Source organism: Tachypleus tridentatus, chromosome 3 (genome assembly GCF_004210375.1).
Source record: "Tachypleus tridentatus isolate NWPU-2018 chromosome 3, ASM421037v1, whole genome shotgun sequence".
Classification (NCBI taxonomy): Eukaryota; Metazoa; Arthropoda; class Merostomata; order Xiphosura; family Limulidae; genus Tachypleus; species Tachypleus tridentatus.
Window position 1 is genome coordinate 115121763 of NC_134827.1, and position 72089 is coordinate 115193851.

Below are 72089 nucleotides of genomic sequence, written 5' to 3' on the forward strand. Positions count from 1 at the left end.
ACATATATATTTACACATCACTACTTTACTTTTCCATTGTCACTCCTATATCTACTACATATATTTACACATCACTACTTTACTTTTCCATTGTCACTCCTACATTCACTACATATATTTACACATCACTACTTACTTTTCCATTGTCACTCCTACATTCACTACATATATTTACACATCACTACTTACTTTTCCATTGTCACTCCTACATTCACTACATATATTTACACATCACTACTTACTTTTCCATTGTCACTCCTACATTCACTACATATATTTACACATCACTACTTTACTTTTTCCATTGTCACTCCTACATTCACTAAATATATTTACATTATCACTACTTTACTTTTCCATTGTCTCTCCTATATCTACTACATATATTTACACATCACTACTTACTTTTTCCATTGTCACTCCTACATTCACTACATATATTTACACATCACTACTTACTTTTTTCCATTGTCTCTCCAACTACCACTACTTATATTTACATTATCACTACTTACTTTTTTCCATTGTCACTTTTACATCTACTACATGTATTTACACATCACTACTTTACTTTTTTCCATTGTCTCTCCTATATCTCACTACATATATTTACACATCACTACTTACTTTTCCATTGTCACTCCTATATCACTACGTATATTTACACATCACTACTTTTTTTTTTCCATTGTCTCTCCAACTACCACTACTTATATTTACACATCACTACTTACTTTTCCATTGTCTCTCCTACATTCACTACATATATTTACACATCACTACTTACTTTTCCATTGTCACTCCTACATTCACTACGTATATTTACACATCACTACTTACTTTTTCCATTGTCTCTCCAACTACTACATACTTATATTTACACATCACTACTTACTTTTCCATTGTCACTCCTACATTCACTACATATATTTATTACATCACTACTTTACTTTTCCATTGTCACTCCTACATCTACTACATATATTTACATTATCACTACTTACTTTTTCCATTGTCTCTCCAACTACCACTACTTATATTTACACATCACTACTTACATTTCCATTGTCATTCCTATCTACTACATGTATTTACACATCACTACTTTCTTTTCCATTGTCTCTCCTATATCTACTATATATATTTACATTATCACTACTTACTTTTCCATTGTCACTCCTACATTCACTACGTATATTTACACATCACTACTTACTTTTTTCCATTGTCACTCCTACATTCACTACATGTATATTTACACATCACTACTTTACTTTTCCATTGTCACTCCTACATTCACTACATATATTTACACATCACTACTTACTTTTCCATTGTCACTCCTACATTCACTACATATATTTACACATCACTACTTACTTTTCCATTGTCACTCCTACATTCACTACATATATTTACACATCACTACTTACTTTTCCATTGTCACTCCTACATTCACTACATATATTTACACATCACTACTTATTTTCCCATTGTCACTCCTACATTCACTACATATATTTACACATCACTACTTACTTTCCCATTGTCACTCCTACATTCACTACGTATATTTACACATCACTACTTACTTTTCCATTGTCACTTTTACATTCACTACATATATTTACACATCACTACTTACTTTTCCATTGTCACTCCTACATTCTACTACGTATATTTACACATCACTACTTACTTTTCCATTGTCTCTCCTACATCTTCACTACGTATATTTACACATCACTACTTACTTTTCCATTGTCACTCCTACATTCACTACATATATTTACACATCACTACTTACTTTTCCATTGTCACTCCTACATTCACTACATATATTTACACATCACTACTTACTTTTCCATTGTCACTCCTACATTCACTACATATATTTACACATCACTACTTACTTTTCCATTGTCACTCCTACATTCACTACGTATATTTACACATCACTACTTACTTTTCCATTGTCACTCCTACATTCACTATATATATTTTACACATCACTACTTACTTTTCCATTGTCACTCCTACATTCACTATATATATTTACACATCACTACTTACTTTTCCATTGTCACTCCTACATTCACTACATATATTTACACATCACTACTTTACTTTTCCATTGTCACTCCTACATTCACTACGTATATTTACACATCACTACTTTACTTTTCCATTGTTCTCCTATATCTACTACATATATTTACACATCACTACTTACTTTTCCATTGTCACTTGTACATTCACTACATATATTTACACATCACTACTTACTTTCCCACTGTCACTTGTACATTCACTACATATATTTACACATCACTACTTACTTTTCCATTGTCACTTGTACATTCACTACATATATTTACACATCACTACTTACTTTTCCATTGTCACTCCTACATTCACTACATATATTTACACATCACTACTTACTTTTCCATTGTCACTTCTACATTCACTACATATATTTATACACATCACTACTTACTTTTCCATTGTCACTCCTACATTCACTACATATATTTACACATCACTACTTACTTTCCCACTGTCACTTGTACATTCACTACATATATTTACACATCACTACTTACTTTTCCATTGTCACTTGTACATTCACTACATATATTTACACATCACTACTTACTTTTCCATTGTCACTCCTACATTCACTACATATATTTACACATCACTACTTACTTTTCCATTGTCACTCCTACATTCACTACATATATTTACACATCACTACTTTTACTTTTCCATTGTCACTCCTACATTCACTACATATATTTACATCACTACTTACTTTTTCCATTGTCTCTCCAACTACCACTACTTATATTTACTACATCACTACTTACTTTTCCATTGTCACTTTTATCTACTACATATATTTACACATCACTACTTTCTTTCTTTTCCATTGTCTCTCCTACATTCACTACATATATTTTACACATCACTACTTACTTTTCCATTGTCACTCCTACATTCACTACGTATATTTACACATCACTACTTTTTTTTCCATTGTTCTCCAACTACCACTACTTATATTTACATATTATCACTACTTTACTTTTCCATTGTCTCTCCTACATTCACTACATATATTTACATTATCACTACTTACTTTTCCATTGTCACTCCTACATTCACTACGTATATTTACACATCACTACTTACTTTTTTCCATTGTCTCTCCAACTACTACTACTTATATTTTACACATCACTACTTACTTTTCCATTGTCACTCCTACATTCACTACATATATTTACACATCACTACTTACTTTTCCATTGTCACTCCTACATTCACTACATATATTTACACATCACTACCTACTTTTCCATTGTCTCTCCAACTACCACTACTTATATTTACACATCACTACTTACATTTCCATTGTCATTCCTACATTCACTACATGTATTTACACATCACTACTTTCTTTTCCATTGTCTCTCCTACATTCACTACATATATTTACACATCACTACTTTTACTTTTCCATTGTCACTCCTACATTCACTACGTATATTTACACATCACTACTTATTTCTTTTCCATTGTCACTCCTACATCTACTACATATATTTACACATCACTACTTTACTTTCTTTCCATTGTCACTCCTACATTCACTACTACATATATTTACTACATCACTACTTACTTTTCCATTGTCACTCCTATATCTACTACATATATTTACACATCACTACTTACTTTCCCATTGTCACTCCTACATTCACTATATATATTTACACATCACTACTTACTTTTCCATTGTCACTCCTACATTCTACTATATATATTTACACATCACTACTTATTTTCCCATTGTCACTCCTATATCTACTATATATATTTACACATCATCACTACTTACTTTCCCATTGTCACTCCTACATTCACTACGTATATTTACACATCACTACTTACTTTTCCATTGTCACTTCCTACATTCACTACATATATTTACACATCACTACTTACTTTTCCATTGTCACTCCTACATTCACTACATATATTTACACATCACTACTTACTTTTCCATTGTCACTCCTATATTCACTACATATATTTACACATCACTACTTACTTTTCCATTGTCTCTCCTACATTCACTACGTATATTTACACATCACTACTTACTTTTCCATTGTCACTCCTACATTCACTACATATATTTACACATCACTACTTACTTTTCCATTGTCACTCCTATATTCACTACATATATTTTACACATCACTACTTACTTTTCCATTGTCACTCCTACATTCACTACATATATTTATTTACACATCACTACTTACTTTTCCATTGTCACTCCTACATTCACTACATATATTTACACATCACTACTTACTTTTCCATTGTCACCTCTACATTCACTATATATATTTACACATCACTACTTTACCTTTTCCATTGTCACTCCTACATATCTACTACATATATTTACACATCACTACTTACTTTTTTTCCATTGTCACTTCTACATTCACAAATATATTTACACATCACTACTTTCACTTTTCCATTGTCACTCCTACATTCACTACATATATTTACACATCACTACTTACTTTTTTTTCCATTGTCACTCCTACATCTACTACATATATTTACACATCACTACTTACTTTTTTTTTCATTGTCACTTGTACATTCACTACATATATTTACACATCACTACTTTCTTTTTCCATTGTCACTTGTACATTCTACTACATATATTTACACATCACTACTTACTTTTTCCATTGTCACTTGTACATTCACTACATATATTTACACATCACTACTTTTACTTTTCCATTGTCACTTGTACATTCACTACATATATTTACACATCACTACTTACTTTTTCCATTGTCACTTGTACATTCACTATATATATTTACACATCACTACTTTACTTTTCCATTGTCACTTGTACATTCACTACGTATATTTATACATCACTACTTTCATTTTTCCCACTGTCACTTGTACATTCACTACATATATTTACACATCACTACTTACTTTTTTCATTGTCACTCCTACATTCACTACATATATTTACACATCACTACTTACTTTCCTTTCCATTGTCACTCCTACATTCACTTCTACATATATTTACACATCACTACTTACTTTTCCATTGTCACTCCTACATTCACTACGTATATTTACATCATATCACACTACTTACTTTTTTCCATTGTCACTCCTACATTCACTACATATATTTACACATCACTATTTACTTACTTTTCCATTGTCACTTGTACATTCACTACGTATATTTACATATCACTACTTACTTTTCCACTGTCACTTGTACATTCACTACATATATTTACACATCACTACTTACTTTTCCATTGTCTCTCCTACATTCACTACATATATTTACACATCACTACTTACTTTCCCACTGTCACTCCTACATTCACTACATATATTTACACATCACTACTTACTTTTTTTCCATTTTCACTCCTACATTCACTATATATATTTACACATCACTACTTACTTTTCCATTGTCACTTGTACATTCACTACATATATTTACACATCACTACTTTACTTTTCCATTGTCACTCCTACATTCACTACATATATTTACACATCACTACTTACTTTCCCATTGTCACTCCTACATTCACTACATATATTTACACATCACTACTTACTTTCCCATTGTCACTCCTACATTCACTACATATATTTACACATCACTACTTTACTTTTTCCATTGTCACTCTCCTACATTCACTACATATATTTACACATCACTACTTACTTTCCCATTGTCACTCCTACATTCACTACATATATTTACACATCACTACTTACTTTTCCATTGTCACTCCTACATTCACTACATATATTTACACATCACTACTTACTTTTTCCTATTGTCACTTGTACATTCACTACATATATTTACACATCACTACTTCTTACTTTTCCCATTGTCACTTGTACATTCACTACATATATTTACACATCACTACTTACTTTTCCATTGTCACTTGTACATTCTACTATATATATTTACACATCACTACTTATTTTTCCCACTGTCACTTGTATACATTCACTACATATATTTACACATCACTACTTACTTTTCCATGTCACTTGTACATTCTTCACATATATTTACACATCACTACTTATTTTTCCCATTGTCACTTGTACATTCACTACATATATTTACACATCACTACTTACTTTCCCATTGTCACTCCTACATTCACTACATATATTTACACATCACTACTTACTTTCCCATTGTCACTCCTACATTCACTACATATATTTACACATCACTACTTACTTTTCCATTGTCACTCCTACATTCACTACATATATTTACACATCACTACTTTCTACTTTTCCCATTGTCACTCCTACATTCACTACATATATTTTTACATTATCACTACTTCTACTTTTCCATTGTCTCTCCAACTACCACTTACTTATATTTTACACATCACTACTTTACTTTTTTCCATTGTCACTTTTATATCTCACTACATATATTTACACATCACTACTTACTTTTCCATTGTCTCTCCTACATTCACTACATATATTTACACATCACTACTTACTTCTTTTCCATTGTCACTTACATTCACTACGTATATTTACACATCACTACTTACTTTTCCATTGTCTCTCCAACTACCACTACTTATATTTACACATCACTACTTACTTTTCCATTGTCACTCCTACATTCACTACATATATTTACACATCACTACTTACTTTTCCATTGTCACTCCTACATTCACTACGTATATTTACACATCACTACTTACTTTTCCATTGTCTCTCCAACTACCACTACTTATATTTACACATCACTACTTACTTTTCCATTGTCACTCCTACATTCACTACATATATTTACACATCACTACTTACTTTTCCATTGTCACTCCTACATTCACTACATATATTTACACATCACTACTTACTTTTCCATTGTCACTCCAACTACTTCACTACTTATATTTATTACATCACTACTTACATTTCCATTGTCATTCCTACATTCACTACATGTATTTACACATCACTACTTTCTTTTCCATTGTCTCTCCTACATTCACTACATATATTTACACATCACTACTTACTTTTCCATTGTCACTCCTACATTCACTACGTATATTTACACATCACTACTTACTTTTCCATTGTCACTCCTACATTCACTACATATATTTACACATCACTACTTACTTTCCCATTGTCACTCCTACATTCACTACATATATTTACACATCACTACTTACTTTCCCATTGTCACTCCTACATTCACTACATATATTTACACATCACTACTTACTTTTCCATTGTCACTCCTACATTCACTACATATATTTACATTATCACTACTTACTTTTCCATTGTCACTCCTACATTCACTACATATATTTACACATCACTACTTATTTTCCCATTGTCACTCCTACATTCACTACATATATTTACACATCACTACTTACTTTCCCATTGTCACTCCTACATTCACTACGTATATTTACACATCACTACTTACTTTTCCATTGTCACTTTTACATTCACTACATATATTTACACATCACTACTTACTTTTCCATTGTCACTCCTACATTCACTACATATATTTACACATCACTACTTACTTTTCCATTGTCACTCCTACATTCACTACATATATTTACACATCACTACTTACTTTTCCATTGTCTCTCCTACATCACTATGTATATTTACACATCACTACTTACTTTTTTCCATTGTCATCTCTACATTCACTACATGTATTTTTACACATCACTACTTACTTTTCCATTGTCACTCCTACATTCACTACATATATTTACACATCACTACTTACTTTCCCATTGTCACTCCTACATTCACTACATATATTTACACATCACTACTTACTTTCCCATTGTCACTCCTACATTCACTACGTATATTTACACATCACTACTTACTTTTCCATTGTCACTCCTACATTCACTACATATATTTACACATCACTACTTACTTTTCCATTGTCACTCCTACATTCACTACATATATTTACACATCACTACTTACTTTTCCATTGTCACTCCTACATTCACAACATATATTTACACATCACTACTTACTTTTCCATTGTCACTCCTACATTCACTACATATATTTACACATCACTACTTACTTTTCCATTGTCTCTCCTACATTCACTACATATATTTACACATCACTACTTACTTTTCCACTGTCACTTGTACATTCACTACATATATTTACACATCACTACTTACTTTCCCACTGTCACTTGTACATTCACTACATATATTTACACATCACTACTTACTTTTCCATTGTCACTTGTACATTCACTACATATATTTACACATCACTACTTACTTTTCCATTGTCACTTGTACATTCACTACATATATTTACACATCACTACTTACTTTTCCACTGTCACTTGTACATTCACTACATATATTTACACATCACTACTTACTTTTCCATGTCACTTGTACATTCACTACGTATATTTACACATCACTACTTACTTTTCCACTGTCACTTGTACATTCACTACATATATTTACACATCACTACTTACTTTCCCACTGTCACTTGTACATTCACTACATATATTTACACATCACTACTTACTTTCCCACTGTCACTCCTACATTCACTACATGTATTTACACATCACTACTTACTTTTCCATTGTCACTCCTACATTCACTACGTATATTTACACATCACTACTTACTTTCCCACTGTCACTCCTACATTCACTACATATATTTACACATCACTACTTACTTTTCCATTGTCACTTGTACATTCACTACGTATATTTACATATCACTACTTACTTTTCCACTGTCACTTGTACATTCACTACATATATTTACACATCACTACTTACTTTTCCATTGTCTCTCCTACATTCACTACATATATTTACACATCACTACTTACTTTCCCATTGTCACTCCTACATTCACTACATATATTTACACATCACTACTTACTTTTCCATTGTCACTCCTACATTCACTACATATATTTACACATCACTACTTACTTTCCCACTGTCACTTGTACATTCACTACATATATTTACACATCACTACTACTTACTTTTCCATTGTCACTCCTACATTCACTACATATATATTTACACATCACTACTTTACTTTTTCCATTGTCACTCCTACATTCTACTACATATATTTACACATCACTACTTACTTTTCCATTGTCACTTGTACATTCACTACATATATTTACACATCACTACTTACTTTTTTCCATTGTCACTCCTATACATTCACTACATATATTTACACATCATCACTACTTACTTTCCCATTGTCACTCCTACATCTTTCACTACATATATTTACACATCACTACTTACTTTTCCATTGTCACTCCTACATTCACTACTATATATATTTACATTATCACTACTTACTTTCCATTGTCACTTGTACATTCTTCTACATATATTTACACATCACTACTTACTTTCTTCCATTGTCACTTGTACATCACTACTTATATTTACACATCACTACTTACTTTTCCATTGTCTCTCCTACATTCACTACATATATTTACTCACTACTTACTTTTTTCCCATTGTCTCTGCCAACTACTCACTACTTATATTTACATTATCACTACTTACTTTTTTTCCATTGTCACTCCTACATTCACTACATATATTTACACATCACTACTTACTTTTCCATTGTCTCTCCAACTACCACTACTTATATTTACACATCACTACTTACATTTCCATTGTCACTCCTACATTCACTACGTATATTTACACATCACTACTTACTTTTCCACTGTCACTTGTACATTCACTACATATATTTACACATCACTACTTACTTTTCCACTGTCACTTGTACATTCACTACATATATTTACACATCACTACTTTCTTTTTTCCATTGTCACTCCTACATTCACTACATATATTTACACATCACTACTTACTTTTCCATTGTCACTCCTACATTCACTACATATATTTACACATCACTACTTACTTTCCCACTGTCACTTGTACATTCACTACGTATATTTACACATCACTACTTACTTTTCCATTGTCACTCCTACATTCACTACGTATATTTACACATCACTACTTACTTTCCCACTGTCACTCCTACATTCACTACATATATTTACACATCACTACTTACTTTCCCACTGTCACTTGTACATTCACTACATATATTTACACATCACTACTTACTTTTCCATTGTCTCTCCTACATTCACTACATATATTTACACATCACTACTTACTTTCCCACTGTCACTCCTACATTCACTACATATATTTACACATCACTACTTACTTTTACATTGTCACTCCTACATTCACTACATATATTTACACATCACTACTTACTTTCCCATTGTCACTCCTACATTCACTACATATATTTACACATCACTACTTACTTTTCCATTGTCACTTGTACATTCACTACATATATTTACACATCACTACTTACTTTCCCACTGTCACTTGTACATTCACTGCGGTCATACCACCACTTGTTCTTCAAACGAGCCAAGTCTCCATTTTCTTTGAGTGACAACACTGCCAAGTTTAGTCGATCTCTGAAAACAAACAAGATTACATGAAACATCCTAAACTGAATTACTGTTTCAAAATCTGTTCAGTGGACAATTTGTTTCTTCAACTCTATGACCAACAGTTGAAACATCATTTGAAATGTTCCAAACATACTAACTTCAAGGTTCATTTGGTATAAAACTAACAAAACATTTCAATTAGCCTGATGAGGATTCTCTACAACTTGGTTTAAGGTTTTTATGTCTCAGCATCAGTAAAAATTAACTGAGGCACATACTTTAAACATTTTGCAAAATAAAAATCAACAACGAACATTTAAAAACCAGGCTTCGATACACTTGGTTGGTACAATAACGATAGCCAACTGTATGGCTTTGTCCTTTGTTCTTTATTTCAGAGAAGGGTATTAACCTTAAGTTACAATCAAGGTTAAATTTTAATTTTGTTTATAAAACTGAGAAAGGCATGTACTTTCTTAAGTTTCAGAAACAAACATTCAGGTTGATTTATACAGACACTAAGGACAACTGATTCTTCATTATGTTCATTACACATCAACATTTGTTCATCCCATGTCTCACAATGTTCATCATTACACATCAACATATATTCATCACATGTCTCACAATGTTAATCATTACTCATCAAAATTTATACATCACATGTCTCATTATGTCCATCATTACACACCAACATTTGTTCATCACGTGCCTCATTATATTAATCATTACACATCAACATTTGTTCATCACATGTCTCATTATGTTCGTCGTTACACATCAATATATGTTCATCAGATATCTCATTATGTTCGTCATTACACATTAGAGTTTGTTCTGTTTAAAACTGGTATATCCCCATTAAATAATAATGAGCAATGGTTCAATACATCCATTACAACTTGTTAATTAATAACCAACAAGAGTTTACTTATATCCATCGTTAAATATAAACTAACGTCTATTATGTAAGATCCTAGCCTGAAACAAACAGTAATGATTTGTTCACTACAATATCATGATCTGATACAAACAATAATAAGTTGTTCAAAAGCATATCATGATCTGATACAAACAATAATACGTTGTTCACAATCATATCATGATCTGATACAAACAATAGTAAGTTGTTCACCATGATATCATGAGCTGATACAAACGATAATAAGTTGTTCACCATGATATCATGAGCTGATACAAACGATAATAAGTTGTTCACCATGATATCATGATCTGATACAAACTATAATAAGTTGTTCACAATCATATCATGATCTGATACAAACTATAATAAGTTGTTCACAATCATATCATGATCTGATACAAACAATAATAAGTTGTTCACAATCATTTCATGATCTGATACAAACAATAATAAGTTGTTCACAATCATATCATGATCTGATACAAACTATAATAAGTTGTTCACAATCATATCATGATCTGATACAAACAATAAGTTGTTCACAATCATATCATGATCTGATACAAACAATAAGTTGTTCACAATCATATCATGATCTGATACAAACTATAATAAGTTGTTCACCATGATATCATGATCTGATACAAACAATAATAAGTTGTTCACCATGATATCATGATCTGATACAAACAATAATAAGTTGTTCACCATGATATCATGATCTGATACAAACAATAATAAGTTGTTCACAATCATATCATGATCTGATACAAACAATAATAAGTTGTTCACCATGATATCATGATCTGATACAAACTATAATAAGTTGTTCACAATCATATCATGATCTGATACAAACAATAATAAGTTGTTCGCAATCATATCATGATCTGATACAAACAATAATAAGTAGTTCACCATGATATCATGATCTGATACAAACTATAATAAGTTGTTCACAATCATATCATGATCTGATACAAACAATAATAAGTTGTTCACCATGATATCATGATCTGATACAAACAATAATAAGTTGTTCACAATCATATCATGATCTGATACAAACAATAATAAGTTGTTCACAATCATATCATGATCTGATACAAACAATAAGTTGTTCACAATCATATCATGATCTGATACAAACTATAATAAGTTGTTCACTATGACATCATGATCTGATACAAACAATAATAAGTTGTTCATAATCATATCATGATCTGATACAAACATTAATAAGTTGTTCAAAAGCATATCGTGATCTGATACAAACTATAATAAGTTGTTCACAATCATATCATGATCTGATACAAACTATAATAAGTTGTTCACAATCATATCATGATCTGATACAAACTATAATAAGTTGTTCACTATGACATCATGATCTGATACAAACAATAATAAGTTGTTCATAATCATATCATGATCTGATACAAACAATAATAAGTTGTTCAAAAGCATATCATGATCTGATACAAACAATAATAAGTTGTTCACTATGATATCATGATCTGATACAAACTATAATAAGTTGTTCATAATCATATCATGATATGATATAAACAATAATAAGTTGTTCACCATGATATCATGATCTGATACAAACAATAATAAGTTTTCACTATGACATCATGATCTGATACAAACAATAATAAGTTGTTCATAATCATATCATGATCTGATACAAACAATAATAAGTTGTTCAAAAGCATATCATGATCTGATACAAACAATAATAAGTTGTTCAAAAGCATATCATTATCTGATACAAACAATAATAAGTTGTTCACAATCATATCATGATCTGATACAAACAATAATAAGTTGTTCACCATGATATCATGATATGATGCAAACTATAATAAGTTGTTCACAATCATATCATGATCTGATACAAACTATAATAAGTTGTTCACCATGATATCATGATCTGATACAAACTGTAATAAGTTGTTCACTATGACATCATGATCTGATACAAACTATAATAAGTTGTTCACCATGATATCATGATCTGATACAAACTATAATAAGTTGTTCATAATCATATCATGATCTGATACAAACAATAATAAGTTGTTCAAAAGCATATCATAATCTGATACAAATTATAATAAGTTGTTCAAAAGCATATCATAATCTGATACAAATTATAATAAGTTGTTCACCATGATATCATGATCTGATACAAACAATAATAAGTTGATCACTATAATATCATGATCTGATACAAACTATAATAGGTTGTTCACCATGATATCATGATCTGATACAAACTATAATAAGTTGTTCACCATGATATCATGATCTGATACAAACTATAATAAGTTGTTCACAATCATATCATGATCTGATACAAACTATAATAAGTTGTTCACCATGATATCATGATCTGATACAAACAATAATAAGTTGTTCACCATGATATCATGATCTGATACAAACTATAATAAGTTGTTCACAATCATATCATGATCTGATACAAACAATAATAAGTTGTTCACCGTGATATCATGATCTGATACAAACAATAATAAGTTGTTCACCATGATATCATGATCTGATACAAACAATAATAAGTTGTTCACCGTGATATCATGATCTGATACAAACTATAATAAGTTGTTCACAATCATATCATGATCTGATACAAACTATAATAAGTTGTTCACCATGATATCATGATCTGATACAAACAATAATAAGTTGTTCACAATCATATCATGATCTGATACAAACTATAATAAGTTGTTCACAATCATATCATGATCTGATACAAACAATAATAAGTTGTTCACCGTGATATCATGATCTGATACAAACAATAATAAGTTGTTCACAATCATATCATGATCTGATACAAACAATAATAAGTTGTTCACCATGATATCATGATCTGATACAAACAATATTAAGTTGTTTTCTGAAACATCATAATCTGATACAAACTATAATAAGTTGTTCACAATCATATCATGATCTGATACAAACTATAATAAGTTGTTCACCATGATATCATGATCTGATACAAACAATAATAAGTTGTTCACAATCATATCATGATCTGATACAAACAATAATAAGTTGTTCACCATGATATCATGATCTGATACAAACTATAATAAGTTGTTCACCATGATATCATGATCTGATACAAATTATAATAAGTTGTTCACCATGATATCATGATCTGATACAAACAATAATAAGTTGATCACTATAATATCATGATCTGATACAAACTATAATAGGTTGTTCACCATGATATCATGATCTGATACAAACTATAATAAGTTGTTCACCATGATATCATGATCTGATACAAACTATAATAAGTTGTTCACAATCATATCATGATCTGATACAAACTATAATAAGTTGTTCACCATGATATCATGATCTGATACAAACAATAATAAGTTGTTCACCATGATATCATGATGTGATACAAACTATAATAAGTTGTTCACAATCATATCATGATCTGATACAAACAATAATAAGTTGTTCACAATCATATCATGATCTGATACAAACAATAATAAGTTGTTCACCATGATATCATGATCTGATACAAACTATAATAAGTTGTTCACCATGATATCATGATCTGATACAAACTATAATAAGTTGTTCACCATGATATCATGATCTGATACAAACTATAATAAGTTGTTCACAATCATATCATGATCTGATACAAACAATAATAAGTTGTTCACCGTGATATCATGATCTGATACAAACAATAATAAGTTGTTCACAATCATATCATGATCTGATACAAACAATAATAAGTTGTTCACCATGATATCATGATCTGATACAAACTATAATAAGTTGTTCACCATGATATCATGATCTGATACAAACTATAATAAGTTGTTCACTATAATATCATGATCTGATACAAACTATAATAAGTTGTTCACCATGATATCATGATCTGATACAAACTATAATAGGTTGTTCACCATGATATCCTAATCTGATACAAACAATAATAAGTTGTTCATAATCATATCATGATCTGATACAAACAATAATAAGTTGTTCATAATCATATCATGATCTGATACAAACTATAATAAGTTATTCATAATCATATCATGATCTGATACAAACAATAATAAGTTGTTTTCTGAAACATCATAATCTGATACAAACTGTAATAAGATTTCTCATTATTATATATATTACTATTGATTCATTGTTTATTTTAGAGCAAAACCATGTAGATATATTTACCATATCTGCCGCAGGAACAAACGCCCAATTTTGCTTTTTACATGCGTACACTTACAATTGTTCACTTATTATGAAAACCAGACCTTCTCACCTGAGGTTAGATCCTAATGGAGTTGAGACCCCAAAACCCTTTGCATCCAAGTTCCTTCCAACTTTCATGGTGTCACATGGCTGCCGCTCGTTAATATAATCGTTAGTGGTGGACTCCAGAAGAAAGGCATACTTTCCTTTGGACTCGCGGACTCGTCTGATGCCCTCGTCATAAGAAGATGTAAACACGTGCTTCCTGGAGTTCATGAACTCCCACATTCGGGCATACACGGCAATTTTGGAACGCTGGAAAATGAATGTTATTCTGTCAGAGTTCATAATGGGTGAGTTTGTTTATTTTCATGCATAAAATAGTCTACAATTATGTAGCAACACACTCGTTCTCTGTGTCTTACAACTCGTCCTTCATGTGTCATATCTAGCCTGCCGTTTATGTACACACGCTTTGTATCACTTCTAATTCTCTGTTTACATACAGGTTTGTTATGTGAACACCATCTTCACATGATAGTTCTATATACGTTGTACTTGTATAAAAACTTGTAATTCGTTAAGCTTTTTATACGTTATAATACGCTAAGCTTACTATAAAATAAGCCTGCTATAAGTTATTATAGAATAAGCCTGCTTTAAATTATAACACGTTAGGCCTATTGCAAGTTACTATACGTTAAGCCTAGTATAATATACTAAGCCTACTATAATTAATTTCTGTTATTAAAATCAACAATATTAGGTTCTTGAGCCAATTAAATAGATCAGAGTTGCACGATTCAGTTAACTTTGGTTTGACTTTAATACGAACTGTAACTTTATGTATCAGTCAGACAATTAGGTTGAGAACCAGAACTTTGTAAAAGATAAGAGTTAACCCTTTTGTTTGACTCCTTTAGCGAAAATCAACACAAAGTTTTTAACCTTCCTGTAGTCACTATTATGGTAATCACATCCTTATAGGTCATGTTTGGTTTTCTGTAATCTACACCTCATTTCTTTTCTTTCTGACTTCATTAAAATTCTTTTACACAAAATATCGAGTTTCAAGTGTTTAAGAGGACTAATCCCTATTTGGCACAACGTTTTTCTTATTTTAATTTCCATAAACGAGTCGCTCTATTCTCAGAAAGTCAATATCTTTCTTCGTGTTCAACAAAAGCAACGTGTTTTATTAAATTAAAGAAAAATGTTAAAGAACGCAACCGTCGTGGGTTTACAAATCCTTTGTAAAGTGTTGTCTTGTAATACAGCTATATTTTGATGTGTTTGTGTGTGGCTTGAGAAAATTCGTAAAATGAAGACGCTAGAAACCATAATTTTATCGAATACGTGTATACATCTCCATCCCCAGTGAACATGAAAAAACATTATATTAGGAAAACATAAACATTCTAATACCAGAGTTGACTTAATGAATATGGTAACTGTTTGCACTAAAAACTGCGGATAAAATACAAAAGATATTTAGTGACTCAAGTTAAGGTTATTCCCTGTATCAGTTGAACTACTTTAATTGTTTATATCAGTTAAAATTAAATTTATTCCCTGCACCAGGTGTACTACTTTAAGTGATTGTATCAGATAATATTAAAGTTCTTCCCTGCACCAGGTGAATTACTTTAAGTGATTATATCAGATAATATTAAAGTTCTTCCCTGCATTAGGTGTACTACTTTAAGTGTTTATATCCGTTAATATTAAAGTTATTCCCTGCATCAGGTGTACTACTTTAAGTGTTTATATCCGTTAATATTAAAGTTCTTCCCTGCACCAGGTGTACTACTTTATGTGTGTGTTTTATCGGTTAATAATAAAGTTCTTCCATGTATCAGGAGTACTACTTTAACTGGCTCCTCGGTGTGGATTTTTGTACATGGTGAGGGGACCTCCCATGGAAGGTTATTTCAGTTTATCTCCTCTAGGATCTAAATATCCACCCACATGTTTGCTATGCGTGGAGACCCGTGAAGGGGAGGAGAGGATCCTGATGGTTGAGGGGTTCAACCTTAACACACCACTTTGGCCTTGTATTCCTGAAGACAGGCGGCTTTGGGGTGACCTCCCTGGTCGAAATCGTGTTAACCACTTGTGCTAGGGTTTACCAAGTACCAGTGTTGGATGTTCTCAACAGGTGTTGTGGACATTGTGTCTGATGCTGGTGTTTGGGAAAAGTGCTCACAAAACCCTGGCGTTGCTGCAATGTCCTTGCTTGACATTGTAGTGCATCCCCTTGTAGGACTCCATGGTGGGTGGGGTCAATGGGCACCGAAATTTCATTTTTTATTATGGATCTTCCAAATAAAAATTTAAATAAAATAGTGACAAAACAGTTTATAGGTAAACAATCACGACTTGAAGTTTCTAAGCAGCAGCCTTCAACATCTGTACCACCTGTTGTACCTCATTTTCTTATATTACATTCTCTTTCAGAGAAACCTTTAGGGCAAATGTCCCCCTTTTTATTGAGAACGGACTAGAGGGACTTGCTGGTTCTCCAAAGTCAGTGAAGAAGCTTCGATCTGGTGACATATTGGTGGAAACATCCACATCTCAACACAGTGAACTCCTCTTGCATTCAAAGGCAATTGGGGATATACCTATTGAGGTTACACCTCATGCTACTTTGAATTTGTCATGAGGAGTTGTTGTTGAGAGGGATTTGAAGAACATCCTAGAGTCTGAAATTCTCGCTGGTTTCTCCACTCAAGGAGTTTCTGCAATGAGGCGTATCTTCAATCGCAGAGATGGAGTTACACTGCCGATAAATATCCTTGTTCTCACATTTACATCACCACGTGCACCTGCCACCATCAAGGCAGGCTATCTTAATTGCAGGGTACAGCCATACATTCCAAACCCTCTCCGATGTTTCCAGTGTCAGAGGTTCGGTCACTCAAAGATCTCATGTCGTGGTTCCCTGGTACGTGCTCGTTGTGGTGGCAAGGTCCATGATGCCTGTGAGTGTGAAACGGACCCACATTGTGTGAATTGCAATGACTCTCACCTGTCCTACTTTCATCCTTGTCCTAAATGGTTGGAAGAAAAAGAGGTGCAGCGTTTGAAACCGATTCATAACATTACTTATCCTGAGGCTCGAAAATTGCTGTTCACCACTTCATCTCGGACGTATGCAGTTGCACTTTGTTCTGTTATTGCAGTGGAAGTGCAGACGGATCTCTCTGTGCCCCAAAAAGAATCGTTCTCAAGCCAAATGAAAAGTCTATTGACATCCATAGTTAAAAAAGTTGATGAATCAACTTCAACACCAATCTCTGTCCTTTACATATATTCCAACAAACCCCAAGATCCATTTCCTTTGGTTCTGGGTACGAGCATTTCCTCGGATACATCTTCTCCCACCTCAAGATGCAAAACGATCATTGATTCATGTCCTCAGTCGCTGGAATCCCCTTCCAACAACAAAGACCTGCCCAATCGACCCAGAGCAAGATCCACGGATGTCGACAGACCTCCCTCGAATAAGGACAGTAAGGAAAAAAGACGTGGTAGTAAATGCTCCACCCAATTCGCCTACACATCATTAAAAATGGCCACCTTGATACAATGTGGCTGTCGAGATTTACGTTCTAGTCTGGATGACATCAAAACACTGATTGCTTCCTACCATCCTGAATGTCTTTCCTTGAAGTAAACATTTCTGTAACCTGTCGATACAGTCACCTTTCGTTAGTTTTCTTTGTACAGAAATGACAGGCTGTGTGATGGACGAGTGCAAGGAGGGGTGGAACTGTTGGTTGATCAGCATGTGCCCACCCTGTCTTTGCCACTCAACACATCCTTGGAGGCCGTAGCCATCCGTGTTTATTTGGGTCATACCATCACTGTTTGTTTTCTCTACCTGTACCCTGGAGAGACATATGATCAATCAGACCTTGATGCTCTCATTTAACAGTTGCCGTCTTCCTTTTTAATCCTGGGAACCTTAATGGACATCATTCCTCTGAGGAAGTGCTGATATTGATAGGAGGGATCAATCTGTAGAGTGTATGCTCTCTGATCACAACCTTTCTCTTTTCATTACTGATTCTTCTACTTATTTCCACACATCTAGTCAGTCCTTTACTGATATTGATCTCTCGGTTTTCTCCCCTTCATTATTCTCTCACTTTTCACGAATGGTTGACAATAACTCACGAGGCAGTTATCATTTTCCTATACTTTTAAGAGAGACTGGCCGTGGTCGATGCCACCCTACCCGCGCGCCCTGGTGGAAGCTGGATCAAGCTAACTGGTCCTCTTTCACTGCTCTCGCACAACTTGATCCTGCCACCATCTGTAAACCATCAATAGATGACTGTGTGGCAGCAGTAACTGACTGTATTATACAAGCAGCTGCTCAATGTATTCCTAAAACCTCGACACGTTTTCCACTATATCCTCGTCCGTGGTGGAATCCTGCCTGCCACATGGAACAGAAGGCTCAAAATTGGGCTTGGGATACTTTCCGTAGATATCACACACTCTCAAACCGCATCGCTTTCCAGCGAGCCCGTGCACATCCTCAGTGGTTAAGACGTCAAAGTCAGAAGGAATATTGGATTAAGTTCACAACTGGCATATCTTCTACCATCAGTTCCAAAGTCATATGGAACAAGATTTGGAAGGGCAGTGGGCAATACAATTCTGTCCCCCATCTCGATCTTGCTCTGTGATAGTCAGGAAGTAGCTGATATCTGGAGCATCGCCGATACTCCAGGAGTAAGTTTTTGCCGGGTCTCTAGCACTTCTGCATCTTCCTCCACCTTCTTAGCCATCAAGACTCGGGCAAAGGAATCACCCCTTTCCTTTCGAGCTGAGTGTCTCAATGACTATAATCATCCCTTTATATTGGTGGAACTCAAACTGGCCCTTCATCAGTCTGGTGGTATATTTGTTGGATCTGATGATGTACACTATGAAATGCTGTGCTATCTATCTCCTGCTTCTCTTGTTGGACCTGATGATGTACACTATGAAATGCTGTGCCATCTGTCTCCTGCTTCTCTTGTTGGACCCGATGATGTACACTATGAAATGCTGTGCCATCTGTCTCCTGCTTCTCTTGTTGGACCTGATGATGTACACTATGAAATGCTGCACCATCTGTCTCCTGCTTCTTTTGCTATTTTTCTAATTGTTTTTAACCTAATCTGGCAGAAGAATGTTTTTCCTGATGCCTGGCACCAGGCTATTGTCCTACCATTCTCTAAGCCTGGGAAGGATCCCAAGATTCCTTCAAACTACCGTCCAGTTGCTTTGACAAGCTGTCTCTTTCTCAAACGACATCTTGTATCAATACTCTTTGACATTGAGAAGGCTTATGATACAACATGGAGGTATGGATTTTGCAAGACCTCAATATATATGGGTATACATGGCCATTTGCCCATTTTCATTAAAAACCTTTTAATGGGCAGGAGATTCCAAGTTTGTGTGGGTCCGACACTCTCGTTCTTTTCTAAAGGAACTTGGAGTCCCTCAGGGCTGTGCTTTGATTGTCACACTTTTCAGTATAAAGATTAATGCCATCACTGAATAACTCCTTTTCACTGTTGCAAATGGGCTCTATGTCGACGACTTTCACATCTCATGTCAGTCGTCGAACATGAGGTGTAATTGAGCAGCAGCTACAAACTTCCCTCAATCGTGTACTGAAGTGGACCACGGCAAACGGCTTTAATTTTTCTCTCTCTAAAACCGTTTGCATGCACTTTTACCGCCAATGGGGTATTCACCCTGATCCTGAACTCTGTATCGGTGATGTTGTGCTGCCTGTGGTCACTGAGACAAAGTTCTTGGGGCTTATCTTTGACCGTAAGCTGACCTTTATACCACATATTAAGCAGCTACGGGTTAAATGTATAAGACTACTGAACTTCCTCTGTGCCCCCTTTACCACTACTTGGAGAGCGGATCGATGTTCTATGCTACAGATATATCGTGCTCTTATTCAATTGAAATTCGACTATGGATCACTGGTCTATAGCTCTGCCAGACCCTTGGCCTTAAAGATGCTGGACCCCATTCGTCATTAAGGACTTTGGCTCTGCACTGGGTACTTTTGCACCTCCCCAGTTCAGAGCTTATACACAGTCTCATGAGCCTTTTTTGTACCTCCGTCGTTTACAACTGTCTTTACTGTATTCTTCGAATCTTCGTTCCTTACCAAAGCATCCCACCTGGAGTTGTGTTTTCCTTCCTCAGCGGGCCATACTTTATCAGAACAGACGATCTGCCATTGTTCCTTTTGGTCTTTGTATCCAGGCACAGTTAGATGAATTGGGTCTGTTCTTGGATAACATTACTGAATCCGATCCCACCAAATGTGACCTTTCTTTAAGTCATCTGAGAAAGGCAGATACTCCTGAGGAAGTACCGTTTTTTATCTACTGAACATCTTTCGAACAATCTTTCCATTCCAATTTATACGAATGGTTCCAAATCAGGTGACTGTGTGGACTCTGCCATGGTTTGTTGTGGTTTGGTGATTGCATACAGAATCCCCTCTTCAGCTTCTGTGTTCACTGCTGAACTGTACGCCATTTCTCTTGCCCTGGATCACATACAAGCTAAGCAGTACTCAAACTACACTATTTATACTGACTCGCTTAGTTCTCTACTGGCTCTGGAATCGCTTCACATTGGCTCACACTCTGTTCTCGCTGATATTCAAAACCGACTGGCCCATTTCTCTTTAACATCTACTTCTATCCAGTTTTTCTAGATACCAGGCCATGTTGATATTTGTGGGAACGAGCTCGCTGACACGGCAGCTAAATCTATCTGCTCTGGCACCGCTGTGCCTGTCCCATACATGGACTATGGTCCTGTATTCAAGTCTTGGCTCTGTGCCAGCTGGCAGTTCACTTGGAGTGAGCAACGTGAAAACAAGCTTCTTCAAATAAAACCCTATATTGACTTCGGCCATCTTGCTTGATAAGGATTGGAAAGATGAAGTTGTTCTAATTAGACTATTCATTGGTTACAGTTTTTTAACTTATGGTTTTCTTTTATCTGGAACTGATGCACCAGTGTGTAGTCTGTGTAACACTCAGGTCACAATAAACCACATTTTACTTTTTGTCATCGTTACAACTGTCAACGATGGGTCTATTTTAAACATGTTCTGTCCCAGGGTTTGTCTGTAACATGGGACAGTGTTATTGATGACGGTAACACTGTCCACCTTGATAAAGTTTTTAGTTTTTTCACGGCCATTAATCTTTCTAACGTCATTTAAGTGTTTGATATTTATTCATTAAACCTTTTTTTATTGTGGTTCCCTTTAAAGAGTCACAATCTCTCTAGTTCGATTTGACATTGGAAAATGGCCGAAACATTAAATAACTCGACACCAAAACTGGAAAGGCAAACTTCAGGTGACTAATCCTGCTGTGTAAACTGCTCATTGGTTATCCTGACGAGTTATTATTAAAATTTTGCTAAAGTCTTTAAAACTTTTATTACTTTACTTTTTCAAAATAACCACATCATCAAATAACTCTGAACCAGGACTGGAAAGGCCAACTTCGGATGACTGATGGTTTTTGAACTTAGTCTTCATGCTGAGTTATGATAATTACAATTATGCTACAGAAAATCCTTTACAACTTGTATTACTGTAGTTTATCTCTTAACGTTGTAGACTAGATGTAAACATTGGTTTTATGCTATTTATGTTTTAACTCTGTTTTGTTTTACCTTTATTTCCTTTTATGAATTCACTACATTTACTTTAATTTTACCTTTATACCGGATGTTTGGCGCAGATAGCCTAGCTGCTTTGTGCAACAAAACACTGAATCAACTAACCAACAACCACCTTAACTGTGTTTATATCAGTTACTAGTAAAGTTCTTCCCTGTATGAGGGGTACAACTTTAAGCGTTTATATCAGTTACTAGTAAAGTTCTTCCCTGTACGAGGAGTACAACTTTAAGTATTTATATTAGTTACTAGTAAAGTTCTTCCCTCTTTGAGGGGTACAACTTTAAGTGTTTATATCAGTCACTAGTAAAGTTTTTCCTTCTTTGAGGGGTACAACTTTAAGTGTTAATATCAGTTACTAGTAAATTTTTCCCTGTATGAGGGGTACAACTTTAAGTGTTTATATCAGTTACTGGTAAAGTTCTTCCCTGTATGAGGGGTACAACTTTAAGCGTTTTTTCAGTTACTAGTAAAGTTCTTCCCTGTACGAGGAGTACAACTTTAAGTGTTAATATCAGTTACTAGTAAATTTTTCCCTGTATGAGGGGTACAACTTTAAGTGCTTATATCAGTTACTAGTAAAGTTCTTCCCTGTATGAGGGGTACAACTTTAAGCGTTTATATCAGTTACTGGTAAAGTTCTTCCCTGTATGAGGGGTACAACTTTAAGCGTTTATATCAGTTACTGGTAAAGTTCTTCCCTGTATGAGGGGTACAACTTTAAGTGTTAATATCAGTTACTAGTAAATTTTTCCCTATATGAGGGGTACAACTTTAAGTGTTTATATCAGTTACTAGTACAGTTCTTCTTTGTATGAGGGGTACAACTTTAAGTGTTTATATCAGTTACTAGTAAAGTTCTTCCCTCTTTGAGGGGTACAACTTTAAGTGTTTATATCAGTTACTAGTAAAGTTCTTCCCTCTTTGAGGGGTACAACTTTAAGTGTCAATATCAGTTAATAGTAAAGTTCTTCACTGTATGAGGAGTACAACTTTAAGTGTTAATATTAGTTACTAGTAAAGTTCTTCCCTGTACCAGGAGTACAACTTTAAATGTTAATATTAGTTAATTTTGAAGTTATTCCATGTATTAGGTGTACTACTTTGAGTGTGTTTATATCAGTTGTGTCAGTCAGAGCAAAGTTTACTAATACATCAACAAGCTATGGTAAACTAAAATATTCGAACTTTCTGTGATTACTATTAAACTTTTAGAATCCCAAATTGGAATATGTATCGACTAAACTTTCAATGCATGACTTAACTTTAAAATATCCATGGTTCGAAAGTACACAAACTATTATCTTTCCCTATAGCAGTGTATAACTTATTTATTAAAACTCCTGGGTTTGAGAGTACGTGAGATTGGTCCCTTAGCCACATCATGTTAAGCTTACCTTAAAAAACTCCTGGGTTGAAGAGTACATCAGAGTGCCGTATTCTACCTCGGTCTGTTTGGCCAAATCCTCTGCTGAATTTATGGGAGTAACCATTCTTTCCACAGTTAAGAATGCAGCGAGGTTCGCAGTGTAGGATGAAATAATTATTAGAGTAAAGAACCACCAGACACTTCCCACGATTCGACCAGCCATCGACCTGAAAGTTCCAAATATTAAGATAACATTCACTTTGCTCGATGGAATTGGGTCTGTCACTAGCAATGCTTAGACAAAAAAAAAACAATACCTTACCATCACAGACACGTGTGACGATACACAAAATACATGGTACAACTGGTACAACTATCTAATGGTACAACTTCTCTTTAACACTCTTGTTTTTCTACGAACCTTCAAGTAATAGAAATTTAACGTCTGCCCTAGGTACGAGTGAGACACAAACACAGCGTCTACGTAGCGTAGTAAATATCTTTATAATAGTCGTAAAAACACGTGATGGATCTTTAAATAGTAACACTTTCATGTTCGTCTGTAAAACCTATTAGGCCATGGATCTTTGATTATTAACACATATTAGATCATGGTTCTTTGAATAATAACTCATTCATATGTTTTTGTAAAACCTATTGGATCATGGTAATTTGAATAGTAATACCGATTAGATCACGGATCGTTGAATACTAACACATATTAGATCGTGGTTCTGTAACACCTATTAGATCATGTATCTTTGGATACTAACACCTATTAGATCATGATTCTTTGAATAGTAACGTCTATTAGATCATGGTTATTTGAATAGCAATACGTGTTAGATTATGGATCTTTGAATATTAACTTATATTATATCGTGGTTCTTTAAATAGTAACACTTTTTAGATTGTGGTTCTTTGAATATTAACCCCATTATATCATGGTTATTTGAATAGTGACACCTATTGTATCATGGTTATTTGAATAGTGATACCTATTATATCATGGTTATTTGAATAGTAACACCTATTACATCACGGATCTTTGAATTGTAACACCTATTAGATCGTGATTCTTTGAAGAGTAACACCTTCGCGTGGTTCTGTTAAACATAGTAAGTTTTAACTTCTTCACCAAATGGTTCTTTTAAACATAGTAAGTTTTAACTTCTGGTTCTGCAACAGTAATAGTTTTAACGTAATAGTTTTGCTAATACTGATTTCTCTATATCATTTTCACATATATCCAAAACCTCACAACTTTATAAGTTCTAAGCCTCAATCACAACACATATCAGAACGGATTTGATGTTACAGTTAATGTATTTTTCTTCGGTATTTGGGTTACAGTGTTGTTGAGCTAATGATCAAATACGTTTTACATGTAAAACTGTTGAAGAACACTGTTCTAAAAACATCTATTTTTGAACTTTAACCCATTAGTTGCTTAACAGCGTTAAAAAATAAATTGTACGAATACGGTTTTTTACGGACTTTTGAAACACCCACTTCCCAAGTGTATTTTTATGGACTTTTGTTAAACCTGTCTGCCAGTTGTATCTTACGACCTTTAGAAACACCTGCCTGCTAGCTGTATTTACGGACTTTAGAAACACCTGCCTGCTAGCTGTATTTACGGACTTTATAAACACCTGTCTACTAGCTGTATTTACGAACTTTATAAACACCTGCCTGCTAGCTGTATTTACGGACTTTATAAACACCTGCCTGCTAACTGTATTTACGGACTTTATAAACACCTGCCTGCTAACTGTATTTACGGACTTTAGAAATACGTGCCTGCTAACTGTATTTACGGACTTTAGAAATACGTGCCTGCTAACTGTATTTACGGACTTTAGAAACACCTGCCTGCCAGTTGTATCTTACGACCTTTAGAAACACCTGCCTGCTAACTGTATTTATGGACTTTATAAACACCTGCCTGCTAACTGTATTTATGGACTTTATAAACACCTGCCTGCTAACTGTATTTACGACCTTTATAAACACCTGCCTGCTAACTGTATTTACGACCTTTAGAAACACCAGCCTGCTAACTGTATTTACGACCTTTATAAACACCTGCCTGCTAACTGTATTTATGGACTTTATAAACACCTACCTGCTAACTGTATTTACGACCTTTAGAAACACCTGCCTGCTAACTGTATTTACGACCTTTAGAAACACCAGCCTGCTAACTGTATTTACGACCTTTATAAACACCTGCCTGCTAACTGTATTTACGACCTTTAGAAACACCAGCCTGCTAACTGTATTTACGACCTTTATAAACACCTGCCTGCTAACTGTATTTATGGACTTTATAAACACCTACCTGCTAACTGTATTTACGACCTTTAGAAACACCTGCCTGCTAACTGTATTTACGACCTTTAGAAACACCAGCCTGCTAACTGTATTTACGACCTTTATAAACACCAGCCTGCTAACTGTATTTACGACCTTTAGAAACACCAGCCTGCTAACTGTATTTACGACCTTTATAAACACCTGCCTGCTAGCTGTATTTACGACCTTTATAAACACCTGCCTGCTAACTGTATTTACGACCTTTAGAAACACCTGCCTGCTAACTGTATTTACAGACTTTATAAACACCTGCCTGCTAACTGTATTTACAGACTTTATAAACACCTGCCTGCTAACTGTATTTTTGAAACATTAAATGCTGAACCTCTATACGGCTAGTTTTGTTTTCATGATACCTTTAACTTAACGCCACTTACCTTTCACTGTTAAACTTCCCCTTCATATTCAATCATAAATGTTTCCCTAATCTTCACACTACACTTTATATTTTCCCCTAATCTTCACACTACACTTTATATTTTCCCCTAATCTTCACACTACACCTTATATTTTCCCCTAATCTTCACACTACACTTTATATTTTCCCCTAATCTTCACACTACACCTTATATTTTCCCCTAATCTTCACACTACACCTTATATTTTCCCCTAATCTTCACACTACACTTTATATTTTCCCCTAATCTTCACACTACACCTTATATTTTCACCTAATCTTCACACTACACTTTATATTTTCCCCTAATCTTCACACTACACTTTATATTTTCCGCTAATCTTCACACCATATCGTATAATTTCCCTAGTCTTCACACTACACTTTATATTTTCCCCTAATCTTCACACTACACCTTATATTTTCACCTAATCTTCACACTACACTTTATATTTTCCCCTAATCTTCACACTACACTTTATATTTTCCGCTAATCTTCACACCATATCGTATAATTTCCCTAGTCTTCACACTACACTTTATATTTTCCCCTAGTCTTCACGCTACACTTTATATTTTCCCCTAATTTTCACACCATATCGTATAATTTCCCTAGTCTTCACACTACATCTATACAGTCAACATACATACTTGGGTGTTTGAAACAACTCGCTTCATACGTTTTAAATGATTCATGTACTTTGTGTCACAGAACAGTATATTTACTGTGACGTTTAGATCAAGCTACATAAACTAAATTTTGAATACACGTTGAGAACTACAAGTCATCTAATAGAGGGGGCGCATCGTACCTGGGGCAGACGTCACAACCCTGTTGCATGAAAGCCCCTAGAGAAAACCAGAGACTGTTCATTAAGGAGAAGTCGTTGGACACAGACTGGCCCAGGAATGTGTCCTCGAGCCGCCATTCGTGCGGAGAAAAGCGGCTAACAAGAAACAGCACGACCGACACTCCAACGTAGGCAAAGATAATACACATCCATATCTCCTTGGACAAGGGATTCATAAAGGAAAAGACTCCAGGTTTCTTTTTCATCGGTTTCTTGATCATTATGCTGATACCCAGAGACATGTAAGGCTTCGTGAAATCAATAACACGTTCCCTCGCAGAGGTGATGGTCAGGGGGGCGATAGCCATGTCCGCCTCCTGGAAAAAGTAAAATCATAGGGGATTACACTGTCCTTTATTAAGTGATATAACATAGAACACAATATATACCTTATTAAGTGATATAACATAGAACACAATATATACCTTATTAAGTGATATAACATAGAACACAATATTTACCTTATTAAGTGATATAACATAGAACACAATATATATCTTATTAAGTGATATAACATAGAACACAATATATACCTTATTAAGTGATATAACATAGAACACAATATATACCTTATTAAGTGATATAACATAGAACACAATATATACCTTATTAAGTGATATAACATAGAACACAATATTTACCTTATTAAGTGATATAACATAGAACACAATATATATCTTATTAAGTGATATAACATAGAACACAATATATATCTTATTAAGTGATATAACATAGAACACAATATATATATTATTAAGTGATATAATATAGAACACAATATATATATTATTAAGTGATATAATATAGAACACAATATATATCTTATTAAGTGATATAACATAGAACACAATATATATCTTATTAAGTGATATAACATAGAACACAATATATAACGTATTAACTGATATAACATAGAACACAATATATATCTTATTAAGTGATATAACATAAAACACAATATATACAGATCTTGTCAGGACGAGTTGCTGCAAACAGGTAAAACATTTACACAATATATACAGATCTTGTCAGGACGAGTTCCTGCAAACAGGTATAACATTTACACAATATATACAGATCTTGTCAGGAAGAGTTCCTGCAAACAGCTAAAACATTTACACAATGTATACAGATCTTGTCAGGACGAGTTGCTGCAAACAGGTAAAACATTTACACAATATATACAGATCTTGTCAGGACGAGTTGCTGCAAACAGGTAAAACATTTACACAATATATACAGATCTTGTCAGGACGAGTTGCTGCAAACAGGTAAAATATTTACACAATATATGCAGATCTTGTCAGGACGAGTTGCTGCAAACAGGTAAAACATTTACACAATATATACAGATCTTGTCAGGACGAGTTGCTGCAAACAGGTAAAACATTTACACAATATATGCAGATCTTGTCAGGACGAGTTGCTGCAAACAGGTAAAACATTTACACAATATATACAGATCTTGTCAGGACGAGTTGCTGCAAACAGGTAAAATATTTACACAATATATACAGATCTTGTCAGGACGAGTTGCTGCAAACAGGTAAAACATAAAACACAATATATACAGATCTTGTCAGGACGAGTTGCTGCAAACAGGTAAAACATAAAACACAATATATACAGATCTTGTCAGGACGAGTTGCTGCAAACAGGTAAAACATAAAACACAATATATGCAGATCTTGTCAGGACGAGTTGCTGCAAACAGGTAAAACATTTACACAATATATACAGATCTTGTCAGGACGAGTTGCTGCAAACAGGTAAAACATTTACACAATATATACAGATCTTGTCAGGACGAGTTGCTGCAAACAGGTAAAATATTTACACAATATATACAGATCTTGTCAGGACGAGTTGCTGCAAACAGGTAAAATATTTACACAATATATACAGATCTTGTCAGGACGAGTTGCTGCAAACAGGTAAAACATTTACACAATATATACAGAATTTGTCAGGACGAGTTGCTGCAAACAGGTAAAACATTTACACAATATATACAGATCTTGTCAGGACGAGTTGCTGCAAACAGGTAAAACATACTCGTCTTTAGAAAACTCATCGTTTAGAATTTCTTTCTGATGTTTTAAAAATACTGAACTGAAATATAACGGTTTCCAGAGGGCGTGTTTAGCACCTACAGTTCGATATTGAAAATGTTTTGATTTTTTATTGTCTTGATAGAGAAAACATTCCAGAAAAAATTACAAAAAATGTTTTTTTCTAAAGCGACTCGTTTTTCTTTTTATAAACGACCGATTTGCTTCATATGAATATTATCCTAATTTATTTGTAGAGTTCAAATGATACGATAGTAATCTATTTTATTGTTTCTTTAAAAAAACCAGTTATCAGTGGGCATTCAAATATCAAGAAACGTGATGTATGATATAAACATGAGGAGAAGTGGAACGTTAAGAAATGAACTGTCATGAAACAACTGCACACTGTGATAGTACAAGTCTAACTAGAGGGCAGTCAGTAGAGCATTTATATCAGCCACGAAGGACTGGTCATATTTGGCTCTCCAGTATATCCGCTGTTATCAACGGACACGGACTATTTTTGGCATAACCATGTTCCATGTCCACAAGGTTTCATTGAAGACCGAACATTTTTACTGCGTTATAGAGCAAAAAATAATGTGACCCCCCCAATGTTAACAGAGATTGTTTTTATTTTGTGATCTTTGATCATTACACACATACACAAAGTTGATCTTTACAAAGTAGGATCATATTCCAGATGTACTTACCAGTAAAATCTGGATACATCACTAGATCTGTCAGCTGACATAGTTATGGATTTGTTTATCTATCCTACATGACTAGATCTCGCATCTGACGTAACCATGGGGTTTTCTGTTTATCTTACATGACTAGATCTCGCAGCTGACGTAACCATGGGTTTTTCTGTTTATCTATCCTACATGACTAGATCTCGCAGCTGACGTAACCATGGATTTTTCTCTTTATCTATCCTACATGACTAGATCTCACAGCTGACGTAACCATGGATTTTTCTGTTTATCTATCCTACATGACTAGATCTCGCAGCTGACGTAACCATGGATTTTTCTGTTTATCTATCCTACATGACTAGATCTCACAGCTGACGTAACCATGGGTTTTTCTGTTTATCTTACATGACTAGATCTCACAGCTGACGTAACTATGGGTTTTTCTGTTTATCTTACATGACTAGATCTCACAGCTGACGTAACCATGGGTTTTTCTGTTTATCTTACATGATTAGATCTATCAGCTGACATAATTATGGATTTTTCTGTTTATCCCACATAATTAAATCTGACAGCTGACACAACCATGGATTGTTCTGTTTATCCCACATAATTAAATCTGACAGCTGACACAACCATGGATTGTTCTGTTTATCCCACATGATAAAATCTGACAGCTGACAGAACCATGGATTTTTCTCTCCTACATGACTGTATCTCACAGCCGACATAATCATGTATTTTTCTGTTTATCTTACATGACTAGATCTAACAGCTGACACAACTATGATAGTTTACCTATCGTCCCGCAGACGAGGTCATGACCTACCTTGCGAATAAGTTCTCCAACCATCCCATTCCAACCAGCAGGAGAGCTTGGATCTTGGCCTCCATAGTTCGAGTCGTTCACGAGCTTCAGAATATAATCAAAGTTCAGGTGTTTTGCTATCAATTCTGCCAGATCTTTACAGAATCCTTCAAATCTGTCGTTTCCTTCCAGGTATTCTCCTGGTTCTGACTTCTTGTACATAAGGTAAGGTTCCTCCTGTTCCAACACATAATTATATTGTTTCTTTCCACTGAAAAGTGTTAAACCTCTTATATGCTATAAAATTATGACCATAATACGTGTGAAACTTGTTCTATAATTTTCTACATCCTTGGGAAAGTATAAAAATATGGTGACTATAACGTTCTTTAAAATATTCAAATTAAATTCACCATCTCTTATCTAGGGTGTATTATACTTGTCGGCATGTTTGTAGTGTTTTTTTTTAACCACAGACTAAACTTAAGGTGTCACCTGGAAGAAAACAAAGTTTTAAACTAGACCAGGCTGTGGTAAAACACATTAAATATCTTCATAAAATTTAGTTTTAGCTGTCACTCAGTATCTGGCTCTGGTGTGTGTACCATGGGTGTGAAATCCCAAAGCTAACTTCATAAATACACAACCTTAGCTCTGAGTCATGAATGAAATAAGTTAAAATGTTGTAATCGATAAGGAACGAGTACATATAATTGTCAAAGATATAATGTGGTAACTGGTGTTAAACCACGGTGTGAAAGTATTTGATAGTAACTGGTGTTAAGCCACGGTGTTAAACTATTCGATAGTAACTGGTGTTAAACCACGGTGTTAAACTGTTCCATACTGTGGTAACTAGTGTTAAACCACGGTGTTAAAGTGTTCCATACTGTGGTAACTGGTGTTAAATCATGATGCTAAACTGTTCCATACAGTGAAAACTAGTTTTTAACCACGGCATTACACTGTTCTATACTGTGGTAACTGGTATTAAACCATTGTGTTGAACTCTTCTATACTGTTATCAGTGTCATTAGTCCACAGTTAAATTGTTCCATACTGTGGTAACTGGTGTTAAACTCTTCCATACAGTGGTAACTGGTATTACACCACAGTTTTAAGCCGTTCAGTGTAGTAGTAACAGGAATTAAACCACAGTTTTAAAGTGTTCCATACAGAGGCAACTGGTATTAAACCACATTATAAAACTGTTCAGTACAGTTTTAATTGGGATTAAACCAGTGTTAAATTCTTCTGTACGGTAGTAACTGTTATCAAAACACCGTGTTAAAGTGTTCCTTACAGTGGTAACTGGTATTAAACTGTTCAAGCCTGTGGTAACTGCTATTAAGCCATGATGTTAAACTGTTCTATAGTGTTATAATTGGTATTGAATCACAGTGTTCCACTGTTCCATACTTTAGTAACGGGTGTTAAATATGGTGCTAAACTGTTCCATACTATGGGAACTATAATTAACCCACAGTGTTAAACTGTTCCATACAGTAGTAACTGTATTAAATCACAGTGTTAAACTCTTCCATACAGTGGTAATTGATGCTAAACCACAGTGTCCAAACGTTCATTACAGTTGTAACTGGTATTTAACCACAGTGTCCAAACTTTCATTAAAGTTGTAATTGGTATTTAACCACAGTGTTGAACTGTTCCATACAGTGGTAACTGGTATTAAACCACAGTGTTAAACTGTTCCATACAGAGGTAAATGATATTAAACCACAGTGTTAAAGTGTTCAACACAGTGGTAGCTGGTATTGAACCACAGTGTTAAACTGTTCTATACTGTTATAATTGGTATTAAATCACGGTGTTAAACTGTACCATAGTGCAATAACGGATGTTAAACCACGGTGATATTCTGTTCCGTACTATGGTAACTGGAATTAAAGCACAGTGTTAAACTGTTGCATAGAGTGGTAACTGGTATTAAAGCACAGTGTTAAACTTGAATACAGTAGTAACTGGTATTGATCCACAGTGTTAGACTGTTCCATACATTGGTAACTGGTATTATATCACACTGTTAAACTTTTCCATACAGTGGTAACTGTTCTCAAACTATGCAATAATATGGTATCTAGTTTTAAACTGTTCCATACTGCGGTAACTTATGTTAGACTGTTCCATACAGTTGTAACTTGTATTAAAACACAGTGTTAAACTGTTCAATGCAGTGGTAACTTGCAGAGATAATAATAGATATTATTTTATATATGATAAGTAATACTAAGAACATGATATTTGATACTGATCATTTATTAATTTATCATAAGTGATATAATAACTTTCTGGACATGAATTAGTTTATGATATAGTAACTGTTGCTGAACATGTATTTGTTTATAAGTGATGTAGTAACTGATACTAAAGAAATGAGTTTATGATAAGTAATTTAGTAAGTGATACTCAACATGTTTTAGTTTATGATATAGTAAGTGTTACTGAACATGTTTTAGTTTATGATATAGTAAGTGTTACTGGACATGTATTAGTTTATGATAAGTGATATAGTAACTCGTACTGGACATGTATTAGTTTATGATAAATGATATAGTAACTGATACTAAATATGTAGTAACTGAAAAACTACATACAGGTATTTATACGCTGTATGTTATAACTGACATTAAACGTGTAGAAAATTTCCCTTACCAAGATACTTGTCACTATGTAGGTCTTGTTTTCAAATCCTGTGTCTTGTTTTACCCTCCGGTAGACAGGTGAACACAGCCTCAGACCGTGTGTATCTCGCCACTCTGCTATCTGTGAAGAGTGTCCAACAGGTGGCGTCAGAAACTTAAAGGTTAATCTCCAACAGTTGATATCCAGAACTTAATGGTTAATGCTAATAGGTGATACAATAAACTAAAGGCTTAACGTCCAACAGATAATATTCAGAACTTAATGGTTAATGCTAATAGGTGATACACTAAACTAAAGGCTTAACGTCCAACAGATGATATCCAGAATTTAATGGTTAATGCTAATAGGTGATACACTAAACTAAAGGCTTAACGTCCAGCAGATGATATCCAGAACTCAATGGTTAATGCTAATAGGTGATACACTAAACTAAAGGCTTAACGTCCAACAGATGATATCCAGAACTTAATGGTTAATGCTAATAGGTGATACACTAAACTAAAGGCTTAACGTCCAGCAGATGATATCCAGAACTTAATGGTTAATGCTAATAGGTGATACAATAAACTAAAGGCTTAACGTCCAGCAGATGATATCCAGAACTTAATGGTTAATGCTAATAGGTGATACACTAAACTAAAGGCTTAACGTCCAACAGATGATATCCAGAACTTAATGGTTAATGCTAATAGGTGATACACTAAACTAAAGGCTTAACGTCCAACAGATAATATTCAGAACTTAATGGTTAATGCTAATATGTGATACACTAAACTAAAGGCTTAACGTCCAACAGATGATATCCAGAACTTAATGGTTAATGCTAATAGGTGATACACTAAACTAAAGGCTTAACGTCCAGCAGATGATATCCAGAACTTAATGGTTAATGCTAATAGGTGATACACTAAACTAAAGGCTTAACGTCCAACAGATGATATCCAGAACTTAATGGTTAATGCTAATAGGTGATACACTAAACTAAAGGCTTAACGTCCAGCAGATGATATCCAGAACTTAATGGTTAATGCTAATAGGTGATACAATAAACTAAAGGCTTAACGTCCAGCAGATGATATCCAGAACTTAATGGTTAATGCTAATAGGTGATACACTAAACTAAAGGCTTAACGTCCAACAGATGATATCCAGAACTTAATGGTTAATGCTAATAGGTGATACACTAAACTAAAGGCTTAACGTCCAACAGATAATATTCAGAACTTAATGGTTAATGCTAATAGGTGATACACTAAACTAAAGGCTTAACGTCCAACAGATGATATCCAGAACTTAATGGTTAATGCTAATAGGTGATACACTAAACTAAAGGCTTAACGTCCAGCAGATGATATCCAGAACTTAATGGTTAATGCTAATAGGTGATACAATAAACTAAAGGCTTAATGTCCAACAGATAATATTCAGAACTTAATGGTTAATGCTAATAGGTGATACACTAAACTAAAGGCTTAACGTCCAACAGATGATATCCAGAACTTAATGGTTAATGCTAATAGGTGATACACTAAACTAAAGGCTTAACGTCCAGCAGATGATATCCAGAACTTAATGGTTAATGCTAATAGGTGATACAATAAAGTTAATAATTAATTCCAACAACTGGTATCAGAAACTTATGATTTAACGCTATCAGCTTTCATCATAAACTTAATGGTTAATATCGAACAGTTGGTATCAGAAACTTAAGAGTGTAAACTAAATATAGACATGTTGTTTAAAACTTGGTAGTTGAACTGTAAGACACATACAAGTCGTAATATCTAACCCTCTGATATGCAGTAAATGTAACAAGTACAGAATACTGGAAGTTACATAGTTACTGTCTAAAGAACGATAATTTTAGCTTCTGCTAAGTATGAGAAAAATAGTCTTAGGAACCATGGAATCTATTGGTATGGTGTAGTAACAACACAAAGACCATGGTAACTGTCCTATGGCTGTATATTAGCAATAGTAATCTATTTCAGAAACTATGGTAGAAATAATACAAATTTCACTACAATGACAACCAGTTTAGATAAATAGCTTAGCTACATTTTATATTGACCAGTGTGGTTATTAAATATAAATACATTCCTTATTACCACGACAACCAACACAGATGTACCTCCAGTCTTTTGTTTAAATATGTCTGACCTGTGTCCAAGTTCTATACTAAAGTTCAGTCCTAACCAGCAACATAAAATACATAATTTAAATTATTCAACTTCAAAAAATCGTAATTACAACAACATTTTCTTAATTTTGTTATAGAATGAGCTGCAAGAACTTCTGAAACAATCTCCTCAGTCATGTGATGGTTGATGTTCTATTTTATCTCCCCAGTCATGTGGATGGTTGATGTTCTATTTTATCTCCTCAGTCATGTGATGGTTGATGTTCTATTTTATCTCCTCAGTCATGTGGATGGTTGATGTTCTATTTTATTTCCTCAGTCATGTGATGGTTGATGTTCTATTTTATCTCCTCAGTCATGTGGATGGTTGATGTTCTATTTTATCTCCTCAGTCATGTGGATGGTTGATGTTCTATTTTTATCTCCTCAGTCATGTGGATGGTTGATGTTCTATTTTATCTCCTCAGTCATGTGATGGTTGATGTTCTATTTTATCTCCTCAGTCATGTGGATGGTTGATGTTCTATTTTATCTCCCCAGTCAAGTGGATGGTTGGTGTTCTATTTTATCTCCTCAGTCATGTGGATGGTTGTCTATTTTATTTCCTCAGTCATGTGATGGTTGATGTTCTATTTTTATCTCAGTCATGTGGATGGTTGATGTTCTATTTTATCTCCCCAGTCATGTCGATGGTTGATGTTCTATTTTATTTCCTCAGTCATGTGATGGTTGATGTTCTATTTTTATCTCCTCAGTCATGTGAATGGTTGATGTTCAGTTTTTATCTCAGTCATGTGGATGGTTGATGTTCTATTTTATCTCAGTCATGTGGATGGTTGATGTTTTATTTTATCTCCCCAGTCATGTGGATGATTGATGTTCTATTTTATTTCCTCAGTCATGTGATGGTTGATGTTCTATTTTTATCTCAGTCATGTGGATGGTTGATGTTCTATTTTATCTCCCCAGTCATGTGGATGGTTGATGTTCTATTTTATCTCCTCAGTCATGTGAATGGTTGATGTTCTATTTTTATCTCAGTCATGTGGATGGTTGATGTTCTATTTTATCTCCCCAGTCAAGTGGATGGTTGATGTTCTATTTTATCTCCCCAGTCATGTGGATGGTTGATGTTCTATTTTCTCTCCTCAGTCATGTGATGGTTGATGTTCTATTTTTATCTCCTCAGTCATGTAGATGGTTGATGTTCTATTTTATTTCCTCAGTCATGTGATGGTTGATGTTCTATTTTTATCTCAGTCATGTGGATGGTTGATGTTCTATTTTATCTCCCCAGTCATGTGGATGATTGATGTTCTATTTTATTTCCTCAGTCATGTGATGGTTGATGTTCTATTTTTATCTCAGTCATGTGGATGGTTGATGTTCTATTTTATCTCCCCAGTCATGTGGATGATTGATGTTCTATTTTATCTCCTCAGTCATGTGGATGGTTGATGTTCTATTTTATCTCCTCAGTCATGTGATGGTTGATGTTCTATTTTATCTCCTCAGTCATGTGGATGGTTGATGTTCTATTTTATTTCCTCAGTCATGTGATGGTTGATGTTCTATTTTATCTCCTCAGTCATGTGGATGGTTGATGTTCTATTTTATCTCCTCAGTCATGTAGATGGTTGATGTTCTATTTTTATCTCCTCAGTCATGTGGATGGTTGATGTTCTATTTTATCTCCTCAGTCATGTGATGGTTGATGTTCTATTTTATCTCCTCAGTCATGTGGATGGTTGATGTTCTATTTTATCTCCCCAGTCATGTGGATGGTTGGTGTTCTATTTTATCTCCTCAGTCATGTGGATGGTTGTCTATTTTATTTCCTCAGTCATGTGATGGTTGATGTTCTATTTTTATCTCAGTCATGTGAATGGTTGATGTTCTATTTTATCTCCCCAGTCATGTGGATGGTTGATGTTCTATTTTATTTCCTCAGTCATGTGATGGTTGATGTTCAATTTTTATCTCAGTCATGTGGATGGTTGATGTTCTATTTTATCTCCCCAGTCATGTGGATGGTTGATGTTCTATTTTATCTCCTCAGTCATGTGAATGGTTGATGTTCTATTTTTATCTCAGTCATGTGGATGGTTGATGTTCTATTTTATCTCCCCAGTCAAGTGGATGGTTGATGTTCTATTTTATCTCCCCAGTCATGTGGATGGTTGATGTTCTATTTTATCTCCTCAGTCATGTGAATGGTTGATGTTCTATTTTATTTCCTCAGTCATGTGATGGTTGATGTTCTATTTTTATCTCAGTCATGTGGATGGTTGATGTTCTATTTTATCTCCCCAGTCATGTGGATGATTGATGTTCTATTTTATTTCCTCAGTCATGTGATGGTTGATGTTCTATTTTTATCTCAGTCATGTGGATGGTTGATGTTCTATTTTATCTCCCCAGTCATGTGGATGATTGATGTTCTATTTTATCTCCTCAGTCATGTGGATGGTTGATGTTCTATTTTATCTCCTCAGTCATGTGATGGTTGATGTTCTATTTTATCTCCTCAGTCATGTGGATGGTTGATGTTCTATTTTATCTCCTCAGTCATGTAGATGGTTGATGTTCTATTTTTATCTCCTCAGTCATGTGGATGGTTGATGTTCTATTTTATCTCCTCAGTCATGTGATGGTTGATGTTCTATTTTATCTCCTCAGTCATGTGGATGGTTGATGTTCTATTTTATCTCCCCAGTCATGTGGATGGTTGGTGTTCTATTTTATCTCCTCAGTCATGTGTATGGTTGTCTATTTTATTTCCTCAGTCATGTGATGGTTGATGTTCTATTTTTATCTCAGTCATGTGGATGGTTGATGTTCTATTTTATCTCCCCAGTCATGTGGATGGTTGATGTTCTATTTTATTTCCTCAGTCATGTGATGGTTGATGTTTAATTTTTATCTCAGTCATGTGGATGGTTGATGTTCTATTTTATCTCCCCAGTCATGTGGATGGTTGATGTTCTATTTTATCTCCTCAGTCATGTGAATGGTTGATGTTCTATTTTTATCTCAGTCATGTGGATGGTTGATGTTCTATTTTATCTCCCCAGTCAAGTGGATGGTTGATGTTCTATTTTATCTCCCCAGTCATGTGGATGGTTGATGTTCTATTTTATCTCCTCAGTCATGTGATGGTTGATGTTCTATTTTTATCTCCTCAGTCATGTGGATGGTTGATGTTCTATTTTATTTCCTCAGTCATGTGATGGTTGATGTTCTATATTTATCTCAGTCATGTGGATGGTTGATGTTCTATTTTATCTCCCCAGTCATGTGGATGATTGATGTTCTATTTTATTTCCTCAGTCATGTGATGGTTGATGTTCTATTTTTATCTCCTCAGTCATGTGAATGGTTGATGTTCTATTTTTATCTCCTCAGTCATGTGGATGGTTGATGTTCTATTTTATTTCCTCAGTCATGTGATGGTTGATGTTCTACTTTATATCCTCAGTCATGTGATGGTTGATTTTCTATTTTACAACAAAACACAATACCTTAAATGAACATACCTTGGTCATCTCACTGTTAACTGTCATCTCCACAATATCAACTGTGAAATTAGTTCTAGATCCTGTGTCATCAAATGTAATATTTCCAGTTAGGCCTACTATTTTCGTCTGTAAAATTGAATAAGAGCACAAATACGTAACGTTACAAAAAGTTATTTCTTCTTACGTATTTCATTGTTTCTCTAAACATTTAATTAGAGTTTTCACTTTAAAGTTAACTTCACTCAGTTCGTCTAAATAACACAATTGTCGGTATAAAAAATGTGTAAAGCATACACTAAAACACTTGAAGATACATTTCAATATATAATGTTTTACAGATTATAAGGTGAACTCACTGTTAACGTATACCACAAATTATTCATTTTAAAATACTGTATTTCAATCATTTATATAAAATCATTATACACTTTCTTCATTACTGCTGGTCGCTCACTTATCAGACTACGATCACTAGTTCAGCAGTATCTAGCACCACAAGCAGTCGAAGGATGTGATCTTGGGACAAGATGTATAACTAAGATTGTCGACCAGTAATATTACATCCATCATTTTACTGGATGTATAACTCAGTATGTCCACCAGTAATATTACATCCACCATTCTATACCATGTATAACTTAGTATGTCCACCAGTAATATTACATCCACCATTCTACTGGATGTATAACTTAGTATGTCCACCAGTAATATTACATCCACCATTCTACACCATGTATAACTCAGTATGTCCACCAGTAATATTACATCCACCATTCTACTGGATGTATAACTTAGTATGTCCACCAGTAATATAACATCCACCATTCTACACCATGTATAACTCAGTATGTCCACCAGTAATATTACATCCACCATTTTACTGGATGTATAACTTAGTATGTGCACCAGTAATATTACATCCACCATTCTACTGGATGTATAACTTAGTATGTCCACCAGTAATATTACATCCACCATTCTACACCATGTATAACTTAGTATGTCCACCAGTAATATTACATCCACCATTCTACACCATGTATAACTCAGTATGTCCACCAGTAATATTACATCCACCATTCTACACCATGTATAACTCAGTATGTCCACCAGTAATATTACATCCACCATTTTACTGGATGTATAACTTAGTATGTCCACCAGTAATATTACATCCACCATTCTACTGGATGTATAACTTAGTATGTCCACCAGTAATATTACATCCACCATTCTACTGGATGTATAACTTAGTATGTCCACCAGTAATATTACATCCACCATTTTACTGGATGTATAACTTAGTATGTCCACCAGTAATATTACATCCACCATTCTACACCATGTATAACTTAGTGTGTCCACCAGTAATATTACATCCACCATTCTACACCATGTATAACTTAGTATGTCCACCAGTAGTATTACATCCACCATTCTACTGGATGTATAACTTAGTATGTCCACCAGTAATATTACATCCACCATTCTACACCATGTATAACTCAGTATGTCCACCAGTAATATTACATCCACCATTCTACACCATGTATAACTCAGTATGTCCACCAGTAATATTACATCCACCATTTTACTGGATGTATAACTTAGTATGTCCACCAGTAATATTACATCCACCATTCTACTGGATGTATAACTTAGTATGTCCACCAGTAATATTACATCCACCATTCTACTGGATGTATAACTTAGTATGTCCACCAGTAATATTACATCCACCATTTTACTGGATGTATAACTTAGTATGTCCACCAGTAATATTACATCCACCATTCTACACCATGTATAACTTAGTGTGTCCACCAGTAATATTACATCCACCATTCTACACCATGTATAACTTAGTGTGTCCACCAGTAATATTACATCCACCATTCTACACCATGTATAACTTAGTATGTCCACCAGTAATATTACATCCACCATTCTACTGGATGTATAACTTAGTATGTCCACCAGTAATATTACATCCATCATTTTACTGGATGTATAACTCAGTATGTCCACCAGTAGTATTACATCCATCATTTTACTGGATGTATAACTTAGTATGTCCACCAGTAATATTACATCCACCATTCTACTGGATGTATAACTTAGTATGTCCACCAGTAATATTACATCCATAATTTTACTGGATGTATAACTTAGTATGTCCACCAGTAATATTACATCCATCATTTTACTGGATGTATAACTCAGTATGTCCACCAGTAATATTACATCCACCATTCTACACCATGTGTAACTCAGTATGTCCACCAGTAATATTACATCCACCATTCTACTGGATGTATAACTTAGTATGTCCACCAGTAATATTACATCCACCATTCTACACCATGTATAACTCAGTATGTCCACCAGTAATATTACATCCACCATTCTACTGGATGTATAACTTAGTATGTCCACCAGTAATATTACATCCACCATTCTACACCATGTATAACTCAGTATGTCCACCAGTAATATTACATCCACCATTTTACTGGATGTATAACTTAGTATGTGCACCAGTAATATTACATCCACCATTCTACTGGATGTATAACTTAGTATGTCCACCAGTAATATTACATCCACCATTCTACACCATGTATAACTTAGTATGTCCACCAGTAATATTACATCCACCATTCTACACCATGTATAACTCAGTATGTCCACCAGTAATATTACATCCACCATTCTACTGGATGTATAACTTAGTATGTCCACCAGTAATATTACATCCACCATTCTACTGGATGTATAACTTAGTATGTCCACCAGTAATATTACATCCACCATTCTACACCATGTATAACTTAGTATGTCCACCAGTAATATTACATCCACCATTCTACACCATGTATAACTCAGTATGTCCACCAGTAATATTACATCCACCATTCTACACCATGTATAACTCAGTATGTCCACCAGTAATATTACATCCACCATTTTACTGGATGTATAACTTAGTATGTCCACCAGTAATATTACATCCACCATTCTACTGGATGTATAACTTAGTATGTCCACCAGTAATATTACATCCACCATTCTACTGGATGTATAACTTAGTATGTCCACCAGTAATATTACATCCACCATTTTACTGGATGTATAACTTAGTATGTCCACCAGTAATATTACATCCACCATTCTACACCATGTATAACTTAGTGTGTCCACCAGTAATATTACATCCACCATTCTACACCATGTATAACTTAGTATGTCCACCAGTAGTATTACATCCACCATTCTACTGGATGTATAACTTAGTATGTCCACCAGTAATATTACATCCATCATTTTACTGGATGTATAACTTAGTATGTCCACCAGTAATATTACATCCATCATTTTACTGGATGTATAACTTAGTATGTCCACCAGTAATATTACATCCACCATTCTACTGGATGTATAACTTAGTATGTCCACCAGTAATATTACATCCATCATTTTACTGGATATATAACTCAGTATGTCCACCAGTAGTATTACATCCATCATTTTACTGGATGTATAACTTAGTATGTCCACCAGTAATATTACATCCACCATTCTACTGGATGTATAACTTAGTATGTCCACCAGTAATATTACATCCATAATTTTACTGGATGTATAACTTAGTATGTCCACCAGTAATATTACATCCATCATTTTACTGGATGTATAACTCAGTATGTCCACCAGTAATATTACATCCACCATTCTACACCATGTGTAACTCAGTATGTCCACCAGTAATATTACATCGACCATTCTACTGGATGTATAACTTAGTATGTCCACCAGTAATATTACATCCACCATTCTACACCATGTATAACTCAGTATGTCCACCAGTAATATTACATCCACCATTCTACTGGATGTATAACTTAGTATGTCCACCAGTAATATTACATCCACCATTCTACACCATGTATAACTCAGTATGTCCACCAGTAATATTACATCCACCATTTTACTGGATGTATAACTTAGTATGTGCACCAGTAATATTACATCCACCATTCTACTGGATGTATAACTTAGTATGTCCACCAGTAATATTACATCCACCATTCTACACCATGTATAACTTAGTATGTCCACCAGTAATATTACATCCACCATTTTACTGGATGTATAACTTAGTATGTCCACCAGTAATATTACATCCACCATTCTACACCATGTATAACTTAGTGTGTCCACCAGTAATATTACATCCACCATTCTACACCATGTATAACTTAGTATGTCCACCAGTAGTATTACATCCACCATTCTACTGGATGTATAACTTAGTATGTCCACCAGTAATATTACATCCATCATTTTACTGGATGTATAACTTAGTATGTCCACCAGTAATATTACATCCACCATTCTACTGGATGTATAACTTAGTATGTCCACCAGTAATATTACATCCATCATTTTACTGGATGTATAACTTAGTATGTCCACCAGTAATATTACATCCATCATTTTACTGGATGTATAACTTAGTATGTCCACCAGTAATATTACATCCACCATTCTACTGGATGTATAACTTAGTATGTCCACTAGTAATATTACATCCATCATTTTACTGGATGTATAACTCAGTATGTCCACCAGTAGTATTACATCCATCATTTTACTGGATGTATAACTTAGTATGTCCACCAGTAATATTACATCCACCATTCTACTGGATGTATAACTTAGTATGTCCACCAGTAATATTACATCCATAATTTTACTGGATGTATAACTTAGTATGTCCACCAGTAATATCACATCCATCATTTTACTGGATGTATAACTCAGTATGTCCACCAGTAATATTACATCCACCATTCTACACCATGTATAACTCAGTATGTCCACCAGTAATATTACATCCACCATTCTACTGGATGTATAACTTAGTATGTCCACCAGTAATATTACATCCATCATTTTACTGGATGTATAACTCAGTATGTCCACCAGTAATATTACATCCACCATTCTACACCATGTATAACTCAGTATGTCCACCAGTAATATTACATCCACCATTCTACTGGATGTATAAGTTAGTATGTCCACCAGTAATATTACATCCATCATTCTACTGGATGTATAACTTAGTATGTCCACCAGTAATATTACATCCATCATTTTACTGGATGTATAACTTAGTATGTCCACCAGTAATAGTACATCCACCATTCTACTGGATGTATAACTTAGTATGTCCACCAGTAATATTACATCCACCATTCTACTGGATGTATAACTTAGTATGTCCACCAGTAATATTACATCCATCATTTTACTGGATGTATAACTTAGTATGTCCACCAGTAATATTACATCCACCATTCTACTGGATGTATAACTTAGTATGTCCACCAGTAATATTACATCCACCATTCTACACCATGTATAACTCAGTATGTCCACCAGTAATATTACATCCACTATTCTACACCATGTATAACTCAGTATGTCCACCAGTAATATTACATCCACTATTCTGTAGGATTTATAACTTAATATGTCCACCGTTGATAAAGTTCAGATGTAACTACCACAGTCTGTGTATTTTAGTGCCCTACTGTCTATATATTGAATTAGTAAGACTTTGTCTTATATTTATATTAAAATAGTAGGGTGTACTGTCGTTGTTCTTAGATATTTTTGAAAGTTTCAGTTAAAGGTTGGCTTATTCTTTGATACTGTTTTCAGAATGTGTATAGTGTTTATTTTTCGTGAATATATTTATAACGTGAAACCATGTGACCAGGCCGGATTATTCGGGCCTCATTACCGCTAGAAAATGTTTTGATACTTGGGGCGTCGTTAAACTCGCTTTCTTTGTACGAAACAACATGAATGGAATTGCCTTATCTATTGCTCAAAGTCCAAATGTACGTGAATATATTATAAACGCTTTTATTAGGATCTTTATACACGGCAGTCTAATAAAATGTACTATCAAACGATAAGTTATGTGAGCTCCTTCTTACAAAGTTAAAACATTTCACATATAATTTTGAAATTACGAGGCTTACGGTAATGTGTTAAAACATTTCACACATTACCTTAAGCCTCGCAGTTTCAATATCATTCTCTACTCGTGATAGACTAGGTAGATAATGTTTGGATATTAATGTCTAACCGGATTTAAAAAACATCAACGTTTATAAATGCCACAAATTGCTTTAGAGAGCGGACCATGACGTTGAGACAGAGATTTTATACTAAGGCTGGTAAGACCCTCTAGTGAGAAATTAGAAGAGTGACTCGTGAAGACCTCGCTTTCTAAACGAATCAGCTGACAAAGAAACCTTTATACAAAACTACCAGCAGGGAATTGTTGAATATTAGTGATGTTTACTTACCATCAATCAAGGAACTGAACATGTTAATACAATGTACCAGGTTTTATTATGTTTTCTAATATATCCAACAGAGGGCTAACGTTCGTCTAAGATTTCTTAAGACGTCAATAGTGAACTAATGTTTGTCCACGCTTTCTTAAGACCTCAACAGTGTACTAATGTTCGTCTATGATTTACTAAGACGTGAATAGTGAAGTAATGTTTGTTCATGATTTCTTAAAACCTCAATAGTGCACTAATATTTGTTTATACTTTCCTAAGACGTCAATAATGAACTAATGTTTCTCTATGATATCCTAAGACGTCAGTAATAAAGTAATGTTTCTCTATGATTTTTTATAAACGTTGGTAGTGAGCTAATGTGTTTTTTTAAACGATATTACTTGTTTGATATGGGAGAACGTTATTACTGTTACAATTACCTTCCTAAATTCGTCAATAACGTTATTACTGTTACAATCATCTAAATTCGTCCATCTAACTCACAATAGGGCCACGAAAATCAAATGTTTATGTTGTAAATTATAGTATGTTCTTCCATCTAACGGAAACATTCTATTGTCAGATTTATAATATTTAATAAGCTAATTGAGTATCAACTTTCTAACAGTGCCAGAGGTACACTAAGAAACCAATTTGTTCGATATATATCCATTAAACAATTATTTTACTTTAAGTTCAAACCTGTTAACGACAGATGGTAATGAATGTTTCTCAGCTGACGTTTCTTCGACATAAAAATAATATTTTTACTACGAAGGGTTAATTACTAGCTATATAATAAAATAATATTTTTACTACGAAGGGATAATTACTAGCTATATAATAAAATAATATTTTTACTACGAAGAGATAATTACTAGCTATATAATAAAATAATATTTTTACTACGAAGGGTTAATTACTAGCTATATAACAAAATAATATTTTTACTACGAAGGGTTAATTACTAACTATATAATAAAATAATATTTTAACTACGAAGGGTTAATTACCAGCTAAATAACAAAATAATATTTTTATTACGAAGGGTTAATTACTAGCTATATAATAAAATAATATTTTTACTACGAAGGGATAATTACTAGCTATATAATAAAATAATATTTTTTCTATGAAGGGATAATTATTAGCTATATAATAAAATAATATTTTTACTACGAAGGGTTAATTACTAGCTATATAATAAATTAATATTTTTACTACGAAGAATTAATTACTAGCTATATAATAAAATAATATTTTTACTACGAAGGGTTAATTATTAGCTATATAATAAAATATTTTTACTACGAAGGATTAATTACTAGCTATATAATAAAATAATATTTTTACTACGAAGGGTTAATTACTAGCTATATAACAAAATAATATTTTTACTACGAAGGGTTAATTACTAATTATATAATAAAATAATATTTTTACTACGAAGGGATAATTATTAGCTATATAATAAAATAATATTTTTACTACGAAGGGTTAATTACTAGCTATATAATAAAATAATATTTTTACTACGAAGGGATAATTATTAGCTATATAATAAAATAATATTTTTACTACGAAGGGTTAATTACTAGCTATATAATAAATTAATATTTTTACTACGAAGAATTAATTACTAGCTATATAATAAAATAATATTTTTACTACGAAGGGTTAATTATTAGCTATATAATAAAATATTTTTACTACGAAGGATTAATTACTAGCTATATAATAAAATAATATTTTTACTGCGAAGGGTTAATTATTAGCTATATAATAAAATATTTTTACTACGAAGGATTAATTACTAGCTATATAATAAAATAATATTTTTACTACGAAGGGTTAATTACTAGCTATATAATAAAATAATATTTTTACTACGAAGGGATAATTACTAGCTATATAATAAAATAATATTTTTAGTACGAAGGGATAATTACCAGCTATATAATAAAATAATATTTTTACTACGAAGGGATAATTACTAACTATATAATAAAATAATATTTTTACTACGAAGGATTAATTACTAGCTATATAATAAAATAATATTTTTACTACGAAGAGTTAATTACTAGCTATATAATAAATTAATATTTTTACTACGAAGAATTAATTACTAGCTATATAATAAAATAATATTTTTACTACGAAGGGTTAATTATTAGCTATATAATAAAATATTTTTACTACGAAGGATTAATTACTAGCTATATAATAAAATAATATTTTTACTGCGAAGGGTTAATTATTAGCTATATAATAAAATATTTTTACTACGAAGGATTAATTACTAGCTATATAATAAAATAATATTTTTACTACGAAGGGTTAATTACTAGCTATATAATAAAATAATATTTTTACTACGAAGGGATAATTACTAGCTATATAATAAAATAATATTTTTAGTACGAAGGGATAATTACCAGCTATATAATAAAATAATATTTTTACTACGAAGGGATAATTACTAACTATATAATAAAATAATATTTTTACTACGAAGGATTAATTACTAGCTATATAATAAAATAATATTTTTACTACAAAGGGTTAATTACTAGCTATATAATAAAATAATATTTTTACTACGAAGGGATAATTATTAGCTATATAATAAAATAATATTTTTACTACGAAGGGATAATTACCAGCTATATAATAAAATAATATTTTTACTACGAAGGGATAATTACCAGCTATATAATAAAATAATATTTTTACTACGAAGGGATAATTACCAGCTATATAATAAAATAATATTTTTTCTGTGTTACCTTTTTCAATTGCTCGAAGATACGTTTTCCATGTTCCCACGGAATGAGGGGAGCTCTATTACAAATTATACCCTTCGTACCGTTGTTATAAACTTTACCCCGTCTAAAGTTGTTCCTGAAGAGATCGGGGTTAGCAGCAAGCAGCCGGTCGAACGTACTGAGAATGACTTTCACTCCATCGTAGACAAGTGCGATCTCAGTCTAACGACAGTAGGAAGCATCACAAACAATATAAATGTTAGCTTTCAGTAGTTCTCTAGTGTGATGAGTTCATGTTTAAATAATTTTAAATTTATGGAAGGATTCAGGAATCTAACTATATGTATTCAACAATAGAACTACACTGTATAATATATGTACACATTTGTTACTGTGGGATTCAACAGTAGAACTACACTATATAATATATGTACACATTTGTTACTGTGGGATTCAACAGTAGAACTACACTATATAATATCTGTACACATTTGTTACTGTGGGATTCAACAGTAGAACTACACTATATAATATATGTACACATTTGTTACTGTGGAATTCAACAATAGAATTACACTATATAATATATGTACACATTTGTTACTGTAGAATTCAACAATAGAACTACACTATATAATATATGTACACATTTGTTACTGTGGAATTCAACAATAGAACTATACTATATAACATATGTACACATTTGTTACATTAGGATACGTTCCAATTATATAAATTATACTGATATTACAGTACAGGGTATCCATCTCTGTGTTTTTACTTACAGATATGTAACTAATTATAATACAGGGTATCCATCTCTGTGTTTCACCTTAAAGAGATGTAACTACTTATAATGCAGTGTATCCATCTCTGTGTTTCTACTTACACAGATGTAACTAGTTATAATACAGAGTATCCATCTCTGTGTTACTACTTAAAGAGGTGTAACTAGTTATAATACAGGGTATCCATCTCTGTGTTACTACTTAAAGAGATGTAACTAGTTATAATACAGGGTATCCATCTCTGTGTTTCTACTTACAGAGATGTACCCAGTTACAGTACAGTGTATCCATTTCTGTTTTTTTACTTACAGAAATGTAACTGAAGTTTTTTCCTAACGGTTCCTTCTTTTGCCATTTCAACAGAAGTTTTCGATATTCCAGTCCATTGGGCTGCACCATTCTGAAACCAGTGACGTTTATGGCCCCGAATTCCAGAACTCTCGAGTTCCACGAATCATCCATGACCTCGAGGAAAACGTAGATCATGTAAAAATAATATACCAAAGGTCAGTTTATCACCATGACAACTACCACCACGACGCATCCAATAAAATCAGTTTCATAGCAAGAAATAGAAAATTATATACTGCATATGTAATATATATCTATTATAAATTACAAATAGTGAAAGTCTGTGAACTGTGAAGGGTTAATCCGTGTTCTTCTAACTTTAAAATCAGTCAATATGTATAACTAGTAATATATTAGTATAATTCCCAATCTACGCGGAGGTAAGTCTAAAGAACCAACAATCCACTGCGAACAACATCAACACACAGTAAGACAAACAATTCTATAAACATTAACAACAACATTGAGTTACTGTGAGGCCAACATTTCTGTAAACATGAGGAACAACATCAACATACAGTAAGACAAACACTTCTATAAACATTAACAATAACATTGAGTTACTGTGAGGCCAACATTTCTATAAACATGAGGAACAACATAAACATACAGTAAGACAAACACTTCTATAAACATTAATAACAACATTGAGTTACTGTGAGGCCAACATTTCTATAAACATGGGGAACAACATCAACATACTTTGAGACAAACAATTCTATAAACATTAAAAACAACATTGAGTTACTATGAGGCCAACATTTCTATAAACATGAGGAACAACATCAACATACAGTAAGACAAACACTTCTATAAACATTAACAACAACATTGAGTTACTGTGAGGCCAACATTTCTATAAACATTAACAACAACATTGAGTTACTGTGAGGCCAACATTTCTATAAACATGAGAAACAACATAAACAAACAGTAAGACAAACACTTCTATAAACATTAACAACAACATTGAGTTACTGTGAGGCCAACATTTCTATAAACATGAGGAACAACATCAACATACAGTAAGACAAACACTTCTATAAACATTAACAACAACATTGAGTTACTGTGGGGCCAACATTTCTATAAACATGAGGAACAACATAAACATACAGTAAGACAAACACTTCTATAAACATTAACAACAACATTGAGTTACTGTGAGGCCAACATTTCTATAAACATGAGGAACAACATAAACATACAGTAAGACAAACACTTCTATAAACATTAACAACAACATTGAGTTACTGTGAGGCCAACATTTCTATAAACATGAGGAACAACATAAACATACAGTAAGACAAACACTTCTATAAACATTAACAACAACATTGAGTTACTGTGAGGCCAACATTTCTATAAACATGAGGAACAACATAAACATACAGTAAGACAAACACTTCTATAAACATTAACAACAACATTGAGTTACTGTGAGGCCAACATTTCTATAAACATGAGGAACAACATCAACATACAGTAAGACAAACAATTCTATAAACATTAACAACAACATTGAGTTACTGTGAGGCCAACATTTCTATAAACATGAGGAACAACATCAACATACAGTAAGACAAACACTTCTATAAACATTAACAACAACATTGAGTTACTGTGAGGCCAACATTTCTATAAACATGAGGAACAACATAAACATACAGTAAGACAAACACTTCTATAAACATTAACAACAACATTGAGTTGCTGTGAGGCCAACATTTCTATAAACATGAGGAACAACATAAACATACAGTAAGACAAACACTTCTATAAACATTAACAACAACATTGAGTTACTGTGAGGCCAACATTTCTATAAACATGAGGAACAACATAAACATACAGTAAGACAAACACTTCTATAAACATTAACAACAACATTGAGTTACTGTGAGGCCAACATTTCTATAAACATTAACAACAACATTGAGTTACTGTGAGGCCAACATTTCTATAAACATGAGGAACAACATCAACATACAGTAAGACAAACACTTCTATACACATTAACAACAACATTGAGTTACTGTGAGGCCAACATTTCTATAAACATGAGGAACAACATCAACATACAGTAAGACAAACACTTCTATAAACATTAACAACAACATTGAGTTACTGTGAGGCCAACATTTCTATAAACATGAGGAACAACATAAACATACAGTAAGACAAACACTTCTATAAACATTAACAACAACATTGAGTTACTGTGAGGCCAACATTTCTATAAACATGAGGAACAACATAAACATACAGTAAGACAAACACTTCTATAAACATTAACAACAACATTGGGTTACTGTGAGGCCAACATTTCTATAAACATGAGAAACAACATCAACATACAGTAAGACAAACACTTCTATAAACATTAACAACAACATTGAGTTACTGTGAGGCCAACATTTCTATAAACATGAGGAACAACATCAACATACAGTAAGACAAACACTTCTATAAACATTAACAACAACATTGGGTTACTGTGAGGCAAACATTTCTATAAACATGAGAAACAACATCAACATACAGTAAGACAAACACTTCTATAAACATTAACAACAACATTGAGGTTACTGTGAGGCCAACATTTCTATAAACATGAGGAACAACATCAACATACAGTAAGACAAACACTTCTATAAACATTAACAACAACATTGAGTTACTGTGAGGCCAACATTTCTATAAACATGAGAAACAACATCAACATACAGTAAGACAAACACTTCTATAAACATTAACAACAACATTGAGTTACTGTGAGGCCAACATTTCTATAAACATGAGAAACAACATCAACATACTTTGAAACAAACACTTCTATAAACATTAACAACAACATTGTCTTACTGTGAGGCCAACATTTCTATAAACATGAGAAACAACATCAACATACAGTAAGACAAACACTTCTATAAACATTAACAACAACATTGAGTTACTGTGAGGCCAACATTTCTATAAACATGAGAAACAACATCAACATACAGTAAGACAAACACTTCTATAAACATTAACAACAACATTGAGTTACTGTGAGGCCAACATTTCTATAAACATGAGGAAAAACATAAACATACAGTAAGACAAACACTTCTATAAACATTAACAACAACATTGAGTTACTGTGAGGCCAACATTTCTATAAACATGAGAAACAACATCAACATACTTTGAGACAAACACTTCTATAAACATTAACAACAACATTGACTTACTGTGAGGCCAACATTTCTATAAACATGAGAAACAACATCGACATACAGAAAGACAAACACTTCTATAAACATTAACAACAACATTGAGTTACTGTGAGGCCAACATTTCTATAAACATTAACAACAACATTGAGTTACTGTAGGCCAACATTTCTATAAACATGAGGAACAACATACTTTGAGACAAACACTTCTATTAACATTAAAAACAACACAACAGACACAGAGAAAAACATTTTTATAGAAACACGAAAAACAAAATACACACAGTGAGACAAACATTTTTAAAGAAACATGAAAATCAACATCAATATAGTGAGAGACGAACTAGTCAGTAGATAGTGGTAATTTATAGAACATGTATAATCGTTACTTACCAAACTAGTCAGTAGGTAGTGATAGTTTGTAGAACATGTATAATCGTTACTTACCAAACTAGTCAATAGGTAGTGGTAGTTTGTACAACGTGTATAATCGTTACTTACCAAACTAGTCAGTAGGTAGTAATAGTTTGTACAACGTGTATAATCGTTACTTACCAAACTAGTAAGTAGGTAGTGGTAATTTGTAGAACATGTGTAATCGTTACTTACTAAACTAGTCAGTAGGTAGTGGTAGTCTCCAGAACATGTATCATCGTTACTTAACAAACTGATCAGTAGGTAGTGATAGTTTGTAGAACATGTATAATCGTTACTTACCAAACTGATCAGTAGGTAGTGGTAGTTTGTAAAACGTATATAATCGTTACTTACCAAACTAGTCAGAAGGTAGTGCTAGTTTGTACAACGTGTATAATCGTTACTTACCAAACTAGTCAGTAGGTAGTGCTAGTTTGTACAACATGTATAATCGTTACTTACCAAATTAGTCAGTAGGTAGTGGTAATTTGTACAACGTGTATAATCGTTACTTACCAAACAAGTCAGTAGGTAGTGCTAGTTTGTACAACATGTATAATCGTTACTTACCAAACTAGTCAGTAGGTAGTGATAGTTTCTACAACATGTATAATCGTTACTTACCAAATTAGTCAGTAGGTAGTGGTAATTTGTACAAATTATATAATCGTTACTTACCAAACTAGTCAGTAGGTAGTGGTAGTTTGTACAACGTGTATAATCGTTACTTACCAAACTAGTCAGTAGGTAGTGGTAGTTTGTACAACGTGTATAATCGTTACTTACCAAACTAGTCAGTAGGTAGTGCTAGTTTGTGGAACATGTATAATCGTTACTTACCAAACTAGTCAGTAGGTAGTGCTAGTTTGTAGAACATGTGTAATCGTTTCTTACCAAACTAGTCAGAAGGTAGTGCTAGTTTGTACAACGTGTATAATCGTTACTTACCAAACTAGTGAGTAGGTAGTGCTAGTTTGTAGAACATGTATAATCGTTACTCACCAAACTACCAAACTAGTCAGTAGGTAGTGATAGTTTGTACAACATGTATAATCGTTACTTACCAAACTAGTAAGTAGGTAGTGGTAGCCTGCAGAACATGTATAATCATTACTTAACAAACTGTTCAGTAGGTAGTGGTAATTTGTACAACGTGTATAATCGTTACTTACCAAACTAGTAAGTAGGTAGTGGTAATTTGTAGAACATGTGTAATCGTTACTTACCAAACTGGTCAGTATGTAGTGATAGTTTGTGCAACATGAATAATAGTTACATACCAAACTAGTCAGTATGTAGTGATAATTTGTAGAACATGTGTAATTGTTACTTAACAAACTAGTCAGTAGGTACTGGTAGTCTGCAGAACATGTATAATCGTTACTTAACAAACTGATCAGTAGGTAGTGGTAGTTTGTAGAACATGTATAATCGTTACTTACCAAACTGATCAGTAGGTAGTGGTAATTTGTAGAACATGTGTAATCGTTACTTACCAAACTGGTCAGTATGTAGTGATAGTTTGTGCAACATGAATAATAGTTACTTACCAAATTAGTCGGTAGGTAGTGGTAGTTTGTAGAACATGTGTAATCGTTACTTACCAAACTGACCAGTAGGTAGTGGTAATTTGTAGAACATGTGTAAGCGTTATTTACCAAACTGGTCAGTAGGTAGTGGAAGTTTGTAGAATATGTAAGTTTTATCGTTACTTACCAAACTAGTCAGTAGATAGTGGTAATTTGTAGAACATGCATAATCGTTACTTACGAAACTAGTCAGTAGGTAGTGATAGTTTGTACAGCGTATATAATCGTTACTTACCAAACTATTCAGTAGGTAGTGGTAATTTGTACAACGTGTATAATCGTTACTTACCAAACTAGTCAGTAGGTAGTGCTAGTTTGTACAACATGTATAATCGTTACTTACCAAACTAGTCAGTAGGTAGTGGTAGTTTGTAGAACATGTGTAATCGTTACTTACCAAACTAGTCAGTAGGTAGTGATAGTTTGTACAACATGTATAATCGTTACTTACCAAACTAGTCAGTAGGTAGTGGTAATTTGTACAACGTGTATAATCGTTACTTACCAAACTAGTCAGTAGGTAGTGCTAGTTTGTAGCACATGTGTAATCGTTACTTACCAAACTAGTCAGAAGGTAGTGCTAGTTTCTATATGTATAATCGTTACTTACCAAACGAGTCAGAAGGTAGTGCTAGTTTCTACAACATGTATAATCGTTACTTACCAAACTAGTCAGTAGGTAGTGATAGTTTCTACAACATAAATAATCGTTACTTACCAAATTAGTCAGTAAGTAGTGGTTATTTGTACAAATTATATAATCGTTACTTACCAAACTATTCAGTAGGTAGTGGTAGTTTGTACAACGTGTATAATCGTTATTTACCAAACTAGTCAGTAGGTAGTGGTAGTTTGTACAAGGTGTATAATCGTTACTTACCAAACTAGTCAGTAGGTAGTGCTAGTTTGTGGAACATGTATAATCGTTACTCACCAAACTAGTCAGTAGGTAGTGATAGTTTGTACAACATGTATAATCGTTACTTACCAAACTAGTCAGTAGGTAGTGGTAGTTTGTACAACGTGTATAATCGTTACTTACCAAACTAGTCAGTAGGTAGTGCTAGTTTGTAGAACATGTGTAATCGTTACTTACCAAACTAGTCAGAAGGTAGTGCTAGTTTCTACACGTATAATCGTTACTTACCAAATTAGTCAGTAAGTAGTGGTTATTTGTACAAATTATATAATCGTTACTTACCAAACTAGTCAGTAGGTAGTGGTAGTTTGTACAACGTGTATAATCGTTACTTACCAAACTAGTCAGTAGGTAGTGGTAGTTTGTACAACGTGTATAATCGTTACTTACCAAACTAGTCAGTAGGTAGTGCTAGTTTGTGGAACATGTATAATCGTTACTCACCAAACTAGTCAGTAGGTAGTGATAGTTTGTACAACATGTATAATCGTTACTTACCAAACTAGTCAGTAGGTAGTGGTAGTTTGTACAACGTGTATAATCGTTACTTACCAAACTAGTCAGTAGGTAGTGGTAGTTTGTAGAACATGTATAATCGTTACTTACCAAACTAGTCAGTAGGTAGTGGTAGTTTGTACACGTATAATCGTTACTTACCAAACTAGTCAGTAGGTAGTGGTAGTTTGTACAACATGTATAATCGTTACTTACCAAACTAGTCAGTAGGTAGTGGTAGTTTGTACAACGTGTATAATCGTTACTTACCAAACTAGTCAGTAGGTAGTGGTAGTTTGTACAACGTGTATAATCGTTACTTACCAAACTAGTCAGTAGGTAGTGGTAGTTTGTAGAACATGTATAATCGTTACTTACCAAACTAGTCAGTAGGTAGTGGTAGTTTGTACAACATGTATAATCGTTACTTAACAAACTGATCAGTAGGTAGTGGTAGTTTGTAGAACATGTATAATCGTTACTTACCAAACTGATCAGTAGGTAGTGGTAGTTTGTAGAACGTATATAATCGTTACTTACCAAACTAGTCAGTAGGTAGTGGTAGTTTGTACAACATGTATAATCGTTACTTACCAAACTAGTCAGTAGGTAGTGGTAATTTGTACAACGTGTATAATCGTTACTTACCAAACTAGTCAGTAGGTAGTGATAGTCTGTAGAACATGTATAATCGTTACTTACCAAACCGATCAGTAGGTAGTGGTAGTTTGTAGAACGTATATAATCGTTACTTACCAAACTAGTCAGTAGGTAGTGGTACTTTGTAGAACATGTGTAATCGTTACTTACCAAACTAGTCAGTAGGTAGTGGTAGTTTGTAGAACATGTATAATCGTTACTTACCAAACTAGTCAGTAGGTAGTGGTAGTTTGTAGAACTTGTATAATCGTTACTCGCCAAACTTATCAGTAGGTAGTGGTAGTTTGTAGAACATGTATAATCGTTACTTACCAAACTAGTCAGTAGGTAGTGGTAGTTTGTAGAACATGTATAATCGTTACTTACCAAACTAGTCAGTAGGTAGTGGTGGTTTGTAGAACATGTATAATCGTTACTTACCAAACTAATTAGTAGGTAGTGGTAGTTTGTAGAACATGTATAATCGTTACTTACCAAACTAGTCAGTAAGTAGTGGTAATTTCTATAACGTATAATCGTTACTTATCAAACTAGTTAGTAGGTAGTGGTAGTTTGTAGAACATGTATAATCGTTACTTAACAAACTAGTCAGTAGGTAGTAGTAGTTTGTAGAACATGTGTAATCGTTACTTACCAAACTGATCAGTGGGTAGTGGTAGTTTGTAGAACATGTATAATCGTTACTCACCAAACTATTCAGTAAGTAGTGGTAGTTTGTAGAACGTGTAAAATCGTTACTTACCAAATTAGTCAGTAGGTAGTGATAGTTTGTATATCGTGCACAATCGTTACTTACCAAACTGATCAGTAATATGTTCTACATATTACCACTACCTACTGACTAGTTTGTTAGTTTGTAGAACATGTGTAATCGTTACTTACCAAAGTAGTCAGTCGGTAGTGATAGTTTGTAGAACTTGTGTAATAGTTACTAACCATACTAGTCAGTAGGTAGTGGTAATTTGTAGAACATGTATAATCGTTACTTACCAAATTAGTCAGTAGGTACTGGTAATTTATACAAATTAAATAATCGTTACTTACCAAACTAGTCAATAGGTAGTGGTAGTTTGTACAACGTGTATAATCGTTACTTACCAAACTAGTCAGTAGGTAGTGGTAGTTTGTACAACGTGTATAATCGTTACTTACCAAACTAGTAAGTAGGTAGTGGTAATTTGTAGAACATGTGTAATCGTTACTTACCAAACTAGTCAGTAGGTAGTGGTAGTTTGTAGAACATGTATAATCGTTACTTAACAAACTGATCAGTAGGTAGTGGTAGTTTGTAGAACATGTATAATCGTTACTTACCAAACTAGTCAGTAGGTAGTGGTAGTTTGTACAACGTGTATAATCGTTACTTACCAAACTAGTCAGAAGGTAGTGCTAGTTTCTACAACATGTATAATCGTTACTTACCAAACTAGTCAGTAGGTAGTGGTAGTTTGTACAACATGTATAATCGTTACTTACCAAACTAGTCAGTAGGTAGTGGTAGTTTGTACAACATGTATAATCGTTACTTACCAAACTAGTCAGTAGGTAGTGGTAGTTTGTACAACGTGTATAATCGTTACTTACCAAACTAGTCAGTAGGTAGTGGTAGTTTGTACAACATGTATAATCGTTACTTACCAAACTAGTCAGTAGGTAGTGGTAGTTTGTTACTTAACATGTATAATCGTTACTTACCAAACTAGTCAGTAGGTAGTGGTAGTTTGTAGAACATGTATAATCGTTACTTACCAAACTAGTCAGTAGGTAGTGGTAGTTTAATCGTTACTTACCAAACTAGAGTAGGTAGTGGTATGTATAATCGTTACTTACCAAACTAGTCAGTAGGTAGTGGTAGTTTGTAGAACATGTATAATCGTTACTTACCAAACTAGTCAGTAGGTAGTGGTAGTTTGTAGAACGTAGTTACTTACCAAACTAGTCAGTAGGTAGTGGTAGTTTGTAGAACATGTATAATCGTTACTTACCAAACTAGTCAGTAGGTAGTGGTAGTTTGTAGAACATGTATAATCGTTACTTACCAAACTAGTCAGTAGGTAGTGGTAGTTTGTAGAACATGTATAATCGTTACTTACCAAACTAGTCAGTAGGTAGTGGTAGTTTTACCAAACTAGTAGAACATGTATAATCGTTACTTACCAAACTAGTCAGTAGGTAGTGGTAGTTAGAACATATAACGTTACTACCAAACTAGTCGTTACTTACCAAACTAGTCAGTAGGTAGTGGTAGTTTGTAGAACATGTATAATCGTTACTTACCAAACTAGTCAGTAGGTAGTGGTAGTTTGTAGAACATGTATAATCGTTACTTACCAAACTAGTCAGTAGGTAGTGGTAGTTTGTAGAACATGTATAATCGTTACTTACCAAACTAGTCAGTAGGTAGTGGTAGTTTGTAGAACATGTATAATCGTTACTTACCAAACTAGTCAGTAGGTAGTGGTAGTTTGTAGAACATGTATAATCGTTACTTACCAAACTAGTCAGTAGGTAGTGGTAGTTTGTAGTGTATAATCGTTACTTACCAAACTAGTCAGTAGGTAGTGGTAGTTTGTAGAACATGTATAATCGTTACTTACCAAACTAGTCAGTAGGTAGTGGTAGTTTGTAGAACATGTATAATCGTTACTTACCAAACTAGTCAGTAGGTAGTGGTAGTTTGTAGAACATTACTTACCAAACTAGTCAGTAATCGTTACTTACCAAACTAGTCAGTAGGTAGTGGTAGTTTGTAGAACATGTATAATCGTTACTTACCAAACTAGTCAGTAGGTAGTGGTAGTTTGTAGAACATGTATAATCGTTACTTACCAAACTAGTCAGTAGGTAGTGGTAGTTTGTAGAACATAATCGTTACTTACCAAACTAGTCAGTAGGTAGTGGTAGTTTGTAGAACATAGTAATCGTTACTTACCAAACTAGTCAGTAGGTAGTGGTAGTTTGTAGAACAACATGTATAATCGTTACTTACCAAACTAGTCAGTAGGTAGTGGTAGTTTGTAGAACATGTATAATCGTTACTTACCAAACTAGTCAGTAGGTAGTGGTAGTTTGTAGAACATGTATAATCGTTACTTACCAAACTAGTCAGTAGGTAGTGGTAGTTTGTAGAACATGTATAATCGTTACTTACCAAACTAGTCAGTAGGTAGTGGTAGTTTGTAGAACATGTATAATCGTTACTTACCAAACTAGTCAGTAGGTAGTGGTAGTTTAGAACATGTATAATCGTTACTTACCAAACTAGTCAGTAGGTAGTGGTAGTTTGTAGAACATGTTACTTACCAAACTAGTCAGTTACCTTACCAAACTAGTCAGTAGGTAGTGGTAGTTTGTAGAACATGTATAATCGTTACTTACCAAACTAGTCAGTAGGTAGTGGTAGTTTGTAGAACATGTATAATCGTTACTTACCAAACTAGTCAGTAGGTAGTGGTAGTTTGTAGAACATGTATAATCGTTACTTACCAAACTAGTCAGTAGGTAGTGGTAGTTTGTAGAACATGTATGTAATCGTTACTTACCAAACTAGTCAGTAGGTAGTGGTAGTTTGTAGAACATGTATAATCGTTACTTACCAAACTAGTCAGTAGGTAGTGGTAGTTTGTAGAACATGTATAATCGTTACTTACCAAACTAGTCAGTAGGTAGTGGTAGTTTGTAGAACATGTATAATCGTTACTTACCAAACTAGTCAGTAGGTAGTGGTAGTTTGTAGAACATGTATAATCGTTACTTACCAAACTGTAGTCAGTAGGTAGTGGTAGTTTGTAGAACATGTATAATCGTTACTTACCAAACTAGTCAGTAGGTAGTGGTAGTTTGTAGAACATGTATAATCGTTACTTACCAAACTAGTCAGTAGGTAGTGGTAGTTTGTAGAACATGTATAATCGTTACTTACCAAACTAGTCAGTAGGTAGTGGTAGTTTGTAGAACATGTATAATCGTTACTTACCAAACTAGTCAGTAGGTAGTGGTAGTTTGTAGAACATGTATAATCGTTACTTACCAAACTAGTCAGTAGGTAGTGGTTACTTACCAAACTAGTTGTAGTGGTAACGTTACTGTATAATCGTTACTTACTTACCAAACTAGTCAGTAGGTAGTGGTAGTTTGTAGAACATGTATAATCGTTACTTACCAAACTAGTCAGTATAGTGGTAGTTTGTAGAACATGTATAATCGTTACTTACCAAACTAGTCAGTAGGTAGTGGTAGTTTGTAGAACATGTATAATCGTTACTTACCAAACTAGTCAGTAGGTAGTGGTAGTTTGTAGAACATGTATAATCGTTACTTACCAAACTAGTCAGTAGGTAGTGGTAGTTTGTAGAACATGTATAATCGTTACTTACCAAACTAGTCAGTAGGTAGTGGTAGTTTGTAGAACGTGTATAATCGTTACTTACCAAACTAGTCAGTAGGTAGTGGTAGTTTGTAGAACATGTATAATCGTTACTTACCAAACTAGTCAGTAGGTAGTGGTAGTTTGTAGAACATGTATAATCGTTACTTACCAAACTAGTCAGTAGGTAGTGGTAGTTTGTAGAACATGTATAATCGTTACTTACCAAACTAGTCAGTAGGTAGTGGTAGTTTGTAGAACATGTATAATCGTTACTTACCAAACTAGTCAGTAGGTAGTGGTAGTTTGTAGAACATGTATAATCGTTACTTACCAAACTAGTCAGTAGGTAGTGGTAGTTTGTAGAACATGTATAATCGTTACTTACCAAACTAGTCAGTAGGTAGTGGTAGTTTGTAGAACATGTATAATCGTTACTTACCAAACTAGTCAGTAGGTAGTGGTAGTTTGTAGAACATGTATAATCGTTACTTACCAAACTAGTCAGTAGGTAGTGGTAGTTTGTAGAACATGTATAATCGTTACTTACCAAACTAGTCAGTAGGTAGTGGTAGTTTGTAGAACATGTATAATCGTTACTTACCAAACTAGTCAGTAGGTAGTGGTAGTTTGTAGAACATGTATAATCGTTACTTACCAAACTAGTCAGTAGGTAGTGGTAGTTTGTAGAACATGTATAATCGTTACTTACCAAACTAGTCAGTAGGTAGTGGTAGTTTGTAGAACATGTATAATCGTTACTTACCAAACTAGTCAGTAGGTAGTGGTAGTTTGTAGAACATGTATAATCGTTACTTACCAAACTAGTCAGTAGGTAGTGGTAGTTTGTAGAACATGTATAATCGTTACTTACCAAACTAAGTAGGTAGTGGTAGTTTGTAGAACATATAATCGTTACTTACCAAACTAGTCATGTGTAATCGTTACTTACCAAACTAGTCAGTAGGTAGTGGTAGTTTGTAGAACATGTATAATCGTTACTTACCAAACTAGTCAGTAGGTAGTGGTAGTTTGTAGAACATGTATAATCGTTACTTACCAAACTAGTCAGTAGGTAGTGGTAGTTTGTAGAACATGTATAATCGTTACTTACCAAACTAGTCAGTAGGTAGTGGTAGTTTGTAGAACATGTATAATCGTTACTTACCAAACTAGTCAGTAGGTAGTGGTAGTTTGTAGAACATGTATAATCGTTACTTACCAAACTAGTCAGTAGGTAGTGGTAGTTTGTAGAACATGTATAATCGTTACTTACCAAACTAGTCAGTAGGTAGTGGTAGTTTGTAGAACATGTATAATCGTTACTTACCAAACTAGTCAGTAGGTAGTGGTAGTTTGTAGAACATGTATAATCGTTACTTACCAAACTAGTCAGTAGGTAGTGGTAGTTTGTAGAACATGTATAATCGTTACTTACCAAACTAGTCAGTAGGTAGTGGTAGTTTGTAGAACATGTATAATCGTTACTTACCAAACTAGTCAGTAGGTAGTGGTAGTTTGTAGAACATGTATAATCGTTACTTACCAAACTAGTCAGTAGGTAGTGGTAGTTTGTAGAACATGTATAATCGTTACTTACCAAACTAGTCAGTAGGTAGTGGTAGTTTGTAGAACATGTATAATCGTTACTTACCAAACTAGTCAGTAGGTAGTGGTAGTTTGTACCAACATGTATAATCGTTACTTACCAAACTAGTCAGTAGGTAGTGGTAGTTTGTAGAACATGTATAATCGTTACTTACCAAACTAGTCAGTAGGTAGTGGTAGTTTGTAGAACATGTATAATCGTTACTTACCAAACTAGTCAGTAGGTAGTGGTAGTTTGTAGAACATGTATAATCGTTACTTACCAAACTAGTCAGTAGGTAGTGGTAGTTTGTAGAACATGTATAATCGTTACTTACCAAACTAGTCAGTAGGTAGTGGTAGTTTGTAGAACATGTATAATCGTTACTTACCAAACTAGTCAGTAGGTAGTGGTAGTTTGTAGAACATGTATAATCGTTACTTACTTACCAAACTAGTCAGTAGGTAGTGGTAGTTTGTAGAACATGTATAATCGTTACTTACCAAACTAGTCAGTAGGTAGTGGTAGTTTGTAGAACATGTATAATCGTTACTTACCAAACTAGTCAGTAGGTAGTGGTAGTTTGTAGAACATGTATAATCGTTACTTACCAAACTAGTCAGTAGGTAGTGGTAGTTTGTAGAACATGTATAATCGTTACTTACCAAACTAGTCAGTAGGTAGTGGTAGTTTGTAGAACATGTATAATCGTTACTTACCAAACTAGTCAGTAGGTAGTGGTAGTTTGTAGAACATGTATAATCGTTACTTACCAAACTAGTCAGTAGGTAGTGGTAGTATAATCGTTACTTACCAAACTAGTAGAACATGTATAATCGTTACTTACCAAACTAGTCAGTAGGTAGTGTAGTTTGTAGAACATGTATAATCGTTACTTACCAAACTAGTCAGTAGGTAGTGGTAGTTTGTAGAACATGTATAATCGTTACTTACCAAACTAGTCAGTAGGTAGTGGTAGTTTGTAGAACATGTATAATCGTTACTTACCAAACTAGTCAGTAGGTAGTGGTAGTTTGTAGAACATGTATAATCGTTACTTACCAAACTAGTCAGTAGGTAGTGGTAGTTTGTAGAACATGTATAATCGTTACTTACCAAACTAGTCAGTAGGTAGTGGTAGTTTGTAGAACATGTATAATCGTTACTTACCAACCACTAGTCAGTAGGTAGTGGTAGTTTGTAGAACATGTATAATCGTTACTTACCAAACTAGTCAGTAGGTAGTGGTAGTTTGTAGAACATGTATAATCGTTACTTACCAAACTAGTCAGTAGGTAGTGGTAGTTTGTAGAACATGTATAATCGTTACTTACCAAACTAGTCAGTAGGTAGTGGTAGTTTGTAGAACATGTGTATAATCGTTACTTACCAAACTAGTCAGTAGGTAGTGGTAGTTTGTAGAACATGTATAATCGTTACTTACCAAACTAGTCAGTAGGTAGTGGTAGTTTGTAGAACATGTATAATCGTTACTTACCAAACTAGTCAGTAGGTAGTGGTAGTTTGTAGAACATGTATAATCGTTACTTACCAAACTAGTCAGTAGGTAGTGGTAGTTTGTAGAACATGTATAATCGTTACTTACCAAACTAGTCAGTAGGTAGTGGTAGTTTGTAGAACATGTATAATCGTTACTTACCAAACTAGTCAGTAGGTAGTGGTAGTTTGTAGAACATGTATAATCGTTACTTACCAAACTAGTCAGTAGGTAGTGGTAGAACATTTAATCGTAGAACATGTATAATCGTTACTTACCAAACTAGTCAGTAGGTAGTGGTAGTTTGTACAACGTATAATCGTTACTTACCAAACTAGTCAGTAGTTTGTAGAACATGTATAATCGTTACTTACCAAACTAGTCAGTGGTAGTGGTAGTTTGTAACATGTAAATCGTTACTTACCAAACTATCAGTAGGTAGTCGTTAGAACATTACCAAACTAGTCAGTAGGTAGTGGTAGTTTGTAGAACATGTATAATCGTTACTTACCAAACTAGTCAGTAGGTAGTGGTAGTTTGTAGAACATGTATAATCGTTACTTACCAAACTAGTCAGTAGGTAGTGGTAGTTTGTAGAACATGTATAATCGTTACTTACCAAACTAGTCAGTAGGTAGTGTAGTTTGTAGTTTGTAGTCAAGGTAGTGTATAATCGTTACTTACCAAACTAGTCAGTAGGTAGTGGTAGTTTGTAGAACATGTATAATCGTTACTTACCAAACTAGTCAGTAGGTAGTGGTAGTTTGTAGTTAACTAGTCAGTATAATTTGTAGAACGTTACGTTACCAAACTAGTCAGTAGGTAGTGGTAGTTTGTAGAACATGTATAATCGTTACTTACCAAACTAGTCAGTAGGTAGTGGTAGTTTGTAGAACATGTATAATCGTTACTTACCAAACTAGTCAGTAGGTAGTGGTAGTTTGTAGAACATGTATAATCGTTACTTACCAAACTAGTCAGTAGGTAGTGGTAGTTTGTAGAACATGTATAATCGTTACTTACCAAACTAGTCAGTAGGTAGTGGTAGTTTGTAGAACATGTATAATCGTTACTTACTTACAAACTAGTCAGTAGGTAGTGGTAGTTTGTAGAACATGTATAATCGTTACTTACCAAACTAGTCAGTAGGTAGTGGTAGTTTGTAGAACATGTATAATCGTTACTTACCAAACTAGTCAGTAGGTAGTGGTAGTTTGTAGAACATGTATAATCGTTACTTACCAAACTAGTCAGTAGGTAGTGGTAGTTTGTAGAACATGTAAATCGTTACTTACCAAACTAGTCAGTAGGTAGTGGTAGTTTGTAGAACATGTATAATCGTTACTTACCAAACTAGTCAGTAGGTAGTGGTAGTTTGTAGAACATGTATAATCGTTACTTACCAAACTAGTCAGTAGGTAGTGGTAGTTTGTAGAACATGTATAATCGTTACTTACCAAACTAGTCAGTAGGTAGTGGTAGTTTGTAGAACATGTATAATCGTTACTTACCAAACTAGTCAGTAGGTAGTGGTAGTTTGTAGAACATGTATAATCGTTACTTACCAAACTAGTCAGTAGGTAGTGGTAGTTTGTAGAACATGTATAATCGTTACTTACCAAACTAGTCAGTAGGTAGTGGTAGTTTGTAGAACATGTATAATCGTTACTTACCAAACTAGTCAGTAGGTAGTGGTAGTTTGTAGAACATGTATAATCGTTACTTACCAAACTAGTCAGTAGGTAGTGGTAGTTTGTAGAACATGTATAATCGTTACTTACCAAACTAGTCAGTAGGTAGTGGTAGTTTGTAGAACATGTATAATCGTTACTTACCAAACTAGTCAGTAGGTAGTGGTAGTTTGTAGAACATGTATAATCGTTACTTACCAAACTAGTCAGTAGGTAGTGGTAGTTTGTAGAACATGTAAATCGTTACTGTAGTGGTAATCGTTACTTACCAAACTAGTCAGTAGGTAGTGGTATAATCGTTACTTTGTAGTCAGTAGGTAGTGTTTGTATGTAATCGTTACTTACCAAACTAGTCAGTAGGTAGTGGTAGTTTGTAGAACATGTATAATCGTTACTTACCAAACTAGTCAGTAGGTAGTGGTAGTTTGTAGAACATGTACAATCGTTACTTACCAAACTAGTCAGTTACTTTACCAAACTAGTCAGTAGGTAGTGGTAGTTTGTAGAACATGTATAATCGTTACTTACCAAACTAGTCAGTAGGTAGTGGTAGTTTGTAGAACATGTATAATCGTTACTTACCAAACTAGTCAGTAGGTAGTGGTAGTTTGTAGAACATGTATAATCGTTACTTACCAAACTAGTCAGTAGGTAGTGGTAGTTTGTATAACGTGTATAATCGTTACTTACCAAACTAGTCAGTAGTTCTATGTAATCGTTACTTACTCACCTACTGTAGTGGTAGTTAGTTTGTAGAACATGTGTAATCGTTACTTACCAAACTAGTCAGTAGGTAGTGTAGTAATAGTTTGTAGAACATGTATAATCGTTACTTACGTTACAAACTAGTCAGTAGGTAGTGGTAGTTTGTAGAACATGTATAATCGTTACTTACCAAACTAGTCAGTAGGTAGTGGTAGTTTGTAGAACATGTATAATCGTTACTTACCAAACTAGTCAGTAGGTAGTGGTAGTTTGTAGAACATGTATAATCGTTACTTACCAAACTAGTCAGTAGGTAGTGGTAGTTTGTAGAACATGTATAATCGTTACTTACCAAACTAGTCAGTAGGTAGTGGTAGTTTGTAGAACATGTATAATCGTTACTTACCAAACTAGTCAGTAGGTAGTGGTAGTTTGTAGAACATGTATAATCGTTACTTACCACCAAGGTAGTGGTAGTTTGTAGAACATGTATAATCGTTACTTACCAAACTAGTCAGTAGGTAGTGGTAGTTTGTAGAACATGTATAATCGTTACTTACCAAACTAGTCAGTAGGTAGTGGTAGTTTGTAGAACATGTATAATCGTTACTTACCAAACTAGTCAGTAGGTAGTGGTAGTTTGTAGAACATGTATCGTTATCGTTACTTACCAAACGTTACTCAGTAGGTAGTGGTAGTTTGTAGAACATGTATAATCGTTACTTACCAAACTAGTCAGTAGGTAGTGGTAGTTTGTAGAACATGTATAATCGTTACTTACCAAACTAGTCAGTAGGTAGTGGTAGTTTGTAGAACATGTATAATCGTTACTTACCAAACTAGTCAGTAGGTAGTGGTAGTTTGTACATGTATAATCGTTACTTACCAAACTAGTCAGTAGGTAGTGGTAGTTTGTAGAACATGTATAATCGTTACTTACCAAACTAGTCAGTAGGTAGTGGTAGTTTGTAGAACATGTATAATCGTTACTTACCAAACTAGTCAGTAGGTAGGTAGTGGTAATCGTTACTTACCAAACTAGTGTAGGTAGTGGTAGTCGTGTACGTTACTTACCAAACTAGTCAGTAGGTAGTGGTAGTTTGTAGAACATGTATAATCGTTACTTACCAAACTAGTCAGTAGGTAGTGGTAATTTGTAGAACATAGTTAACAAACTAGTCAGTAGGTAGTGGTAGTTTGTAGATAATCGTTACTTACCAAACTAGTCAGTAGGTAGTGGTAGTTTGTAGAACATGTATAATCGTTACTTACCAAACAGTCAGTAGGTAGTGGTAGGTTGTAGGTATAATCGTTACTTACCAAACTTCAGTAGGTAGTGGTAGTGTATAACATGTATAATCGTTACTTACCAAACTAGTCAGTAGGTAGTGGTAGTTTGTAGAACATAATCGTTACTAATCTAGTCAGTACTAGTGGTAGTTTGTAAACTAATCGTTACTTACCAAACTAGTCAGTCAGTAGGTAGTGGTAGTTTGTAGAACATGTATAATCGTTACTTACCAAACTAGTCAGTAGGTAGTGGTAGTTTGTAGAACATGTATAATCGTTACTTACCAAACTAGTCAGTAGGTAGTGGTAGTTTGTAGAACGTGTATAATCGTTACTTACCAAACTAGTCAGTAGGTAGTGGTAGTTTGTAGAACATGTATAATCGTTACTTACCAAACTAGTCAGTAGGTAGTGGTAGTTTGTAGAACATGTATAATCGTTACTTACCAAACTAGTCAGTAGGTAGTGGTAGTTTGTAGAACATGTATAATCGTTACTTACCAAACTAGTCAGTAGGTAGTGGTAGTTTGTAGAACATGTATAATCGTTACTTACCAAACTAGTCAGTAGGTAGTGGTAGTTTGTAGAACATGTATAATCGTTACTTACCAAACTAGTCAGTAGGTAGTGGTAGTTTGTAGAACATGTATAATCGTTACTTACCAAACTAGTCAGTAGGTAGTGGTAGTTTGTAGAACATGTATAATCGTTACTTACCAAACTAGTCAGTAGGTAGTGGTAGTTTGTAGAACATAATCGTTACTACCAAACTAGTCAGTAGGTAGTGGTACCAAACTAGTCGTTACTTACCAAACTAGTCAGTAGGTAGTTTTTGTAGAACATGTATAATCGTTACTTACCAAACTAGTCAGTAGTGGTAGTGTTACTTACCAAACTAGTCAGTTAGTGGTAGTTTGTAGAACATGTATAATCGTTACTTACCAAACTAGTCAGTAGGTAGTGGTAGTTTGTAGAACATGTATTGTTACTTACCAAACATGTATAATCGTTACTTACCAAACTAGTCAGTAGGTAGTGGTAGTTTGTAGAACATGTATAATCGTTACTTACCAAACTAGTCAGTAGGTAGTGGTAGTTTGTAGAACATGTATAATCGTTACTTACCAAACTAGTCAGTAGGTAGTGGTAGTTTGTAGAACATATAATCGTTACTTACCAAACTAGTCAGTAGGTAGTGGTAGTTTGTAGAACATGTATAATCGTTACTTACCAAACTAGTCAGTAGGTAGTGGTAGTTTGTAGAACATGTATAATCGTTACTTACCAAACTAGTCAGTAGGTAGTGGTAGTTTGTAGAACATGTATAATCGTTACTTACCAAACTAGTCAGTAGGTAGTGGTAGTTTGTAGAACATGTATAATCGTTACTTACCAAACTAGTCAGTAGGTAGTGGTAGTTTGTAGAACATGTATAATCGTTACTTACCAAACTAGTCAGTAGGTAGTGGTAGTTTGTAGAACATGTACTAATCGTTACTTACCAAACTAGTCAGTAGGTAGTGGTAGTTTGTAGAACATGTATAATCGTTACTTACCAAACTAGTCAGTAGGTAGTGTGTAGTTTGTAGAACATGTGGTAATCGTTACTTACCAAACTAGTCAGTAGGTAGTGGTAGTTTGTAGAACATGTGTATATCGTTACTTACCAAACTAGTCAGTAGGTAGTGGTAATCGTTACTTACCAAACTAGTCAGTAGGTAGTGGTAGTTTGTAGAACATGTATAATCGTTACTTACCAAACTAGTCAGTAGTAGTGGTAGAACATGTATAATCGTTACTTACCAAACTAGTCAGTAGGTAGTGGTAGTTTGTAGAACATGTATAATCGTTACTTACCAAACTAGTCAGTAGGTAGTGGTAGTTTGTAGAACATGTATAATCGTTACTTACCAAACTAGTCAGTAGGTAGTGGTAGTTTGTAGAACATGTATAATCGTTACTTACCAAACTAGTCAGTAGGTAGTGGTAGTTTGTAGAACATGTATAATCGTTACTTACCAAACTAGTCAGTAGGTAGTGGTAGTTTGTAGAACATGTATAATCGTTACTTACCAAACTAGTCAGTAGGTAGTGGTAGTTTGTAGAACCACTTACCAAACTAGTCAGTAGGTAGTGGTAGTTTGTAGAACATGTATAATCGTTACTTACCAAACTAGTCAGTAGGTAGTGGTAGTTTGTAGAACATGTATAATCGTTACTTACCAAACTAGTCAGTAGGTAGTGGTAGTTTGTAGAACATGTATAATCGTTACTTACCAAACTAGTCAGTAGGTAGTGGTAGTTTGTAGAACATGTATAATCGTTACTTACCAAACTAGTCAGTAATCGTTACTTACCAAACTAGTCAGTAGGTAGTAGTTTGTAGTGTTGTTACTTAAAACTATGTAGGTAGTGGTATCGTTACTTACCAAACTAGTCAGTAGGTAGTGGTAGTTTGTAGAACATGTATAATCGTTACTTACCAAACTAGTCAGTAGGTAGTGGTAGTTTGTAGAACATGTATAATCGTTACTTACTTACCAAACTAGTCAGTAGGTAGTGGTAGTTTGTAGAACATGTATAATCGTTACTTACCAAACTAGTCAGTAGGTAGTGGTAGTTTGTAGAACATGTATAATCGTTACTTACCAAACTAGTCAGTAGGTAGTGGTAGTTTGTAGAACATGTATAATCGTTACTTACCAAACTAGTTAGTAGGTAGTGGTAGTTTGTAGAACATGTATAATCGTTACTTACCAAACTAGTCAGTAGGTAGTGGTAGTTTGTAGAACATGTATAATCGTTACTTATCAAACTAGTCATTATGTAGTGGTAATTTGTATAACATGTATAATCGTTACTTACCAAACTAGTCAGTAGG

At 33.9% G+C, this 72089-nt stretch overlaps 1 protein-coding gene across 1 annotated transcript; it reads right to left on the minus strand.

The window, feature by feature from the left end:
* Positions 1-15952: 15952 nt before the first annotated feature.
* LOC143247827 (glutamate receptor 1-like) lies at positions 15953-51156 on the minus strand. The gene is made up of 8 exons (XM_076496348.1): positions 50732-51156; positions 49656-49856; positions 40517-40624; positions 34850-34960; positions 32198-32413; positions 28578-28933; positions 25018-25216; positions 15953-16201 (listed from the first exon to the last, which is right to left on the minus strand). The coding sequence occupies exons 1-8, from the start codon at positions 50906-50908 to the stop codon at positions 15953-15955; spliced, it is 1617 nt and encodes a 538-aa protein (XP_076352463.1). The 5' UTR covers positions 50909-51156.
* Between the last annotated feature and the right edge of the window lie 20933 nt (positions 51157-72089).

Coding starts and splice junctions, on each gene's coding strand:
- LOC143247827 (XM_076496348.1), bottom strand. CDS start 50,908: ATGATCTACGTTTTCCTCGAGGTCATGGATGATTCGTGGAACTCGAGA. Junction 34,961..40,516: donor TTAACAGTGAGATGACCAAG/GTATGTTCATTT, acceptor CACTCTTCACAG/ATAGCAGAGTGGCGAGATAC. Junction 25,217..28,577: donor GGTTGTGACGTCTGCCCCAG/GTACGATGCGCC, acceptor TGGAACTTTCAG/GTCGATGGCTGGTCGAATCG.